This window comes from Phyllostomus hastatus, unplaced genomic scaffold, assembly GCF_019186645.2.
Source record: "Phyllostomus hastatus isolate PE091 unplaced genomic scaffold, TTU_PhHast_1.1 phas_scaffold_28, whole genome shotgun sequence".
Taxonomy (NCBI): domain Eukaryota; kingdom Metazoa; phylum Chordata; class Mammalia; order Chiroptera; family Phyllostomidae; genus Phyllostomus; species Phyllostomus hastatus.
Window position 1 is genome coordinate 10,005,688 of NW_025334022.1, and position 72,089 is coordinate 10,077,776.

Below are 72,089 nucleotides of genomic sequence, written 5' to 3' on the forward strand. Positions count from 1 at the left end.
ACCTTTCTCAATAGCTAACCAGCAGCAGTACAAAGAGGAAAGGCTAGGAAACTTTTCTGAAAATCTGTCGCAACTCATCAGTAACTTCCATATTTTAACCCTTGCCTTTAATATGGCCTGGAAAAACCTTTACATAGTTCTAACTAATTTGGGAAAAAACCCTGCACTCTTCCACAACAAACTGGTAAAGGCCTTTCAGAAATACACTAATATAGACCCATCGTCTCCAGAGAGACAGGTATTAATACGTCAACACTTTATAACTCAGTCAGCCCCAGACATTCAAAAAAACTAAAAAAGACAGACGACAGTCCTCAAACCCCCATCCGAGATCTGGTAAACATGGCATTTAAAGTTTTTAACAACTGGGACAAAAATGCTGAGGCTGCTTGCCAAGTGCGCCTGCAGCAGAAGGTAGCCTTGCAGACCCAGGCTATAGTAGCAACCCCGAGGCCAGCCGAAAACCCAGGACATCAGCCCAGGGGCCAAGTCAAAGTCTGGACCACTGAAAGGAACGCTGCCAGGTGCCTGCTTCAAATGTGGTAAGGAAGGACATTGTGCCTGCCAATGTCCAAACCCTCAACTGCCCACCAAACCGTGATCTGACAGCTAGCAGCTCTGCCATTGGAGTGATGCCTTTCCCCTTAAATGCTCGTTCCGGCGCCTCTACGCGGGGTCCAGCCAGCCAAGGTGAGGACTCCTCTCCGGCCTTAAAGCTCCTTGGCTTCATGGGCAACTGATGCAGCCCAGACTCAAAGACACTCATCATCCTCGCCAAGCCCAGAGTAATGCTACAAATAGTGGGTAAGTCTATCTCATTCCTAGTGGACACAGAAGCTACATATTCAGTCTTGCCATCACATTCTGGTCCCCTTACCCCTTCCCAGATCTTGGTCATGGGGGTTAATGGAACTCCAACATGCCCGCTATCACTTGTCAGTTTAAAAGCCAAATTTTTTAAGCGTTCTTTTCTAATTATTCCACAATGCCCTGTACCACTGCTAGAACAAAACCTCTTGGCCAGACTGGAAACTATTTTAAAGTTACAGGAAGTCTCAGATAAGGTCCTTATAATTATGCTAGCTTGTAAAAACAAGAAGGAAAATAATATCCCAACGCAGATTTAAAAAAAAGTGAATCCCTTAGTTTGAAACTTGGGTTCTTGGCCAGGCCAGTACTACCCAACCAGTCCAAATCTGCCTTAAGCCGGCCCCTGCCTCAGAAAAGTGGTTAGCACAGCTCATAGGAAATACCTGAGTCTGCTTTACTTGAACACCAGGTTCTCCCAATTAAGTTTTTATTGATCCTCCTCCTCCTCCTTGCTCACCCATGCCTGTCAGAAACCATTCCTAAACTACAAAGCAAATACATTTGGAGATTCTTCGTACATAAGACTTGTAACAAAGATGGATGGGTGTTTTCTCACCCAGTCACTTCCGCAGATTGCCCTTTCTCTGGTTACTCTACATCCATCCTTCTCTCTGCTTCCAAAAGTAGCTTTAAAGGGCTAGACAGCTGGACTGCTCCGTACAGATGGCATGCTCTCTGTTTCCTCTATGATCAGATGGGTAGTAATTGCAAACTCTGGCCAGACACATACGAAGGCTGCCCCTACTACTATTGCAAATACTATGAATGGAGTACTCTCCAGCCTTGGCACTTTGGTATTAATAACCCATGGCACTCCAAATGGGAGCAGGAAGTAAAGGGAAAACTGTACCAAAGCCTCTCCTATTCGCATCCCCAGAGTTCCATTGAAATATACCAAGCTCTTATTCCAGGTCCATGGATTAAAACCCTACGTCAAGGTATTTCCCTCCTAAACCTTACTGATATAGGAAATATTACTGGCTGTTTCTTATGTGCTTATCTCGACCGTTCTCCGATCACAGCGGTCTCCATCCCTAATCCTCTCAATATCACCAACTCCCCCACACCTTTCCTCTTAAAGGATGTACCTCTTCTCTAAGATCCTGGACGCCAGCCGCAGGTATGTTATGCCACTGATAGCACCTCCTGCAATCAAACTATTCCCATATCAGGAACCACCACCAGCCCCCTGGTACATTTTTTTTTTTGGTGCAATGGAATGCTGGTGTGGACTGTTAATTCCGCCTCTGCCTTCCCCTGCTTCCTGACCATGCTGACCCCACAGCTTATGCTTTATTGACAGGGGAAGCTCAGGGACAAACTAACCAGGCGTGAAGAAAAATGGGCCAGTCTTCCTGCTCATACTAGTAGGTATAACCTTCACAACCCTGCCAGCAGCTGGGATAGGCAGCGCTGGATTAGCACACAGTCTCTAAGTCCCTCGCCGACTACGGGCTAAGTTAAAGCAGGCCCTTAATGCCTCTGCCACTTCTCTAGCATCTTTGCAGAGACAGATAACCTTGGTAGCCCAGGTTGCTCTCCAGAATCGCAGAGCCCTGGACCTACTAACAGCAAAAAAAGGAGGGACATGTCTTTCTGCAGGGACATTGCTGCTTCTCTGTAAATGAAAGCGGCCTAGTAGAGGGAAATGTCAATACCCTACAGGATCTCAGGGACAAATTATGCCAGGACCCTACCTCTCAAAGCAATAACCCTGTGGTGACATTCTTTACTCTTTACCACCCTGGCCCCAGTTCTAGGGCCACTCATAATAATCTGCATACTATTAACGTTTGGCCCCTGTTTCCTGCAGTTTCTCCAGGAAAGAATTTGTAAAGCCTCCCGGGTTACCTTCAACCAGATGCTGCTTCAGGCCCACACCTACTTGCCCTTGCCTGACGGACCTGAAACAGCTGACCTCTCACCCCTCCCCTCTACGCCCCTCTGACAGCCAGAAGAAGCCAGATTAGACCACGTAGTCCCTTGCCCCTTATCCTATCAGAAAAAGGTCGGAATGTCAGGATGGGCGGGGTAGGACAATTGGTAACCTAGTTACAATTAGCATTTTGGACTATAAATATGGCCACTGTTTGGACTACAAGTAATATGGTGACTGAACTCTGACCCAGAAGAGGCGACTGACGTCAGACCAGGAACCACCAATGATATGTTGCTTCTTTGTTCACCAAGAACCAATCCCTGGCTCCCGCGCCAAGTTAAGCCATATAAAACTCCCACCCTTTCCCTTCTGCCGTGGGGTCTTTTCTTAGCCCTTTCTCCGGGCTGAGAAAACGTCGCCTGGGAGCACAGGAGCCCAAACTTCCAAAATATAGCTCATCTGCCTGTTTCCATGGCTAATTGGCTGTTTATTTCCTTGGCGGGGTCTAAGAAAACCTTACATTCACCACCTCCCAGCCTTCATCATATTGCTTTCTGTGTCCCTGGGTTATGCCTATATGCACATATGTTCTTTGGCTAATATCTTCGAGTGTCCCTCACCCCACCCCCTCTCCTCTGACAGCTGTCAGTCTGTTCCATGTTTCCATGCCTCTGGTTTTATTTTGTGTGTCAGTTTATTTTGTTCATTAGATTCCACATGAATGAGATCATATAGTGTTTGTGTTTCTCTGACTGGCTTATTTTGCTTAGCATAATATTCTCTAGGTCCACTGATGCTGTTGCAAAGGGTTAGAGTTCTTTTGTTTTTACAGCTGTGTTGATTCCATTGTATAAACACACTACAGCTTTTTTATCTTCCCATCTACTGATGGGCACTTGGGCTGGTTCCAGAATTTCATTATTATAAATAATGTTGCTATGAACATAAAGGTGCATATATTCTTTCACATTAGTGTTTTGAGATTCTTAGGTCAAATTTCCACAAGTGGGATCACTGGGTCAAAAGACAGTTTCTTTTTTAATTTTTTGAGGAAATTCCACACTGTTTTCCACAATGGATGCACAATTCTACATTCTTACCAACAGTGCAATATGGTATACTTTTCTCCACATCCTTGCCAGCACTTGTTGTTTGTTGATTTATTGATGATAGCCATCCAGGCAAGTGTGAGGCCATATCTCATTGTGGCTTTAATTTGAATCTCTCTGATGATTAGTGATATTGAGCATTTTTCATGTCTTTTGGTCATATCCATGTCCTATTTGGAGAAGTGTCTATACAGGCCCTTTGCCCATTTTTTGGATTATTTGCCTTCCTGGTGTTAAGTTGTATAAGCTTTTTATATATTTTGGAAATTAACCCCTTATCAGATGTATCTTTAGCAACCACACATTGGGCTCCCCTTTCATTTTGTTGATGGTTTCTTTTGCTGTGCAGATTTTTAGTTTAATGCAGTCCCATTTGTTTATATTTTCCTTTATTCCCCATGCCCTAAGAGAGGTATCAGCAAAGAAATGGCAATGAGAAATATCTGACATTTTACTGCCTGTTTTTTCTAGGATTTTTATAGTTCATGACTTACATTTAAGTCTTTTATCCATTTTGAGTTTATCCTCATATAAGGTATACTAAGTTGGTGGTCTAGTTTCATTTTTTTCCATGTACCTATCCAATTTTTCCCAACACCATTTATTGAAGAGGCTGTCTTTACTCTATTGTATGCTCTTGCCTCCCTTTCCAAATATTAATTTACCGTATAGGTGTGGGTTGATTTGGGGGCTCTCTGTTCTTGTCCATTGGTTCATATGCCTGTTATTATACCAGTACCAGACTGTTTTGATTACAATGGCCTTGTATTAAAGGTTGATATAAGGTATTGTGATACCTCTAACTTTGTACTTCAGGATTGCTGAGGCTATTCAGGGTCTTTTATGGTTCCATATAAATTTTTGCAATATTTGTTCTAGATCTATGAAGTATATCATTGGTATTTTAATAAAAATTGTGTTGAATCCATAGATTGTTTGGATAGTATGGAAATTTAATGATGTTTATTCTTACAATTCATTAACATGGTATATGTTTTCACTTATTTGTGTCTTCCTCAATGTCTTTCATTAATGTCTTATAATTTTCTGTGTACAGGTCTTTTACCTTCTTGGTTAAATTTATTCCTAGGTAACTTATTTTATTTTCTTGCAATTACAAATGAGATTCTCCTCTTAGTTTTCCATTCTGATAGTGCATTATTGGTTGTCATGGATCCCCACGAGTGGGGTCCACGGTGTTGTAGCTGAAACTAAAGTAATTCACACGGACTACTGAATCCTGTGGAAGAAAAGGGCAAGAGGCTTCTCTTTCAAGGGGAGCAAAAGCCTCAGTCTTTGCTCCAATGAGCTTTTATTGACTTACTGGGCACATTACAAGATGTTGCGCATGGGTCACCGGCCAGCAGTGACCACGGAACGCTGTGGATGGCTCGACGATAAACACGCGAGAAAAAACATGCACAGAGACAAACTAGTTTCTGTGGAGAAGTAGGGACGAAATGGCCACCCCTTCTAGTGAGGAGCGCGCCGATTTACAGTCCATACCTGCTTTTATTGGGCTCATGCTACATAATAACTCAGGTAACGTACAATACTCATTAGGGGAAGTAAGGAATATATAAAACAAAGAACTCTGCCGGTCTATTGAGTTGGGGGTCAAAGAGCTGTAAGGCTGAGGAACAAACTAGCTTCCTCCTAAGACCCTCCTCATTCAACTGAGAGCATTCTTGAACAAAGAAGGTTTCACAGTAATTTACATGTTCTTTCTTAGGCCTGATCACCCCGGGAAATCCGCACTTCCCAGTACCGAGCTGTACTTCCCCGTCATTGTTTCAGGCTTAGGTGGAGCGCGGGAACTAAAGCCACCGAGAGATAAGGAGATTTTCTTCCGGACGCTGAGAACTCAGACTTTGTCAAAGCCGAGGAGTGAGGGTCCATCACCCCCTTTTGCTGCAGCCCCCTAAGTCCTTCTTTTGGGGGGCCTCCCAAAGTGATCGTGCCTGGCTTGGATTGTTCCCCCGTGGGGAATCTTACCCGTCTTTGGCTAACCGACCAAGCTTTTTGGGGTTCGGCAGCAGAAACAGCATTACTGCCAGGGAGATAAGCTTTTGTCTCCTTGCCGGCTCACGGTTCCAAGGGCGTTCCCTTAGCCTTAGCCTAGGCGGGGGTCTCAGTTTCTGATACCAGTCAGGGCGGTTCCCAACAACAAGAAGGTCCTCATTAACTATGTGCAGGCTCACTTTAGGTGGTTACCTTATACAGAAAACAAAGGAGAGGAGGCTGGTAATCACATCACAGAAGAGGGATATTTGCAAATGAAAAGGCACAAGTGGTTGAACAAGTTACACTGGTCCTTGCAAGGTTTAGGATGGTTTTTAGGAAGTTTCTTTGCAGTAAATGTTTGCCACTGGGGGCTGGGCCCATGCCATGCAGGATGGTCTACTACAATTGGTGTATAAAAATGTCACCAATTTCTGAATATTAATTTTGCATCCTGCTACTTTGACAAATTCATTTATTAGATCTAGTAGTTTTTGGTGGAGTACTTAGTGTTTTATATGTATGCTGTCATATTGTCTGAGAATAATGACAGTTTTACTTCCTCCTTTCCAATTTAGATGTCTTTTATTTCTTCTTCTTGTCTGATGGTTGTGGCTAAGACTTCCAGTACTGTGTTGAATAAGAGTGTTGAAAACAACATCTCTGCCTTGTTTCTGATCCTAAAGGAAATACTTTTAGTTTTTACTCATTAAATATGATGTTAGCTATAGGTTTTTCATAAATGGCCTTGATTATGTTGAGGTATGGTCATTGCATTCCAACTTTGCTGAAAGTTTGTATCATAAATGGGTTATGGATTTTATCAAATGCTTTTTCTGCATCTATTGATATAATCATGTGATTTTATCTTTCATTTTGTTTATATATGTCACATTTATTTATTTGCAAATGTTATAGCAACCTTGTATCTCTGGGATAAATCCCACTTGGTCATGATCTATGATATTTTTAATATATTGCTGGGTCTGATTTGCTAATATTTTGTCAAGAATTTTAGCATATATGTTTATCAGGGTTATTAGCCTAGAGGTTTCTTTCTTTGTAGTGTCTTTATCTGGTTTTGGAATTGGAATTAGAAGTCCTCCTTCCTCTTGAATTTTTTGGAATAGTTAGAGGAGAATCGGTATTGTTAGTTCTTTGAATGTTTGGTAAAATTTGCCTGTGAAGCCATGCAGTCCTGGACTTTTGTTTGCTGGTAAATTTTTTATTACTGCTTCAATTTTATTATTTGTTTTCATTCTATTCTGGTTTTGTGATTCTACCTGATTGTGTTTTAGAATACTGTATGTTTCTAGGAGGCTGTCCATTTCACGCAGGTGTCAATTTTTTGGCATGTAGTTGTTCAAAGTATTTTCTTACAAACCTTTGTATTTCTGTTGTGTCAGTTCTTACTTCTCCTTTTTCATTTCTGATTTTATTTTTTTATCCTTCTCTTTTTTTCTTCATAAGTATAGTTAAAGGTTCATCAATCCTGTTTATCTTTTCAAAGAACCAGCTCATGGTTTCATTTATCTTATGTATTATTATGTTTAATTTTTATGTCATTTATTTGTGCTCTGATCTTTATTATTTCCATCCTTCTGCCCACTTTGGGCTTTGCTTGTTGTTTTTCTAGTTATTTTAAGTGCAGGGTTTGACTTTTTTTGAGGCTGTTCTGGCTCTTTGAGGTAAGCTTATAATGCTGTGAATTTCTATCTGAGGACTGCTGTTACTGTGTCCCATAGATTTTGGATTGTTGTATGTTCATTTTCATTTGTTTTCAGATAATTTTATTTTTTTCCTTGATCTCATTGGTAAACTATTCATTGTTTAATAACATACTATTTAACTCTGTGTGTTTGAATGTTTTTGAGTTTTATTATTGTACTTGATTTCTAGTTTCATGCCATTGTGATCCAAGAAGATGATTTATGTAATTTCACTCTTGAATTTGTTGAGTTATTTTGTATCCTAACATGTGGTCTATGAGAATTTTCCATGTGCACTTCAGAAAAATGTATATTTTGCTTTTTTGGAATACAATGTTTTGTAAATATCAATTAAATCTACCTGATCTAGTGTGTCATTTAATATCATTGTTTCCTTGTTGATTTTTTGTCTGGATGATCTAGCCAGAGGTTACAGTGCAGTGTTAAAACCCCGTATTATGAAGGTATTGCTGTTGATATCTCTCTTAAAGTCCATTAAGGTTTTCTCTCTATATTTAGGTTCTCCTTTATTGGGTGCACATATATTTACAATAGTTATATCCTCTTGTTAGATCAATCCCTTTACTGTTATATAGTGACCTTCTTTATCCCTTGCTATGGCCTTTGTTTTGAAAACTATTTTGTCAGATAAAAGTATTGCTAACCTTGATCTTTTTCTGTTTCCATTTGCATAGAATGTTTTTTTTTCCATTCTTTCACACTCAGCCTCTGTAAATCTTTTGTTCTAAGATAGGTATCTTGTAGACAGCATATATATGGGTCATGTATTTTTATTCATTCAGCTAGTCTACATCTTTTGAATGGAACATTTAATCCATTTACACTTAAGGTTATTATTGATAGTTATTTATTGCCATTTTTTCTTTATGCCTATGTTCCTCTCTCTCTCTGTTTCTTCTTCTTCTTAAAGCAGACCCTTTAACATTTATTGCAATGCTTCTTTGGTCATTTGAACATATTTAGCCTTTTTTTGAAGGGTCTAGTGAGCTATTTATTTTGCCTTAATTTTTAAATGATACCTTGCTGGTTTGAATAGTCTTGGTTGCAGGTTCTTGCTTTTTATTATTTTGAATATGTCATGCCACTCCCTTCTGGCTTGAATTGTTTCTGTTGAAAAATCTGCTGATAGACTTATGGGAGGTCCTTTATACTTAACTAACTGTCTTTGCCTTGATCATTTAACTTTGTCTCTTTGTCTTTTAACCTTGACATTTTAATTATGATATGTCTTAGTGTAGGTCTCTTTGGGTTCATCTTGATTGGGATTATCTATGGTCCTTGAACATAAGTGGCCTTTTTCTTTACCAGGTTAGGAAAATTTTCTGCCATTATTTCTTCAAACAGATTTTCCATTACTTTCTTTACTTTTTTCCTCTTCTAGTACCCTTTTGAGGCAGATGTTACATTTCATGTTTTTCCATTGTTCACTTAAACTATCTTCATTCTTTTTAAATCTTTTATTTCATTTTTGCTGCTTTTGATGGGATGTTTTTTCTACCTTGTCTTCCAAATTACTGATACGCTCTGCTTCATCAAGCCTACTCCTTATTCTTTTCTGTGTATTTATTTAAATATATTTTATTGATTATGCTATTACAGTTGTCCCATTGTTTTCTCCCCATTATTCACCTCTGCCCTAAATTACCCCTCCCACAAGCATTCTTCCCCCACTCAGTTCATGTCCATGGCTCACGCATATAAGTTCTTTGGCTTCTCAGGAGACGGGAAGATGACGGCTTTACTCTAGGCAACGTTTTTCTCGGCTTCTGTGAAGAGGAGGGAAACTCACGGATTGGTGGAGAAACAGAGCAAGTGGACTAGGTTACCGAATCACTTTTGAAAGCAGGACATCAAAAATTATTGTGATCATGGGAAAACCAGACGGTAAGGAGACTTCTTCAGGACAAAAGGGGCCCAGGGATCAGCGCGGGGACTAGGGGTGTGCAGTCCCCAGGCCCGGTGCTCTGGGCTCCCGGGAGAGGGGAGTCGCTGCTCCCTCCCCTGAATACGGGGGTGAGCAACTCCAGGGGAGAATGTGTTGCTAGAAGGAACAGATTGGCCAGTTGGACTGGGAAAAAATCGCCCAGGGACTATGAACATCCGCCCAGAGACTTGGGAGAAGTGAGGGCCTCTAGCCCACACGACCAGGGGCATCCTGGAAGAGCGCCCGCACCCCTAGCCTGCACCCCTAGCCCGGAGGAAGTGCAGATCGGTGGAGAGCACAGAGTCGGAACGAGCTCCGTTTGCGCCCCATAGGGAGGCCTGAATTGTGCGCCAGGATCCCGGGAGGGACGTGGTGCTTGGTGCCTTCCTACAGTAGTGGCTCAGAAATTTCCAGCCAGCCCGACGGGGGATCCAGGAAAGGCGCGAACACCCGATTGGAGTGCGGTTTGGCGGTGACCACGGAGCTGGAAAGGGCTCAGCTTGTGCACCAGCGGGAAGACTATCTCGCGCTCGCTGTGAACCCGGAACGGGCACAATGAGGTGCTTAGGGCGATCCTAGACCCTGAATTTCAAAAGTTTGGGGGAAGGGTGCGCCCTTTTACGCTCCCCAGGGAGGGCAAAGTGAATCCCAAAAAGTCTCGGGTGCCTCCTGAGATCATAGAGCTGGAATCCTGCAGGACCCCGGAGTCTGAAAGAACGTGGAAGTGAGATCCAGAGAGCTAGTGTGCTCGGGAGCACCCAGGGTACAGCAAGTCTGTATTCTGACAGACTTGCTGAGATTTGGGATGGGAGAGAGAGAAGCATTTCAAAGGTCCCTCAGCCAGCTGAAGCCAGCAAGATCAGAAAAACTGGTCTGGCCAGTTAGAAACCAACAAGAGGTTTTTTTGTTTTTTGTTTTTGTTTTTTTGTTTGTTTGTTTTGTTTTTTCTTTTTTCTTTTCTTTCTTTTTTTTCTCTTTTTTTTGTTTTATTTGGTTTTGTTTGGTTTGGTTTGTTTTTTGTGGCTGTTGTTAGTTGATTGATTTTATCTTGTGTTTTATGTGACATTTTATTTTTCAATTCTTATTATTTTTATCTCGCAATCCCTTATGTTTCTCTTCCATTCATCCTAATATTATGCTTTCCACTCCAAATTTATCTCTCCTGCACTACATCTTCTGCTTTTCTTTCCTTTTTCCTTTTCTTTTATCTTGCAAGTTACTGAAAATTTGTATTTCTCACTTTTCCGACATTTTTTATTTTAATATTATTTTGGTATTCTTTTTCTTTCTATATAATCTTCTTTGCTTGGCTGGTTATACTGTCATTTGATAGGTTCCCCCTGGTATCTCAGTTACAAGGTGTTGATAAGTTACTATCCTTCATCTGTGTTCCATTAATACACCTCTCAAGGTTCTATACTCTTTATTCTTGTTATCTAGACCTCATTGATTCAGCCACAAGACTGTCACTTTACTATTACTGCTAGTAAGACCTAGTCTATACAATTGTAAATACTTCTCAATACCCCTACCTGATCTCAGCCCCCTTTGCAATTTTCTGAACTATACTATTGTGGGGGTTGTCTCTATTCTTTTACACACTACTCCTATATACTAATCTTTAGTCCAACCCTACCTTAGAATCTGACTTCCCACAGCCTCACAGCTTTCTAGATCCAACTAACAATCCTCTTGGCCCCAATAAGAGTCTTGCCTTCTTTCCACCCTTTCTAAAATGTGGATACTGGGGTGGAGGACTACTGTTAATACTATAAGGAGCCAAAGGATAACCCATCTCTTCTCTACTGGCTGCTAATGTAAATATAATAGTATACTGTCTTGCTGTCTTAAACCATTTTGCCTTATTCCTCCAACTGATCACAAAAAAGAGTAGGGGGAAGCTGTGAACACCAGGATACACGAAGGAGATTGCACCACTGAATCTCACAAATATTCTACCACAGAAGTTCACACCATAATTACAGGGAATCAGAACAGATCAAATTAACAAACAAGAAGAAAAAAAGAAGAAACACACGAACAATGAGAAAACAAAGAAACAACCCCCAACTGAAGGGAAACGAGGAAGCCTCAGGAAAAAATGCTAAATGAAATAGAGACAACTCAACTATCAGACAGTGAGTTCAAAACAATGATTACCAGGAAGTTCAATGAACTCACATTGAGTTTTCAGAAATTAGAGGGAAACTACATCAATCTCACTGCAAACTATATAAACATGAAAAAGGAAATAGAAACTGTCAACAAAGACCAAGAGGAAATGAAGAATACAATTTCTGAACTGAAGAACACAGTAAAAGGAATGAAAAGCAGGATCGATGAAGCAGAAGATCGGATTAGCGAGCTGGAGGACAAAGTAGAAAACAACATCCAGAAAGAGCAAGAAAAGGAAAAGAGGCTCAGAAAGAATGAAGAGGGATTAAGAGAAATGCAAGACAATATGAAACGTAATAATATCCATATAATAGGGATACCAGAAGGAGAAGAAGAAGAGCAAGGGATCGAAAACCTAGTTGAACAAGTACCGAAGGAGAACTTTCCTAATTTGATGAGAGAAAAAGTCACACAAATCCAGGAAACACAGAGAGTCCCAATCAAGAGGACCCAAAGAGGCCCACCGCAAGACACATCATAATTAAAATGGCAAAATTTCAAGACAAAGAGAGAATCTTAAAGGCAGCAAGAGAGAAGAAGGAAGTATCATACAAGGGAGCCCCGATAAGGCTAACAGCCGACTTCTCAATGGAAACACTTCAAGCCAGAAGAGAATGGCAAGAAATACTCCACGTAATGAGAACCAGAGGTCTACAACCAAGGCTGCTATATCCAGCGAGGCTCTCGATGAAGATAGAAGGCCAAATAAGAAGCTTCCCAGACAAAAGAAGTCTAAAAGAATACACCTCGACCAAACCAGCTCTGCAAGAGATCCTAGACGGACTGCTTTAAGGAAGGGAAGGAAAAGAGAGAGAGAGAGAGAGAGAGAGAGGAACACACACACATAAAAGAAAATGAATAAGTACCTATCAATAATAACCTTAAATGTAAATGGATTAAATGTTCCAATCAAAAGACCCAGAATAGCTGAATGGATAAGAAAAAATGACCAACACATCTGCTGTCTACAAGAGACCAACCTCAGGATAAAAGACCTACACAGGCTGAAAGTGAAGGGCTGGAAACAAATCTTCCAAGCAAATGGACAGGAAAAAAAAGCCAGGGTAGCAATACTCATATCAGAAAAAATAGACTTCCAAAAAAGGTCCATAAAGAGAGACCCAAAAGGTAACTTCATAATACTCAAGGGAAGAATCCATCAAGAAGACATAAATATTGTAAATATATATGCACCCACCATAGAAGCAGTGAAATACATAAAGAAAAACTTAGAGGACTTCAAGAAAGATATGGACAGCAACACAATTATAGTGGGAGATTTTAACACCCCACTATCAAAAATGGACAGATCTTCTAAACAAAATATCAACATATTGTGGCATTTAACAATACACTTGATGAAATGGACTTTACTGATATATACATAGCCCTCCATCCCAAAGAAGCTAAATATACATTTTTTTCAAATGTACAGAGAATATTTTCAAAGATAAACCCCATGATAGGACACAAAACAAGCCTCAAGAATTTCAAGAAAATTGAAATCATACCAAGCATTTTCTTGGACCACAAGTGACTGAAGCTAGAAACAAACCCCAAGGAAAAAAACCCAAAACACTCAAAATCATGGAGATTAAATAACATGCTATTAAACAATGAATGGGTCAAGAATGACATTAGGGAAGAAATCAAAACATTTCTGGAAACAAATGAAAACGATCTCACAACAACCCAGAACTTATGGGACACAGCCAAGGCAGTCCTGAGAGGGAAGTTCATAGAGATACAGGCCCACCTAAAAAGGTTAGAAACATTCCAAACAAACAACCTAACCCTACGTCTACAAGAACTTGAGGAACAAAAACAAAAGCAGTACAGAGCAAGCAGAAGGAAGGAAATAACCAAGATCAGAGCAGAATTAAATGACATAGAGACTAAAAGCACAATTCTAAGGATCAATGAATCCAAGAGCTGGCTCTTTGAAAAGATAAACAAAATTGACAAGCCTTTAAACAGACTCATCAATAAAAAAAGAGAGAAGACCCAAATAAACACAATCAGAAATGAAAGAGGAGAGATTACAACAGATACCACAGAAATACAAAGGATTGTAAGAAATTACTACAAAGAACTGTATGCCAAGAAATTTGAAAACCTAGGTGAAATGGACAAATTTCTAGAAAAATATAATCTTCCAAAACTCAATGAAAAAGAAGCAGAAAGCCCGGACAGACCAATAACAACAAAAGAAATTGAAGCAGTAATCAAAAAACTCCCAACACTCAAAAGCTCTGGACCTGATGGTTTCACAGGAGAATTCTACAAAGCATTTAAGGAAGATCTAACCCCTATCCTTCACAGACTATTCCGAAAAATCCAAAAAGATGGGAGTCTCCCAAACTCTTTTTATGAGGCCAAAATCATCCTAATTATAAAAACACTCGGCAAAGTGGCAATAGAGGGAACATTCCTCAACATAATAAAGGCCATATATGAGAGACCTACAGCCAGCATCATACTCAATGGGCAAAAATTAAAATCTTTTCACTAAGATCAGGAACAAAGCAAGGCTGTCCACTTTCACCACTTCTGTTCAATACAGTACTGGAAGTTTTAGCCACAGCAATCATACAAGAAAAAGAAATAAAAGGCATCCAAATCTGAAAGGAGGAAACAAAACTGTCACTGTTTGCAGATTACATGATAGTATACATAGAAAAACCTATAGACTCTACCAAAAAACTGCTTGACCTAATAAATGAATTTGGCAAAACAGCAGGATACAAAGTCAATATCCAGAAATCAAAGGCATTTCTGTACACCAACAATGAAACAGCAGAAGCAGAGATCAAGGAATAAATTCCATTTGAAATGGCAAAAAGAAAAATAAAATATCTAGGAATAAACCTAACCAACGAGGTAAAAGACCTGTATTCAGAAAACTATATAATACTCAGGAAAGAAATCAAGGAAGACACAAACAAATGGAAACATATACCGTGTTTATGGATTGGAAGAATTAATATCATCAAAATGTCCATACTACCAAAAGCAATTTACATATTAAATGCAATTCCTATTAAAGTACCAATGGCATATTTCACAGACATAGAACAAACATTTCAAAAATTTATATGGAATTATAAACGACCCCGAATAGCTGCTGCAATTTTGAGAAAGAAGAGTAAAGTAGGAGGGATCACACTACCTGACACTAAACTATACTACAAGGCCACTGTAATCAAAACAGCCTGGTACTGGCATAAAAACAGGCACATAGACCAATGGAAGAGAACAGAGAGCCCAGAAATAAGCCCAAGTCTCTATGGTCAATTAATATTTGACAAAGGATGCAGAAACATAAAATGGAGTAAAAATAGCCTCTTCAACAAATGGTGTTGGGAGAATTGGACAGCCACGTGCAAAAAAATGAAACTTGAGCACCAACTTACACCATATACAAAAATAAATTCAAGGTGGATAAAAGACTTAAATATAAAATGTGACACCATTGAAGTCCTGGAGGAGAACGTAGGTAGGAAAATCTCAGATATTTCACGAAGAAACTTTTTTACTGACTTGTCCCCTAGAGCAAGGGACATAAAGGAAAGAATAAACAAATGGGACCTCATCAAAATAAAAAGCTTTTGCACAGCCAAAGTAAACAGTATTAAAATTAAAAGGGAACCAACAGTATGGGATAACATATTTGCCAATGATACCTCAGACAAGGGTTTAATCTCCAAAATATATAAAGAACTTACTAGACTGTACTCTAAGAAGACAAGGAATCCAATTAAAAAGTGGGCAAAGGACTTGAACAGACACTTCTCCAAGGAGGACATAGAGAAAATCCAAAGACACATGAAACGATGTTCAATATCACTAGCTATCAGAGAGATGCAAATTAAAACCACAATGAGATACCACTTCACACCAGACAGAATGGCCATCATAATCAAAGCAACAAACAACAAGTGTTGGAGAGGTTGTGGAGAAAAGGGATCCCTAGTGCACTGCTGGTGGGACTGCAGACTGGTACAACCACTATGGAAAGCAGTATGGAACTTCCTCAGAAAACTAAAAATGGATCTGCCTTTTGACCCAGCAATTCCACTGCTGGGACTCTATCCTAAGAATACTAAAACACCAGTTCAAAAGAACCCATGCATCCCAATGTTCATAGCAGCACAATTTACAATAGCTAGATGCTGGAAGCAACCAAGATGCCCATCAGTAAATGAATGGATCAAAAAACTATGGTACATTTACACAATGGAATTCTATGCAGCAGAAAGAAAGAAGGGGCTCCTACCCTATGCAACAGTGTGGATGGAGCTGGAGAACATTATGCTAAGCGAAACAAGCCAGGCAGTGAAAGACAAATACCATATGATCTCACCTTTAACAGGAACCTAAATAACAAAACAAAGAAACAAACAAAATGTAACCAAAGACACTGAAATAGAGGACAGGCTGACAGTGACCACAGGGGAGAATAGAGGGAATTTAAGGGGACAGTGGGAAGGGTTCACAGGAACAAACTGAAAGGACACATGGTCATAAACTAAGGGGAGGGTGGCAATGGGAGGGAAGTGGGGGGGTGAGAGGGGGGAATGGATTGGGAGTAAAAAGGAGAAAACTGTATTTGAACAATGATTAAAAATAAAAAAAAGAAAACAAGAAAAAAGTTCTTTGGCTTCTCCATTTCCTATACTAATTTTAAACTTCCACTGGCTATTTTGTGCCTGTCATATATGCTTATTCCCTGTACCATTTCCTGTATACTCCCCCTCCCCATTCTCTTTGATCTCCACTTCTGTGATTCTGTTCCTGATCTAGTTGTTTGCTTAGTTTGTTTTTGTTTCTGAATTTTTTGAGGTTCAGTTGTTGATAGTTATGAGTTTGCTGCCATTTTACTGTTCATATTTTTATCTTCTTTTTCTTAGATACATCCCTTTATCATTTCATATAATAAGGGCTTGGTAATGATGAACTTCTTTAACTTGACTTATCTGGGAACCACTGTATTTGCCCTTGCATTCTAAAAGAGATTTCCTGGATAGAGTCATCTTCGATGTAGGTCCTTGACTTTCATGATTTTGAATACTTCTTTCATGCCCTTTCTTGCCTGCAAGGTGGTTTTGTGTGTTTTTTTTTTTAGAAATCAGCTGATTTCTTTTTCTCTTTTCTGTCTGTTTCTCTTGCTGCTTTTAAGATTCTCTCCTAATCTTTAATCTTGAGTAATATAATTAGGATGTGCCTCGGTGTGTGCTTCCTTAGGTCCAACTTCTTTGGGACTCTCTGAGCTTTCTGGAGTTCCTGAAAGTCTATTCTTTTGCCAGATCAGAAAAGTTCTTCCTCATTATTTGTTCAAATAAGTTTTCAATTTCTTATTCTTTCTCTTCTCCTTCTGACACCTCTATGATTTGGATGTTATAACATTTAAAGTTGTCCTGGAGGTTCCTAAGCCTCTCCTCATTTTTATTTTTATGAATTGTTTCTTTATTCTGTTCTGGTTGAATGTTTATTTCTTCCTTCTGGTCCAAATCATTGATTTGAGTCCCCATTTCCTTCCCTTCACTGTCGGTTCCCTGTTTATTTTTCTTTATTTCACTTTGCATAGTCTTTATTTTTTTCCCTAGTTTGCATCCACAGCATCCTCATTTCTGTGAGTATCCTGATTACCAGTGTTTTGACTCTGCATCTCATAGGTTGGCTGTCTTTCCATTTCTTAGTTCTATTTTAGGAGCATTGATCTGTTCTTTCATTTGGGGGATATATATATATATATATTTGGTGTACTTGTTATGTAGTAAGGGGTGGAATCTTAGGTATTTGCCAGGACAAAGCAGCCCATGTCCTTGCCCCGTGACACTGTCAGTAGGGGAGGGGTTTGAGAGTGAACAATGCCTCTTTGCTCGGCCTTTGGCCAGCTTTCAATCTCTTCCCCCAGTATCCACAAGTAAATTGGACCTTTCTGGTGCTGAGTTCTGGGTGGGCAGGCTTGTGTATGTTCTAGGATCTTTTGTGTCTCTTCAAAAATCTCTCCTACAAGGCTGGAATTTTCTCCCATAACTGCAAGCCCCACAACTTTTTATAGCCAGAGGTTTTGAGGCTTTATTTCCCCATGCTGGACCCCTGGGTTGTGCAGTTTGTCATGTTCCCTAGTTGTTCCTCCCAGTTTATCTGCACGTAAGTGAGAGTGCCTGGTCTGCCAGCCACCACTTGGCCTGCCCTGGTTCACCATCCACTGCCTCACCTGACTGTTTCTCCAGCCACAAACTTGGCATGCATTCTGTCTTCCCTGGCTGCCTGTCTCTGTTCCTCCTACCAATCTGAATGAATGTTTCTTCTTTAACTCCTTGTTTGTCAGACTTCCATGCAATTTAATTTTCTTGCGGTTCTGGTTATTTTTTAAATTTGTTTTTGTCCGTCTTGTGCTTGTATGAGGAGGCGAATTGTATGTACCTACTTTCCATCTTGGCTGGAAGTCTTGTGCAGTGTATTCTTGATATCAGATATGCTATTATTCATTTATAACTGCTCCTTTTCATGGTTTGTATGCCCTTTTATGCTGTTGTAGTTCTTAGTAAGTTCCTTGTGCATCTTTATAAGCATTACTTTGAACTCTTTAGCAGATAAATTGCTTGCTTCCATTTCATTTACTTCTTTTTGTGGATATTACTCCTGTTCTTTCATTTGGGGTCTGTTACTTTATATACTCATTTTGAGTGTCTATTTATGCTATTTTCCATGTATTAGATCTGTTATGACTTCCAGTCTTTGTGGGGAAGCTTTATGTAGTAAGTGTCCTGTGGGACACTGTGGTGTGGCCTTTTTGATCTCTTGAGCTGGGTGCTCTTGGAATATCCTTTGTTTGGATTTGGGGCCCTCCTATTATAATTGAATCTTCATTGTTGTTGGCTTAATTGTGTGTTGGATCAACTCTCAAACTGGCTGACCATGAGATCACCACATGCATCTGCTGTGCATGTGTAGTCTCAACATGGCTTCTTTTAAAGCACCTTGGTTCCAAATCTTCTCCTTAGCCAGCCTTTGGCTTGTCAATCAGGGTAATTTTTCCTCAGTTTAGTTGAATTTCCAGTTTGGCTCTGGAAGGAGGTGAACTGAAAATCTACCTACTCCACTGCCATCCTGACCTCTATTCCAGTAATTTCTGCCTTCATTCACTCCTCATTTCAAGGTTCCTGAAGCAGCCATATGCCCTAATCTGTAAACTCCAGTTGCATACCTTCTCTTTCCAAAGGCTTTTACAAAGTTATTAAGATTCCTCTCATAGCTGATTCTTCATAGCCTGTGTAGCTTTAGAAACAACTTCCCATCTACAAAAGTTTCATTTGTTCTTCTAAGTTCTGCTTTGACTTATTATCTTCTCAGAGGCCTTCTTTGTCTTACCATTTTTTATTTTTTAAAATCCTCTGCTAAGGGGGGGTGGAGAGAGAGAGAGAGAGAGAGAGAGAGAGGGAGAGAGAGAGAGAGAGAGAGAGTGTCAGAGAGTCAGTCATGATCTGGTGCCTCCCATATGTGCCCTGACTGGGGATTGAATCCACAATTTAGGTATGTGACCTGGCCAGGGACCAAACCCATAACCTTTTGGTGCATGAGATGGCACTTCAACTAACTGAGCTATGTGGCTAGGGCTGAAATTATTGTTTTACATATAAGATTTAAAGAAGGTCTTACATATTAGCAGTCAATCTATTTCATCTTTGGGAGAATGCATTTCCAGAAAGCAGAACTAATCAGTAGTCATGAATGAGAGCAGAGGTGGAGTACAGGGACTATGAAGACTGAGGTGGAAGAAGATAATCATGAGAGTAGTTTAAGGGGAAGATAATTAACAGGCTCTGGATTCTTGCTATGTACAAGGCACTATATAGTAGCTTACAAACACCACCTCTAAATTTCACTTGATACTCCCAGTAACCACATGATGTGGGGATTGTTAACCATTCTACTAAACAGGTGAAGAAATGGAAGTTCGGGGATATTAAGTGACTTGTCACAAATTACAGTTACTAGGTAGCAAATACATGACAGGAGCACAGGACTCCATAGCTCAGACAGAGGAGTCTTCAGTGGAAGGCAACCTCTCTCATTTGTCTGCAGTAGACCCCCTTGTGTTACTACTGGCTAGCAAAGCTCAACTGCATCAGATGCAGTGGAATACATACTGGGCTATTGTCCCACTATGCCACCAGAGGGCACAGATTTTGAAGTTTTCTTTCTAGACTGTCTTCCTGTTTCTCTTGCAGCAAATGGTTAGAACTGAGAGAGAAGACTGTGTGTGGTATACCAGAAATGAGCATGGACTGACTTCAGTGCTGGGAGATCTGAGCTTTCTGCTACTTTGTTGCTAGACACATGCATCAGTGACAATCCCCCGAGTGAGTTGTGCCCTTTCCTGTTCAGTTTGGGCAGTGGGTGTCAGATAGTTAGAAAGATCCCTTGGGTTCAAGGCTGATATTTAACATTCACCTCTGAAATCACAGTCCTGAGTGTGACACTTTTCACATAGTAAGAGCTCTATGTTTCCTTGAGAAGAAACAATGTCATGACACAATCGCCCTCTATATAGTCACTTGTCAAAGTCTCCCAGTGACTTTCTATTGCCCTCAAAGTAACTTGGGACAATTTAACCTGGCTTCTAAGTCCCACCACAGAATGCAGTCTAAACTTATCTCTAACTAGCCCACATTCCCCAACCTCTCATAGAATATACACATCCTTAATGTAGTCCTGAAGCAGTCAGTGTCTGGAATTAGATCCTTCATGCCACGCTTTTCACATGGTAAATACTCAATAAGCAGGAATTTCCATTACTACTGCTACTGTTACTACTGGAGCTAGAAACTGGTAGAGGGAAGTTCAAACTCAGGTCTCCTGACTGAGTATTCTTCTTTGCTCCCCTTGCTTCTTTACAACATAGAGTTTAATACACAGTTGATTCTAGACAGTGAAGTATTTGATTTCATTGTACTTGGTTTTTCCTGCCTTCCCTGTTGGAGTCCAGTGACTCAGGGGATAACACAGAATTGTAGTAACCAGAGAACAAGATTTGTTTCCCCTGAGCAGACATAGATCTATGTAGCATCAAAAGTCTAGGGGTGTAAGCTACTTTGACATCATCTCCTCCAAGCCAATGCATACATGATTTCTACAGCATCTGATAGAGATGCTTATCCTGCTTTTGCTTGTGTGAATCTTTCAATCAAATAGCTGATAATCTCAACAATTTTTGGTTTTGATCAGGAGAACAGTCTTTGTTCTGCTACCTCTTGGCCTTTTTGTCACTGGTTTTCATTCTGCCTGATGAAAACACACATTTACTAGCACAAGCCTTATACTACCAACTCTTACAATTCCTTACTTTTTGTTACAGATGAATAATCTGGCAGCCAAAACAATCATTCAAGGTTTCATCCTTATCATTTTTCACTTTGCTCCTTTTGGCCTTGGTTTAGTGCATCAGCTTTGAAAATATCATCCCAGGGTTGACGCTTGGATTAATGAGTAACTAAAAGTGCTCAACTTTTGCAATACAGGGAACATTATAAAGATGGAAAGATTTTGCTTTCTGAGAGATGCAAGTGGATTCTTTGGCGTGTGCTGTGAGTACGTTTTTTTTTTCCCCCCTTTGGAAAATTTGAACATTTGTATCAGCAAGTCAGAATCCAAAATAACCATGGGCTCCAAATTCCTAGCTCCAGAGACCAAGGTCTAAAAGTGGTCATCTGATAATTAACTTCTTACCAGCCTATTTGAGTTTACAGAAAGAGGACTCTGGTGACAATGTGGAGATTGGATACAGAGCTACAATAAGGAGGGTTGGTATGGGAGAGAATGAGGTCACCTGGTAGGTGCTTGTGAAGTAGTTCAGGCCATCATCTGAGGCACTGACAGTAGCAAGGGAGAAAAAGGAGTTTTATTGGTATTTAAGGGATAATACTCTCATTAGTTGTGGGGAACCAGCATGGAAAGAGTCCCTAAGATGACTCCTATGTTTCTGGTATGGGAGTCTCAATAGATAATGATGTAGAATAATGATGAGGAGCAGGCTTGATTACTAGGGAGATGATGTGTATGAGGAGCAAGCTTGATACCTAGGGAGATGATGTGTTTACCTTTGGAAAGTCTGAGATTACCTTTGGAAACTGAAAATGAGATGTGTGTGGAGCATTTTGGTGGCAGTAGGTACTAGAATATGTAGTTTTGTGTGTGACAGTGGTGTTCGTTGGAGTGGATTATATCATCCAGGAAGAAAATGTAGTGCTATGGAAGGATTCCTACTTTAACTCCATGGACTTCTTCCCTTTGATTACTCATGTACATTGCCATTATATCACACAGCTGACTTTCATTACTCCACTGCCTTGTACTCATCTGCGCTCAGAGAATCTCACATTATATTTTCTAGCTTCTGCTCTAATAATCAAAAAATAACAAGAATGAGTGTAAAAATAATGGTGTAGGATGTCTTGCAACTTAGAGATGACTCTTTAGATGATATTGATGTTAAGATAGATCTAAAATACAAAATGATATACTTTTTATCTTCCTGTTGCTTCAAAATACTCCTGTGGCTTCCATGTGTCACATTAATGCATTAATCTCAATTTATGACCTTGTATATAGCTCTGTAAACCACCACCCTCCCATTTCAACTAAACATATTTTGTGGAAATTATTCTTTTTTGTCTTTTATCCAAATAAAAGTACAGGTGTTCTCTGATCTCATTTCTTATAGATTTTATATTAAGAAAAATTAAAAAATCCAAAATTTTAATCTACAAATAATAATATAAACAGAGAGAGTGCTTGTTTATCTAATGATTCTTCTCTCTCCAAAAGGCTGCCTCTCATTAAAATAAAAAGTAATTCAATTTTCATAAATTTAATTTACTCAGAGTTTTCATATGTTGAGATTATGTCTTAATAGCAGTTCATGACATTATTTCTATGGCCCCAGTAAGCCATCTCCACTACTCCCTAGATGTTTCATCAGTTTTTCAGGGGAGAGAGACCTTTACAAGTTCTCTAGTGAGAAAATCTTAAATATTTTCTTTTGTTTTACTAATCACAACCAGCAATTAGTTGTTTCTGGCTCAGAGTTTCCATCCAGCTAAGATCCCCTATGGTTCTCTCACCTGATTTCTTATAGATTACCATCCTTCCAAAATGCCACTATTCCTCTATTTGGTTCTCTTGGTACTTGGGCTTCATTGTGCACCACCTAACAGCTCTGAAGGCAAAGTAACCACCTGCCATTTTCCCCAACAAAATGCCACTCTCTATAAGATGTCATCCATCAATGCTGACTTTGCATTCAACCTGTACCGAAGGTTCACAGTGGAGACCCCAGATCGGAACATTTTCTTTTCCCCTGTGAGCATTTCTGCAGCTTTGGCCATGCTCTCTACTGGGACCTGTTCCAGGACCCAAACTCAAATCCTGGAAAGCTTGGGGTTCAACCTCACAGATACCCCAATGGCAGAGATCCAGCAGGGCTTCCAGCACCTGATCTGTTCACTGAATTTTCCAAAGAAGGAGCTAGAATTATATATGGGAAATGCCCTCTTCATTGGGAAGCAGCTGAAACCATCACCAAAGTTCTTGGATGATGTAAAAAACCTCTATGAGACTGAAGTCTTTTCTACCAACTTCTCCAATGTTTCTGCAGCCCAGCAGGCAATCAACAGTCATGTGGAGAAGCAAACCAAAGGGAAAGTTGTGGGTCTTATCCAAGGCCTCAAACAAAATACTATCATGGTCCTGGTGAACTATATCTACTTTAAAGGTAAGGCTCTCAGACATTCATTTCTTGTTCAGTGTTCTCATAATTTGGTGTGGCACTAGGGTGAGCTCATAGACTCTTCTTACTAAGATCAGTAAGTGTCCTTCATACCATAGTAACCAACCCCACTGGACATAGTTGTGTGTAGTTTTGGATCTTGAAGAAGACACATAGCTCTGTGGATGAGACCAGGAATTTTCTAAGGAGAAGGCTATTTGAGAAAGGCAAGTGGCAATGGTATGATCATCCTGCTCACATATAGCTAGAGAATCGAGGTTTTCAAAAGATTTTGTGAGTGTGAGTTTGGACACTTGGCAGGTAAACAGATTTAGGTTTAATCCCCATTGTAGCCATCACTTGCTATGCATTCTTGAGCATGTTACATAAATACTTCTATCAGGTTCTATGCACCCACTATATACCAAGCATGTTATGTGTGTGGTTTACACACATTGTCTCATCTGAACTTCATGAGTGCTCAGGTTCAGAGTTAGGTTTCACAGCTGGTATTCCTACCTAGCTTTGTCTGAATAAAAACCTGGTGCTTATAATAAGAATCATGTGGCTCTTTTCTGAAGGTGCTGTGCCCAAATGCTATCTCCTGGTTCTACAGCACATGTCAGTCATGTTTGGTGGAGGAGTGAAAAATTCTTGGCCATAAACCACCCACTTGTAGATGGATAAAATGGCAGAACAAACATTTTGTTTCATTTGATCCTGTGTGTTGGATGTGCTTATATCTTTTTATTGAAGAGGAAACTGTGGCTTTGATGGGTTTAGTGTAAGTATAGTGGTTTTGAACACAGACAGAACATATGTTGAACATAGAGTTCAGCATTTCTAGGTGTGAGTCCTGGCTCTGTCACTGGTTAGCTGGGGCATCATGTAAATATACTTTCTCTCTTTGAACTTCCATTACTCACTTGTAAAACTGGTTAAAAGTAGGTACTTACCTTTGTGGTGGTCTTATTTATTACATGATATGGCTGATGGAAAAACTCCCACTGGTACTAGTACTGGTTTAAAACAAACACATTTGTCTTTCTGTATTTCAAGCCCAGTGGGCAAATCCTTTTGACCCATTCAAGACAGAAGAGGATTCCAGCTTCTTAGTGGACAACACTACAAGAGTGCAAGTGCCCATGATGCACCAGATGGAACAATACTATCACCTTGTGGATACAGAGCTGAACTGCACAGTGCTGCAAATGGACTATAGCAAGAATGCTCTGGCCCTCTTTGTCCTTCCCAAGGAAGGCCAGATGAAGTGGGTGGAAGGGGCTATGTCATCTAAAACACTGAAAAAGTGGAACCGCTTACTGCAGAAGGGGTAAAAATCTTAGATGATGTGAGAAGTTGAGGGTGGGCTTAATGGTACAGGTAAGATTGAATTCAGCAGCAATTCAGAGATAGGAGAATCACCCTGAACTACTTGACAGCTGTGTGATGACCACTAAAGTATACTCTGTGCCAGTCCCTTTGCTGGGCACTTTATATACTTCACTTCATCTAAGTACAACAAAATAACAAGAAAGTATCATAGGCATTTTTCAAATGTGGAAGTCAGGGATTGAAAGGTAAAATGAACTCTACAAAGTCAACCAAAAAGTCAACTGATGACTTCCCAGAGACCAACTAGAGGTTGGGGGAAGGATGAGACTTTGACATCAAAATGCAGATGCACAGCCATACTGGGCTGGGAGAGCTAGATGGAAAACACAGTTATTCAGGTTTTTATTACCCTTTGAAATTCATGCCATTGGCTCCCCAACCTTAGCCAAAACCTCAGATACGTTGTTGTTTTGGTTATGAGTCCCTTATTCCAGTACAGCAATGTTGTACTGCATCCAACATTGGCTGAACCAGAGCTCAGTCCTTCCAGGATAAATTCTATGGTTTTGATGCCATGTGTTGACCAATGTAGCAGTGGTTGTCAATGTCTAGGGGAGGATCAGAGTCCAATATAATACCATGGAAACAGAAAGAATAAGGGAATCATGAATTTAGTGTGCTGATAGTCATGTGTTCCATCTCCCTTTCACCACAGGTGGATTGATTTTTTTGTTCCAAAGTTTTCCATTTCTGCTACATACGACCTTGGAGCCATCCTTCTGAAGATGGGCATCCAGGATGCCTTCAATGACAATGGAGATTTTCCTGAACTCACAGAGGACAATGGTCTTAAACTTTCCAAAGTAAGTTGGTAGATTAGAGTCCATGAATTAATAAGCTGGAAGGGCCATTGAGAATTAGTTAATCAACTCTCTGATTTTATTAATGAGTAGTTGGAAGCACAGGGAAGCAGAATGACTCCTCCTAGGGCAGATTAACTCCAGAGTCATTCTTTTTACTCTTAAGTCACTTTAACAGTTACTTTCATTTCTGACCTCCATGTCCTAAAATGATTCTGATAACACTTAATGATAAGAACTGGCTCTGATGAGATACATGATTGGAGAAAATGACAGGGACAAGGAAAATCTTAGGAAGTGACTTACAGAGGCAGAAACCCATGGAGAAAGACATGGTTCCATGACAGCTAGCTCTAAAATATACACATATTCATTAATTACACCTAGCCATGTAGCCTTCGTATTTAAGCAGTCAACATAGCATGGTAAAGGGGTACCTCACTTTTTTTTTTATTTCTTGCTTTCAAGCCAATCCAAAGATTATTTATATTTTAAGGGGATCAGTGGTGTTTGTTTTTCCCCTACAGGCTGCCCACAAGGCTGTGCTACACATTGGGGAAAAGGGAACCGAAGCTGTAGCTGTCCCTGAAGTCAGATTTCTGGATCAGGCCGAGATAACTCTCCTTCACCCTATCATCCAATTAGATAGATCTTTCCTGTTGTTGATTTTGGAGAAAAATACCAGGAGCATTCTCTTTCTTGGGAAAGTTGTGGATCCAACAAAAGTGTAGTTGGGAGGCTGTAAGCAAATTGCATGTAATTAATGCAATGGGAAATAAATAGTATAGGCTGATATGATTATGTGTTCTGGATGTGCTTTCCTTTGGGCAGGGGTAGAATATTGGACCTAGTTGAACTTCACTGGCTGTGAAAGAGGCCATTCCTGTGAAAAAAAAATTCAGATAGTCGATGGGTGACTCATTATCCAAAGCACAAGAAACTCCCATGCCATTGCATTCCTCTTTATCAGAAATATCTCCAGTGAGCTCCAGAGAATTTGACTGGGTTGGAAAATGCCCCCTCTTCTGCCTTCTGCCTGTACATCAGGTCCTTATATCCCAGTATTCTAATAATAAGATGAATAAATATAAAACAATGCAAACACAGTAGATAGTATGTGAACTTCTTAACCTCTTTTCCATCTCATCAGAATAGTTCTTTATGTACTTTCCAGAACAGCCATCAATTAATTGTAAAATTGTGCTTCCATGACAGGACTGAATCACATACTGGGAGCTACTTGCTAGTGATGTGGCTTTTGTGACTTAACAAGCATGGGACAAAGGAACAAAAGAGACAGAAATGAACTTTCCTGTATAAGCCCATCTCTCTCTCGAAAGATTTCCTTATCGTTAATTTATAAGCTTGGAGTGGAGAGAGTCATTCATTCATATAGTATTTCATAGTCCTTCCTTTTCCATATTGTAATCAAACTCCTTATCAAATGTTCCACTCCTGTCCCATTTCTTTCAAGTGTAAATCTCCTGACTTGTCTTTTTGTCTACCTTTTATCAAAGTTTCATATCTTCCAATCCTTATATCCTTCCACAACCTCCCCTTGCCTGTGCATGCCATCCTACCCCCAGTGACCAAACTACCCATCTTTTTCAGTATATAATGCAGACTTTTTGACCAATTTTTAGGGTAAATAAGGATGTGAATTATACATGGGTATAATGATTACATACCATGGGTATAATAATCTTTTGTATAATGTGCACAAAAATGTGGGCTCACATTACACACACAAAATGTGATAGATTTCACCTTACCCAATTTGTGTTTAAAGCCCCAGTACTAGAATTCAGTACAAATAAACAGGACAGTGAATGTTAATGATGTAGTGTTTGAAATTTTGGCCTTAAGGTGAAACTCTTCAGCAACAGGGAAACAATAACAAATACGTAAGTGTTTTTCAGGTAATGTGCTTAAAGATGGAAATAAATATGTGTGTTTAGAAAAGTATATAACCCATAAACATCGTTGCATCTTCTTATTAGATCCATTTGCATGGAAGCTTACTTATTGTTTGAATAGTTTACATTTTGGTTTTATGGATAAGAAATTGAAAACCCAAAGAATAAAAGAGACTTTTGGTACAGCAAATTCATTGCTAACATGGAGTTTGGTTACATTACAGTTTGGCTCTGTTACTTATACTGTTTTGTAATCTTGGACAAGGCACTAAAGCCTGCACATCTTATTTTCTTCATAAAAAAATGGGAACACTAACAATATCCATGCCATCAGGACTTTGTAAACATTCCATGCTATAAAATGTATAATGTGCTTATCACAGAGCCAGATATCTGAAAACAAATCTTGTAAATATTAGTTTATATTTCTTTTGGTCAACATCAGACAGTGGGCTGGTGTCAGAATAAAGATTGTAGTGTTTATGTCCTGGTTTGCACATTTATGGCCTCTAGCTCAATTCCTACCTCCGAAGGCCATAATAAATGCCATACACACCCCTTACTAAACCTCCTCAAATGAGTTAGATCATAGGTTGTTCTAGGAGGAATATCAGTATCTCCAGGGGGAACCAGGAACTACCAAGGCACTGTCTTTCAAGTAATTCATGTATCTTATTGTGGACTGAACCTCATTCAAATCATTCATTCCTGTGGCTAGATCATAAAGGACTACCAGTATTAACTTTATAAATCTCAGCTCATTTCAGCAAACTAGGAATAAAAAAAAACTTCCTTAACCTCATGAAGGCTGGCCATAAAATAACTCTAGAAAAAAATGTCAATTAATTGTGAAAATGTTAAGCAGAATTTCTACTAAATTTGGATCAAAACAAAAAATCTCTATATTATTGCTTCTATTTAACATTGTACTGGAGGTTTTAGTCAATGCAGCAAAACAAGGAAAATAAACTTTAAAAAGAATGGAGTGTAAAGGAAGAAACAAATTTGTCTATCCTGAAGAATAGAAAACCTATGGGCAAACTTTTAGAACAAAAGTGAGAAAACTTATTGAGAAACAGAGTACAAGACAGTAGTATTATCAATTTTATAGAATTCACCAACTGACATTTACATTTACACAATGGAATAGTACGAGCAGAAAGTAAGAAGGGTCTCCTAGTCTTCATGAAAGCATAGATAGAACTGGGGAGCATTATGCTAAGTGAAATAAGCTAGGTGGTGAAAGACAAATACCATATGATCCCACCTATAAGTAAAACTTAATCACCAAACCAAACAAGCAAGCAAAACAGAACCAGAGACATTAAAATAAAGAACAAACTGAATATAACTAGAAGCGGGTAGAGAAATGGTGGGGGCTAATAGGAGAAGCACCATCAAGGAACATGAATAAAAGATACATGGACAAAACCAAAGGGGGTAAGTTTGAGGGTGGGAAGTGGGATTGGGTGGGGCAGGAGTCCATGGTGGGGTGAAAATGGAGATAACTCTACCTGAACAACAACAACAACAACAAAATAATATACAATATTATAAAATAATTTATCAAACTGTGTGTATTCTTTTTCATTGTGATAAAATTACAGCCATATAGTGTCCATGCTATACTATATTTTTTAGCCTCCCTTTCAGTTAGGTGTAGTCATAAAACTAAGTTCTCATCAATGGAATGACTGTAAGTAATGCAAGACATTTATGACCAATATATTGCAACATGTGGGTACGCCTTCAACTCTTTTTCCATTTTGTTGGAAATGAATTGTAGACTTGCTTATGATTCAGTTTGACTACCAAGAATATGGAGAGCTCTTTGTCAGTCTAGTGAAATGTAAGTGCCTCTTTTAAGAATAATATTTTAAATGCCATTTTTAATATTACAAAATCCATTAGTAATGAAATAGTATAAAAATAATACAATTTAAATTAGTAAAGTAGTATGTGTATATCCAAAATAACATTAATTAATGAGATATTTTTAATTGTTGTTCAAATAAAGTTGTCTCCATTTTTCCCCCACCACACATTCCCACCCCAGCTATCTCCACCTCCTACCCTTGAACCTAGATGCTTCTGACTTTGTCCATGTGTCTTTTACATGTTCATGACAACCCTTCCCCTCCCCGCATTATCACCTCACACCTCTCCTCTGGTTACTGTTAATTTTTTCTTAATTTCAGTGTCTCTGGTTATATTTTACTTGCTTGCTTGTTTTGTTGATAAGGTTCCAATTATTAGTGAGATCATATGATATTTTTCTTTCGCCACCTGGGTTATTTCACTTACCATAATGCTCTCCAGTTCTATCCACACTTTTGCAAAGGTGAGGAGTCCTTCTTTCTTCTGCTGCATAGTATTCCATTTTGCAAATGTACCACAGGTTTTTGATCCATTAATTTACTGATGGGCCCTTAGTTTGCTTCTAGGACTTGGCTATTGGAAATTGTGCTACTATGAGCATTGGGGTGCATAGGTTCTTTTGGATTGGTGTTTCAGTGTTCTTAGGATATAGTCCCAGCAGTGGAATGGCTGGGTCAAAAGGCAGCTCCATTTTTAGTTTTTTGAGGAAATTCCATACTGGTTTCCACAGTGGCAGCACCAGTCTGCATTCCTACCAACTGTGCACTAGGGTTCCTTTTTGTCCACAACCTCTCCAACATTTGCTGTATGTTGCTTTGTTTATGATAGCCATTATCACCAGAGTGAAGTGGTTTCTCATTGTGGTTTTAATTTGCATTTCTCTGATGGCTAGTGATGCTAAGCATCCTTTCATATGTCTCTGGGCCCTCTGTATGTCCTTCTCGGAGAAGTGTCTGTTCAAGTCATTTGCCCATTTTTTAATTGGGTTGTTTGTCCTCCTGGAGTGCAGTCATGTGAGTTCTTTACATATTTTGGAGTCCAAACACTTTCCCGAGATCTCATTTGCAAGTATATTTTCCCACACTGTTGGTTCTCTTTTCATTTTAATGCTATGTTCTTTAGCAGTGCTTTCTATTTTCATGAGATCCCATTTTTTATTCTTTCCTTTTTGTCCCTTGCTATAGGGGGCATACAGGTGAAAATATTGCTGCTTGGAATATCTGAGATTTTCTTGCCTATGTTTTCCTCTAGGACTTTTATGGTGTCATGACTTATATTTAAGTCTTTTATCTATCTTGGATTTATTTTTGTGTATGGTGTAAGTTGGTGATTGAGTTTCATTTTTTTTGCATGTAGCTATCCAGATCTCCTCCTATTCAACATAGTATTGGAAGTCCTAGCCACAGCAATAAGGTAAGAAAAAGAAATAAAAGGCATTTAAATTGAAAAGGAGGAAGCAAAACTGTCATTGTTTGCACATGACATGACAGTGTACATAGAAAATTCTATAGACTCCAACAAAAAACTACTTTATCTAATAAGTAAATTTGGCAAAACAGTGGGACACAAAATCACTATTCAGAAATCCAAGGCATTTTTATACACCAGCAATGAAATATCAGAAACAGATATCAGGAAAAAAAACCCATTTAATATAGCACCAAGAAAAATAAAGTACCTAGGAATAAACCTAACCAAGGAGGTAAAAGACCTATACTCAGAAAATTACACAACACTGAACAAAGAAATTAAGGAAGACACAAACAAATGGAAGCATGTACCCTGCCCATGGATTAGAAGAATTAACATCATCAAAATGTCCATAGTGCCCCAAGCAATGTATTGATTCAATCCAATCCCTATTAAAGTACCAATGACATATTTTACAGATACAGCATGAATATTTCAAAAAGTTATATGGAACCATAAATGACCCTGAATAGCTGAAGCAATTTTGTGAAAGAAGAATAAAGTAGGGGTCACAATACCAGATATCAAACTATATTACAAGTCCACTTTAATGAAAACAGCCTGGTACTGGCATCAGAACAGACACATAGACCACTGGAACAGAATAGAGAGTCCAGAAATAAACCCAATTATCTACAGTCAATTAATATTGACAAAAGGGGGCAGAAGCATATTATGTCATAAATATAGCCACTTCAATAATTAATACGATCTAATAACAGGTATAATGAATACTTCCAAAGTAATAGGAAGTATAAATGACATTTCAAGATATGTATAACAATGATAATGTGCTGTGAAATTATATATATTGTATATGTGACAAAATCACAGATATAGCCACCACTAATGTGGTTTGTGGCCCACATTAATAAATGAACAAAATGCTCAATTTTGTTTGGTGGTTGGTAAAACTAAAAATGAAATTTTCCAAAAACAAATGTGAATATCCTCTGAATTTTATCCTTAGATTTCCCTGAAGGTTCTATGGACTCCAGGTTAAAAACTCTGCATTGGTAAAAAACAGAATGGAAAAGACCTTGCTATCTAAATACTTACATGGAGAAGAACTGTCCATTTAATCTAAAATGCTTATGTCAAATGATTAGGTGAGAAGAAATAAATTGTTATCTTCTTTAAGAATTGGATTTATTGCTGTGTCTGTTTATGAAGCAGCCTGGTTGTATTAATATGATCAGGATCCATAACAAAATATCACAAACTAATTGGGTTAAACAAGATAAATTTATTTTCTCACAGTTCTGGATGCTGGGAGTCTATGATCAAGGTGCTGGTAAACTGTGTTTCTGGTGATATCTTTCTTCCTGGTTGTAGACTTCATGCTATGTTCTCACATGTCCTTTCTTCCAATGTGTGTGAGTGTGGAGTGGAAGGGAGCATGTATATTCAGTCCACAGTGCTACTCTTACTAACAAATAATACAGAAATTGATAGCATTAGTAAGTATGTTGTAGACTACATTCTTTAGGAAGCAGGTTCTGAAATATGGTTTATTGTACAGTAAGTTTAGTGTCTTCAGAGTTTATGCTTCCAAATGGCTGGGCCTTCATATAGTCACTTCAATCGGTTATTAGATATAGGTCAGACACCTCTCTGCAACTGAGGCTGTCCTTTAATGAGCTAAAAACAGAAGATTTTGTACTCAGAAGACCCCTAAATTCTACAATTGGTTCTTTCCTGAAGAGGACTCTTTATGGTGCATAATCATGCCTATGCAAGCTACTCTTTATGCTGCTGAAATCTACTTCTTCATATAAGTCTAAGGAGCAGATCTTTCAGGGCCCTCCTCTATCCATTCTAGATTCCACTTCCTCTTTAATTTGTCTCTGTGACTCACTTGGTTGTATGACTAAAACCCTCATCTCTGATAAGTCTTAAGCCACTGGTTACCATGCTCTTCTTGGTCTATGGTCATTGCACATGTCCATTTCCTATAAAAGTTGGGCAAATGATTACCAAGAGGTACCCATGTCGATTGCTTGGGAGCCAAGCATGTTTAGCTTACCCTAATTATGTAATGACATCTTTTCCTCCTTTTTAAAAATATTGTATTTATTTATATTTAGAGAGAGGGGAAGGGAAGGAGAAAGAGAGGGAGAGCAACATCAATATGTGGCTGCCTTTCCCTTGCTCCCTACTGAAGACCTGGCCCACAACCCAAGCATGTGTCCTAGACTGGGAATGGAACTGGTGACCCTTTGATTTGCAGGCCAGTACTCAACCACTGAGTCACACCAGCCAAGGCCTCTTCCTCTTTTTGATGATCAGGGTCAATCACCCCTGTCTAGATGGTATAATAAAGAGTCTGGCTCCGTTGTTCAATGTTGGCTGACATCTTTTAAGTCTTACATCTCCTTCTTCCCCTTGTGTCCCACACATAAACAAGCTGGTAGGAAAGCCAAGGTATTCCCTCTTTGGTGCCAATGAGGGAACCAAATTTTGGGCAGGGGACTATTCTGTGTCTGTAGGATGGCCACAATAGATGGTGATTTCTCTTCTTTCCTACAATTCCCTGAATAAATAATCATGAAATGTTCAGGCAGCATCCACAGCTTATAGTTCAATAGAATTTTTTTTGAGCTTCATGGCAGAAGTGTTTTCCCTTTGAGAATAATGACCCGAAACCAAACAAAGACCAGATTTGTGAAGACAGAGAGAATTGTATCTCTGGACTGCATTCAAACATGATACTACAACATCAGTTATTCCTTGTGTGTCCACCCTGCTAGCCTGTCTTGCAGATTTTGGACTTGCCAGCTTCCACAATCATGTGAACCAATTCCCTAAAATAAATAAATCTTATTTATATTGCACTCATTTATATAGATAGAAACATAAAATGTCATATGTCTATATATTATATTTCAATACAATAAATTGGAGATATTTTGTGAAGCAGCTTATAGAAGTCAAAAATATATTGCTTTATTTTCCTATACATTCCTGAATTTTCTCTCAAACACTTTATCCTTTTAATAGCACAGAAATTTATCTGTTTTCAAGGCAATTCAGGTTCTTGCAAAATTTTTCTATCTTTTGTGTGAACACATAAATACATTCAAGGATTTATCTCATCTTTTTCTTCTTCTTCCCAACTCCCCCACAATGTTGTCACTAACATAGAAGGAGAGGACTCAGTTACATATTTCCTCATAACAGGGTAGAGGTTTCTTTTCTGAGATGATTAGCAATTGTCTACAGTGTCTTATGCTTATATTTCCTTTCTACACCGAGTGCTATCCATCCCTATTGGCATTCATTGAGTTGGTACTGCCATGAGCTTCATATAACAGGGACTCCTTAATGCATTTACCTAATTCTAATCTCAAGTTATTTTTAAATCCCCTGGTCCTCATCAAACCTTTTAGGCACCCCCAACCCTGCAAGGGACATGCGGATGGAGGACTTTTCTCTTCACACCACACAGGGCTGCCAGGATTTGTGTGAGGTTTTCCTCATGCATGTGTATTTCAGTGCTTCACAGTCACTATTAGTTTTCTGCAATAGAGTCATGTTGGATATGTGACTTATCTACACAGCTTTCAAATTTCCATGGTGACTCCTGGGAATCGAGGGAAAATTTATGAAGTTGTGTCTTTTAATATTCTCCACCTAGAGCTGAACCAAAACATAGAGAAGGCAGGGTAAGAGCAGGGTGTCGGTTCTTTTCTTAAAGACTGGTATATCTGCTAATCTCTGCTGCCCAGAGTGAGTGGTACAGACAAGCAATTTGTGCAGTCTGGTACCTTCCAGTATGTAAGAAAATAGTCTGTCCTGAAGAAACAAGCTTGGAGAAGTCTCTGATGTACCTTGATGGAAACCATGCATGAGACCCATGGATGAAAGGAGAGAGTCCCAAGGACAGTCTGACCTGAAGTATCATGCATTATATGTCACAGTCAATACTACTGTGTATGTGTGTTATAAAGATACTGATCTATCAGAGTGCCACTAAGAAAATATTTGTGTGAAGTACCTAAGGCTTGATGGGGTGATAGGTTGAAAGTGATTGAGCTGATAATTAGGAGGATTCGTTTTAAAGCCCTCCAAGATGACCTGGCTGGTGTGGCTCAATGGATTGAGTGCTGGCCTGCAACTCAAAAGGTCCCCAGTTCAATTCTCAATTGGAGCACATGCCTGGGATGCATGTCAGATTATCCAGTTGGAGGCATGTGAGGGGCGACCGATTGATGTGTCTCTCACATATTGATATTTCTCCCTCTCTTCCTCTTTCTCTTAAAATAAATAAATAAAATCTTTAAAAATAGTTTTTAAAAAGTCTTTTAAGAAGGGACACAAAGGCTTTTCTAAACTCTGTGGTAAAGGCTCTTAGTGTACAGAAAACACCTTAAGTTTGTGAATTGGGTAAATAATATTTATTCTGAGGAGTCAATTTAATTTGTCTTGGTTTAGTCTCCTTACAATATTTTGAAGTCTTGTTCTTAGAAAGTGGTTCTGAAAACTTGACAGGCAGGTTTATTTAAGCAGTCTGAGAAAGTATACTATTGTGAGGCAAGACTATCCAGCTTGGATAAAAAGAGTTTGCTTTGGAAAATATTACCAAACATTAACACTTGACCCTTAAGAGTTAAGAGAAAAGTGGCAAAGTAAAAATTGGATAAGAGGTAGTAGTCATGCCTACTACCTCTTGAGAGCAGTCATGCAAATAATCAATGAGTAAATAGAATAATAATAAATGATAACGTGGCATCAAGTGTTTACTATGTGTAAGACACTATGCTAAGCATTTTACATATCTCAATGAATTTTTGTGACAACTCTGTGAAGGAGTGTTGCAGAGTTAGCTAGCTCTCCTGCTCACATCTCCATAGTGAAAGGTTATTTGTGGAAAATGGTAATCCAAGGAGGGCCTACATTTTCCACATATTCCTGTGCAGCTAAATGGAGTAATGTGATTAGTTCTTGTGGTAAACTGAATAATAGATCCCAAAGTTATCTTCTTAATATATGGAACCTTTGAATGTTCATTTTGCATGGCAAAGAGAAATTACAAATATGAGAAAGTTAAGGACCTTGAAATGAGGAGTTTATCTTGGATTATCTAGTTGGGCCCTAAATGCAATCAAGAGTGTTTCTTTAAGAGGAAGACAAAGAGAAATTTGGCCATAGAAGAAGGTGATACAATAATGGAACAGAGAGGGATTTGGAGATGCTATGTTTCTGGCTTTGAAGATGGAGGAAGGGGTTATAAGTAGGAAATACAACATTAGACCCTAGAAAAGGCAAGGAAATAGGTTCTCCCCACATGTCCTTCAAATACAGTACAGCCCTGTTGACACCTTGGTTTTAACCCAGTAAAACTATTTAGGTTTAATAACCTCTAGAAGTGTAAGAAAATACATTTTTGTTGTTTTGAGTCCCTAAGTTTGTGTAATATGTTACGACAGCCATAAGAAAGTAGTATAGTTCTCAGCAATGTAATATGAGCAGAAATGTCACGTGGACCACACTGCAATTTGTGAGGCCTTAGGTATTTTAGACATCATCGACCCTTTCCTGCACAAAAGTATAATTTATGATAGCATTGGTACAAATGTAAATAAAATCCAGTCTGAATTTGCTATCACATATTCATTATTATTATGTTCATTTTGCCCTCTGTATTTAAAATAAAGTTAAACCTTTTTAGACTTTCAGCCAAGATGGAGGCATAGGTGGATACACTTTGCCTTCTCACAGAACCAAAAGAAGGCAACAAATATAAAAACAAAAAATAACCAGAGCTGCCAGAAAATCAAACTGTATGGAAGTCTGACAACCAAGGTGTTAAAGAAGAAATATTTACCCAGATCAGTAAGAGGGGCACAAATGGGCAGCTGGGGTAGAGAGGGCTTGTGCTAAGTGTGCGGATGGTGGACCATGCAAGGTGGTGACAGGTGGAGTGGGTGGTCCCACATTTGAATGTGGATAAACCAGGAGGAACAACTGGAGAATGAGACAGACCACACAACCCAGGGCTCCAGAGTGGGGAAAATAAAGCTTCAAAACCTCTGACTGGAAAAAGAAACCTGTGGGGGTTAGGGCAGCAGGAGAAACTCCCAGCCTAACAGGAGAGTTCATTGGAGACACCCACAGGGTCCTAGAATATACACAAAAACATCCACCCAGGAATCAGCACCAGAAGGACACAATTTCCTTGTGAGTAGTGGGGGAAGTGACTGAAAGCAGAGAGCTGAGTAAGAGGCATTGTTCCCTCTTGTATCCCTCCCTCACATACAGTGTCACAACACAGTGATGTGGGTTGCCCTATCCTAGTGAACAACTAAGGCTCTGACCCTTACTATGTAACAGGCACACAGAAAGAAAAAAAATATGGCCCAAATGAAAGAACAGATCGACCCCCGCAAAGAAAAAAATAAAACTAACTGATGAAAAGAGAGCCAATATACCAGATGCAGAGTTTAAAACACTGGTAACCAGGATGCTCACAGAAATGGTTGGATATTGTTGCAAAATAGAAGAAAAAGTGAAGGCTATGTAAAGTGAAATAAAAGAAAATGTACAGGGAACCTACAGCAAAGGGAAGGAAACAGGGACTCAAATCAATGATTTGGAGCAGAAGGAAGAAGTAAACTTTCAACCAAAATAGAATGAAGAAACAAAATTCAAAGCAATGAGGAGAGGCTTAGAAATCTCTGGGACAATTTTAAATATCCCAACATCCAAATCATAGGGCTGACAGAAGGAGAATAGGAAGAGCAAGAAATTGAAAACTTATTTGAAAAAATAATAAAAGAGAATTTCCCCAGTATGGCAAAGGAAATAGACTTCCAAGAAGTCCAGGAAGCTCAGACAGACCCAAAAAAAAAATTGGACCCAAAGAAGCACACACTAAGGCATGTCATAATTACATTGCCCAAGATTAAAGATAAGGAGAGAATCTTAAAAGCAGAGGAAAAAAGGAGACAGTTACTTGCAAAGGAGTTCCCATAAGACTATGAGCTGATTTCTCAAAGAAATCTTGCAGGAAAGAAGGGGCTGGAAAGAAGTATTCAAAGTCATGAAAGGCAAGTACCTACATCCAAGATTACTCTATCCAGCAAACCTCTCATTTAGAGTGGGAGGGCAGATAAAGGGCTTCCCAGATAAGGTAAACTTAAAAGAGTTCATTACAAAACCCTTATTATATAAAATGTTAAAGGGACTTATCCAAGAAAAAGAAGATAAAAAATACAAACAGTAAAATGAAAGCAGACTCACAACTATAAACAACTGAACCTCAGAAAACAAAAAGCAAAAAAGAACTAAGCAAACAACTAGAAGAAGAGAAGATTCACACAAATAGAGATCACATGGAGGGTTATCAGCAGGAACATGGAGTGAGGAGAATGGGGGAAAATGTACAGGGAACAAGAAGCTTAATTTGTAGGTAGAAAATAGACAGGGGGAGGTTAAGAATAGGATGGGAAGTGGAGAAGACAAAGAACTTATATGTACAACCTATGGACATGAACTAAAGTGGGGGAATGCTGGTGGGAGGGGCTTACAGAGAAGTGGGGAATAAAGTGAATAAATGATACAACTGTAATAGCATAATCAATAACATATATTTTTAAAATATCTTTTTATGGGCCTTAAAAGATTATCATGAACCCTAGATCTTGTGACTAATGTGCCTCATGGGGAGGAGAGTAATGTATGTCATTGCTGAACCATGGAGGTTATGAAGCCTTCATGGCTTCTCCACTTTTTGTTTGGAAAATATCTCTCTGATCTCAGCAGCCTGCAATGAAAAAAAAATATGTTTTCTCTGAGTCACCATGTAAGGGAAAGTCAGTTTCTGCCCACGAATACATTGTATTATTATATGAATAAAGAAGTAACTTTTATTATTTTAAGTCACAGAAGTGTTGAGATAGTTTTGTAACAGCACCTAACAATGTACTAAATAATACAGTTTGGTACACTGAAGTAGAAGTCATTAATAATAAAAACCTACTACATGTGGCTTTGGCTTAGTGGTCAAGTTGTTTTTGAGGAAGTTAAAGTTGGCTGGAAGCTAAGGTATTGGACACTCAAGTGCAGTGGTAAAGAGTGGTTGAATTTATCATCCATGATCACTTGTAAATCAAACCAAAAACCAATATCCTGAATTTCTAGGAGAGACTGGATAATAGAATGCTGATAGTTTGTGTTGCTTGTTACATTCTTCATTTAGCAAGATGTGTGAAGAAAGGGATGCTCATCACAATACTTGTCTGGTTTGAGAGTAAAGATAATAGAAAGAGTCTTAGTCTGCTCAGGTTAACAGAGACTCGGTGGCTTAAACAATAGAAGTAAATGTTCTCACAGTTCTGGAAGCTAAAAGACCCAGAACAAGGTAGAAATGAGGTAGAGCACTCATTTCTTGTGTGCACTCATTTTCTGACTTGCAGAGAGAAACCTTTTACTTTATTCTGACAGGGTGTTTCCTTGGTTCATTCACATAAGAGAGAGATTTCTCTCTTTTTTTTCTTATAAGGTCACCAATCCTATCATATTAGGACCATGCCTTAGAGCACATTTTACTTCAGTTACCTTCTAAGTATCCTATCAATGAACATAGTGTTATTGGACACAAGGGGTTCAACATATACATTTTGGAAAGGACATTATTCAGTTCACAGAATTTTACCCCTGGATCCTCCCAATTTATTTTTGTATACAAAATACATTCATTCCATCCAACAGCCTCCAAAGACTTGACTTATTCTAGCATCAACTCTAAAATCCAAAGCTTCACTTAAATATGATCTAAATCAGATATAGGTAAGGCCCAAGGTACATTTCATCTTCAGGCAAAATTCCTCTTCAGCTATGACTATGAGACCAGACAATTTATGTGCATCCAAATACAATGGTGAGATAGGCACAGGATAGACATTTTCATTTCAAAAGGGAGAGATTAGAAGAAGAAAAGGGATGATGGGTGCCATACAAGTCCAAAGATTATTAAGGCAAATTTCATTAGATTCTGAAGCTAAAGAATAATTGTCACTCCAAAACTGTTTCTTCCAGGCCCACTGGGATGGTAGCATTCCACCTATGATTCTAGGCGGGATGTCCTGCCCCTACGGCTCTGCTGAGCCGGGCTCCCACCCACAAGTCTAAAGGTGACCCTGCTCCTCAGTCTTGGTGGAGAGTCCATCTGGTGTACTGAAACTTAGATGGTGGCTCTGATGATCTATGAATCACTTTCAAGCTAATTTTTCTCTCTTCTTGAAGAACAGTACCTATCTGCAGACAAATAACTCTATTGTCCATTCTGTGAAATGTAAGAAATCTTTTTTTATTTTGTTCCACCTTCATCCCCTTCAGTTCAAACTGGCACTGTTTCTACTAATACAACCCCATAAATGTTTTATCAAGTGATAGTCTAGCCACAACTGCTATCTCATCTTTTGAAATTTGAATAAGCTGATAATTTTCCAGATATTCGAGTTCTTGTTCCTTTTCATTTAACAATTCCTCCTTCAATTAACCTCTCACTTTCCACATCTTACTATAAGGAGTGAAGAAAAACTGTGGCAGTCCTTAAAGACTTTGCTGAGAGATGGTCAGATAGACATCCAATTCAATCAGTTATGGGTTTGACATTTCATAAAACATTAGAACACAGTTCATCCAAATTTTTTGCAACTCTGTAACAAAAGTCTCATTTCCTGTAGTTTCCAATAACAGTTATGGGTTTGACATTTCATAAAACATTAGAACACAGTTCATCCAAATTTTTTGCAACTCTATAACAAAAGTCTCATTTCCTGTAGTTTCCAATAACATGTTTCTCATTTCAAGTTGAGATCTCACTAGAATCAACCTTAACAACCATATTTATAAATTGTAACTTAAGACTCTTCCAGCCTCTACTCATTACCAGTTCCCAAGCCACTTCCACATTTTTAGTATTTGCTAAAAGGGCACTATACTTCTCTGTAACAACACATGTCTTAGTTTGCATAGGCTTCCATAACAAAATAACATTGGACAGCTTAAACAACAAAAATGTATTTCATCGCAGTTCTGGAGGCTAGAAGTGTAAGACCAAGGTGCATCAGGGTCAGTTTTTTATGAATACTCTCCTCCAGGCTTACAGACATTTGAAATATCACTCTGTCTTGACATCATCTTTCCTTGGTGTGTGCAAATGAACACAAAGGATCTCTCATTCTTCTTCTTGTAAGGCCAATTAGGACCCTAATATTATGCCCTCATTTTACCTTAATTGCTTCTTAAAAGATCTGTCTCAAAATATAGTCGCATTGGGGGTTAGACTTTCAACATATAAACTTTGGAGGGACTCAATTCAGTGTGTAAGAAGGTCCTTGCAGGGTTTAAAATGCCACTGCTGCTGGACTCTAACTAAAATGACTCCAGGCTGAAAAAGCCTTAAAGCAAAATAAATAGATAGATAGATAGATAGATAGATAGATAGATAGATAAAAACAAAAACAAAAAACCTCATTAAGTCTGTTCAGTTAGAAAGAAAATGGTAGAATAGAAAACTCTAAAATCACATTACTTAAAAAAATAAGTAACAAACTGACAAAACTTTTCCAAATACTGGATACAAAACAAAAGCTTATAGTTATAAGTATAATGCTTAATCAAGAAAACATAGGTGACTCTCAAGTATCAAGATAGAGCTTTTTGGAATTTTAAATTATTCTGATCCCATATTCTGTTCCTTATGTCAATTGTGGTCTTGAAGGCAACAGCTTACATTCTAGATAGAGACACTAGTACTACAGAGAAGAGAACGGAAAAGTTTCCTTCAAGAATTATGGATGTTTGCTCAGATGTGTCTTGTGGTTTGCTACAGAACAGGCTGGAAAAGCTTACTTTTATATTACCTACCTCTGAATTCTTCCTCTGGTGAGATGGCTAGCAAGGGTATGCTTGTTGAAAACATATAAGGCTAATGAATTGATCAATGCTGCATGAAAATAATAAACAATATATGGGGCAAGACAAAGACTATTCAAAAAGTTGCAGAAGTAAAGCTGGGGAATGAGATCCTTTGGGAAATAAGATCCTTCAAAAATCCCTGGAATAGCTTTGGGAATTCATAAGTCCACACACATGCCCACAAATGGGTAAATTCTCAGAAAATGCCTTCAAAATTCTTTGGCCTCACTGTGGCTGATGTTCAAGCTGTGAACAAGAAATTAATTATAAGACATAGTTTTTTTAAGTGATTATGTTTAGTTACTTCTAGAGAGAGAGAAATTGAGGGAGAAAGAAAGGGAGTGCAACATAAATGTGTGAGAGAAACATTGATCGGTTTCCTCTCAAGTGCTCCCAAAATGGGACCTGGCATGCATCCCAGGCACGTGCTGGCGACCTTTCAGTTCACAGGCTGATGCTCACTATGCTGAGGTACACAGGCTAGGGCAATAATCCATCATAAATATTTATGATGTCAAGTGTTTTAATGTGGCAATTAAGGCATTTATTTGTTTATTTTAATTTAAATTATTTTATTGTTGTTCAATTACAGTTGTCCATATTTTCTCCCCACCCCTCCAAACCCAACTCCCTCCCTTGCTTCCACCCTCCTCCTTGATTTTCTCCATGTGTCCTTTATAGTAGTAGTTCCTGAAAACCCTTTCCCCCACTGTCCCCTCCCCTCTCCCCTCTGGCTATTGTTAGACTGTTCTTAATTTCAATGACTCTGGTTATATTTTGTTTGCTTTTTTCTTTTGTTGATTATGTTCCAGCTAAAGGTGAGATCATATGTTATTTGTCCCTCATTGCCTAGCTTATTTCACTTAGTGTAATGCTCTCTAGTTTCATCGATGTTGTTGCAAAGGGTAGGATCTCCTTCTTTCTCTCTGCTGCATAGAATTCCATTGTGTAAATGTACCATAGTTTTTTGATCCACTCACTTGCTAATGGACACTTAGGTTGCTTCCAGTCTTGGCTATTTCAAATTGTGCCACAATGAACATTGGGGCGCAGGTTCTTTTGGGTTGGTGTTTCAGGGCTCTTAGTGTATAATCTCAGCAGCAGAATTGCTGTGTCAAAAAGCTGTTCCATTTTTATTTTTCTGAGGAAATTCCATACTGTTTTCCACATTGGCTGAACCAGTCTGCATTCCCACCAACAGTGCACTAGTGTTCCCTTTTCTCTGCATCCTCTCTAACACTTGTTTGTTGATTTTCTCTGCATCCTCTCCAACACCTGTTTGTTTGTTTACATGATGAGTATTATAGGAATGCCTTAATACACACACACACACACACACACACACAGACACACACTCCATTTAGGAAATTTTCCATCTCTTTGTTTCAGGCATAAATAAATCCTTGTCTATTCACTAGCTCAGAATTAAACTAATGAGCAAATATTTTATTGGCTGCACATGAAAAAACATCCAAAACTTTAAAAATTAGTTTAGAAAAGTTACTAAATAAAAACCAAGAATAACTACTGAAATAAGCAGGAACAACAAATTCTGGGGATGAGGGATTACCTGTTTTCCAGAATTGCCACATTATAATGTTCAAAATGCCTAGTTTTCAATAATAATTTACACTGCATAAAAGTAAACAAGAGTGTATAGCTAATATATTGGGGACAAAAAGAGCTTAATAGAAACTCTCTATATGAAACACACACTGGAATTATTATACAAAGACTTTAAAACAACTATTTTAGATGTACTCAAAGAGCTAAAGAAAACCACATAAAATAATGAAAGGTAACCTTGAAAATGTTGTCATACCAAATAGAGAATATCAATAAAGATATTGAAACTATAAAAAATACAATTAGACATTTTAGAGTTGAAAAAGTACAACTGAAGTAAAAAACATTCACATGAAGGGCTCAGTCACAGATAAAAAACAGGTAGAATAAAGAATTTGCATACTTGAAGATAGGTCAATTGAGAATCAGAAAGAAAAATCAATGAAGAAGAATGAGGAAAGTTTATAGTATATGATCAAGTGTATCAATGTATGCATAATGAATCCAGAAGGAGCAGAGGTAGGAAAAAGGCCAGAAAGAATATTTAAGGAAACAATGACAGGAACCTCCCAATTTTGATGAAAGATATGAATGTACACATCCAATAGGACTAACAAACTACAAAAAAGATACAATTAATGAGATCCATGGTGAGACACATAATCAAACTTTCAAAAGACAAGGACAAATGGAGAATACTGAAAGCAGCAACAGAGAAGTGAGTCATCAATTACAAAGGATTCTTAAGAAGATTAACAGCCAAGTTTTCATCAGACACCATGGACACAAGAAGGGAAGAGAAAAATACATTCAAAAGATGAAAGACAAAACATTGTCAGCAAAAATTATCTATTTTTTAAACTATCCTTAAAATAAAAAAGAAATTAAGATATTCTAAGTGGAAAAAAAACTTTAAGAGTTTATTATTACTGGACTTTCCCTATAAGAACTGCTAAAGGGTACCTTCATGCTGAAATAAAAGAGCACTAGGCAGTCACTGAAATCCACGTGAAAAAATTTAAAATACCATAAATGGTAACTGGATTAAAAAATTAATATTAATGTATTTTTTGTTTATAACACTTCTGTTTTCTTATGTGATTTAAAATAAAATTAAAAAGAGTGGTAATTACAAATCTACTGTTATGGGCATATTATATATAAAATATTTAATTTGTGACAATATTATGAGGAGGAGATAAATATGAATAAAGTCTTTTAAAAGTATATTGAAATTAGTATTAATTCAAACCAGATAGGTATAAATTAAGATGTTAATAATAATCTAAGGGAAACATCTAAGAAAATAGCTAAAAAACACACAGTTTAAGAAATGAGCAGATCTTCCAGCTAAAGAGTTAACTTATTTATTTGAAAATTTTCTATCTTTTTTATGTAAGCCTGTATTGCTATGAACTTCACTCTCAGGTCTGCCTTTGCTGTGTCCCATAGATTTTGAACACTTATGTGTTCATTTTCACTCAAATTCCAGAAACTTTCTGATTTCTTACTTGATCTCATTATTAACCCATTCAGTCTTTAGTAGCATGCTATTCAGTCTCTATGACTTTGAATGTTTTTGAGTTTTCTCCCTGAGGTTGGCTTCTAGCTTCAAGGCCTTGTGGTCCAAGAAAATGCTTGATATGATTTCAATTTTCTTTAATTTGTTGAGGCCTGTTTTGTGTCTTATCATGTGGTCTCTCTTTGAAATGTTCCATGTGCATTTGAAAAGAATGTTGTATTTCACTTCTTTGGGGTAGAACATTATATATATATTTGATATCTGTGTCTATATCTATATCTATATCTATGTCATCATCTATATCTCAGATACTATTTCATTAGTGCATCACTCAGTGCTACAATATACTTGTTGATATTTTGTCTGGAAGATTTATTCATTTTTGACAGTGGGGCATTAAAATGCCCTAGTACAAGTGTGTTTCTGTCTATACCTTTCTTGAAGGGAAGGGTCAAGTCAAAGAATATGTATAAAGGACCTAAAGACAAAGACAATGGGGGAGTGAGGATTGAATGTGGCAGGAGTGTAGGGCATGGGAGAGGAAATGGGGGTAACATTAATTGAACAACAACAACAAAATAAACTCGGTGGGATGAAAAATCAAAAGAAAAAGAATTCAGCAGAAAAAAAATGATACACTAGAATATATGTTTACCAAAAAAAAGAATGTAATAAGGGGTTGAGGAACAAAAAACACATGACTTGAAACTAGAAACCAAACTCAAGGAAAAAAGTCAAAATCATTCAAATTCATGGAAACTGAAGAGCACACTATTAAACAATGAATGAGTTAATAATGAAATCAAGGAAGAAATCAAAAAGTTTCTGGAAACAAATGAAAATGAAAAAACAATCCAAAACCTATGGGACACAGTGAAAGCAGTCCTGAGAGGGAAGTTCATAGCAATACAGGTCTAAATAAAACAGACAGAAACATTTCAAATGACCAACATAACTGTACATCTACAAGAACTGGAAGAACAACAACAAACAAAGCCCAGAGTGAGTAGAAGTAAGGAAATAATGAAGATCAGAGCAGAACTGAATGGAGCAGAACTGAATGATGTAGTGGCTAAAGGCACAATTCAAATGATCAATGAATCCAAGAGCTGGTTCTTTGAAAAGATAAACAAAATCAACGAAACTTTAAGCAGACTCATCAAGGAAAAAAGAGAGAGAACCCCAATAAACAAAATCAGAAACAAAAGAGGAGAGATTACAGCTAATAACACAGAGATGCAAAGGATTGTAAGAAATTACTATGAACAACTATATGCCAAGAAATTTGAAAACTAGGGTAAAATGAAAAAATTTCTAGAAAATATAACCTCCCAAAACTGAATGAAGGAGAAGCAGAAAGCCTGAACAGACCAATAACATCTGATGAAATTGAAGCAGTAATCAAAACACCCCTGGCATACAAAAGCACAGGACTGGATGGTTTTGGAGGAGAATTTTACAAAACATTTAAGAAAGAGCTAACCCCTAATCTTCTCAGACTATTCAAAAACTCCCAGAAGATGGAAGACTTCCAAACTCTTTTTATGAAGGCAGCATCACCCTAATTCCAAAACAAGATAAAGATACAATGAAGAAAGGAAAGTATCGGCTAATAATGCTTATGAATATAGACATAAAAATCCTCAACAAAATATTGGCAAATCTCATCCAACAATACATTTAAAAGTTCATACACTATGATTAAGTGGGATACATCACAGGGATGCAAGGATGGTACAATAGTCGCAAAACAATAAATGTAATAATACATCACATAAACAACTGGAAAGACAAAAACCACATGTTCTTATCAATAGCTGAGGAAAAAACATTTGATAGGGCACAGCACCCATTTATGATGAAAACACTGAGCCAAGTGGGAGTAGATGGAGTATTCCTCAACATAAGAAAGGCCATATATCAGAGAACTACAGCCAACATCATACTCAATGGGAAAAAACTAAAAACTTTCCCATTAAGATTAGGAACAAGAAAAGGTTGTCCACTTTCACCACTTCTATTCAACATAGTATTGGAAGTCTTAGCCACAGCAATCAGACAAGAAAAGGAAATAAAAGGCATCCAAATTGGAAAAGAGGAAACAAAACTGTCATTTTTTGCAGATGACATGATAGTGTACATAGAAAACCTAATAGACTCCACCAAAAAATTACTCCACTTAATAAGTGAATTTGGCAAAACTGTGGGATACAGTCAATATTCATAAATCAAAGACATTTTTGTACCCCCAAAATGAAATATCAGAAACAGAAATCAGGAAAAAAAGTCCCATTTGCTATGGCAGCAAGAAAAATAAGTACCTAGGAATAAACATAACCAAGGAGGTAAAAGACCTGTACTCAGAAAACTGCATATCACTGAAGAAGAAATTAAGGAAGATACAAACAAATGGAAGCATATACTGTGTTCATGGAGTTGAAGAATAAACATCATCAACATATCTATAGTACCTAAAGCAATTTATAGATTCAATGCAATCCTTAGAAAAGTACAATAGACATATTTTACTGATAAAGAACAAATATTTCAAAAATTTGTGTGGAACCATAAATGACGCCAAATAGCCCTCACCTATTTTGAGAAAGAAGAACAAGTTAGGAGGGATCATAGTGCCCTATATCAAATTATATTAAAAGGTCACTGTAATCAAAAGAGTCTAGTATAAGCATAAGAACAGACACACAGAGGAATGGAACAGAGTAGACAGGCCAGAAATAAACCCATGTCAATTAATATTCATGAGTGGTGTCAGGAGCCTAGAATGAAGTGAAAATAGTCTCTTCAACAAATGGTATTGGGAGATCTGGACAGCTACATGCAAAAAAAATAAAACTCAGCCAACTTACACCACACACCAAAATAAACTCAAGATGAATAAAAAACTTAAATATAAGTTGACACAACATAAAATCCTAGAGGAGAACACAGGCAGGGAAATTTCAGATATTTCACATAGTAATATTTTCACCAATAGATGTAGCTAAAACACGGCATATAAGGGAAAGAATAAACAAATGGGATTACATCAATTAAGATGTTTCTGCATGGTTAAAGAAAACATCAGCAAAATGAAAAGAGAAGCAACCATATGGGAAAATATTTTTGCCAATGATACCTTGAACAAGGGTTTGATCTCCAAAATATATAAAGAACTCTCATGACTCTACACCAGGAAGATAAAAATAAAATAAAAATGGGCAAAGGACTTGAACAGACACTTCTCTAAGGAGGACATCCAGAGGGCCCAGAGACATATGAAAGGATGCTCAGTATCACTAGCCATCAGAGAGATACAAATTAAAAGCATAATGAGATACCACTTCACACTGGTCAGAATGGCCATCATAAACAAATCTACAAACAACAAGTACTGGAAAGGTTTTGGACAAATGGGAACCCTAGTACACGGTCAGTGAGTATACTGACTGGGGTAGCCACTGTGGAAAAGAATATGGAATTTCCTCAAAAAAACTAAAACAGAACTGCTTTTTGACCCAGTACTCCACTGCTTGGATTATACCATTAAAATCCTGAAACACCAATTCAAAATAACCTATGCACACCAATGTTCATAATAGCTTTATTTGTAATACCCAAATGCTGGAAACATCCTAAGTGCCCATCAGTAGATGAGTAGATAAAAAAACTATGGTACATTTACACAATAGAATACTACGTAGCAGAAAGTAAGAAGGATCTCCTGCCCTTCATGAGGGTGTGGATGGAACTAGAGAGTGTCATGCTAAGTGAAATAAGCCAAATGGTGAAGAACAAATACCTTATGATCTCACCTATAAATAGAACCTAATCAATTAAATAAACAAGTGAGTAAAATAGAACTAGAGACATGGAAATAAAGAAAAATCTGAGGGTAAACAGAATAGAGAGGGGAGGACAATAACAGGTGAGAGAAGGGGAAGGGTCATCAAGGAACATGTATAAAGGACACACGGACAAAGCCAAAGGGGTATAGGATCAAGGGTGGGGGTGGGATGGGTGGGGCAGAAAGGAGTGGTGAGGGGACAATGTTGACAACTATACTTGAATAACAATAAAAAATGAGAAAGAAAACAAATTGTAAAATAACAGATGCAAGTCCTTACTTATCAGTAATTATATTACATATAAATGGATTAAATTGTCCAATAAATATAATTATGAGCATATATGCACCTGACAGTAGAATATAAAATATATGAGGTGAAAACAGACAGAATTCAAAGAAAAAGACAGTACAACAATAATGTATGGAGAGGTGAAAACCCCATATTCACTACTGCATAAAACAGCTAAATGAAATACCAGCAAAGTGTTATTAAAAGATGAATGAGTTAACAATGAAAAAAAGGAAAAAATCAAAAAGTTTCTGGGAACAAAATGAGCACACACACAACAACAATCAAAAACCCATGGAGCAAGCAGAGGCTGTCCTGAGATGGAAGTTCAGAGAAATACAGGCCTACCTTGAAAAGGTAGAAAAATCTCAAATAAATAACCTAACCCTACATCTACAAGAACTAGAAGAACAACAACAAAGCCCAGAACAAATAGAAGGAAGAAAAGATCTGAGTAGAATTAAATAACATAGAGAATAAAAACATTTCAAAAGATCAATGAATCCAGCAGCTGGTTCTTTGGAAAGACAAACAAAACCAACAATCCTTTAAGCAAACTCATCAAGAAAAAAAGAGAGAAGACCCAAGTAAATAATACCAGATGAAAGAGTAGACATTCCAACTGATCCCACAGAAATAAAAAGGATTGTGAGAAATTACTATGAACAATATGTAAAGATATTTGACAAACGTCAGTGAAATGGACAAATTTCTAGAAACACACAATCTTTCAAAACTGAATTGGCAAGAAGCAGAAAGCTTTAATAGACCCATAACAACTCATGTAATTGAAGTAGCAATTAGAAAACTCCAGGCACATGAAGCCCTGGACTGGACAGCTTCACAGGCAAATTTTACCAAACAGTTAAAGAAGAACTAACTACTATACTTCTAAAACTATTCCAAAGAATTCAAGAAGAGAAAAGACTCCCACATTGTTTTTCAAGGGCCAGTATTATCCTAATTCCAAAACCGGGAAAAGACACAACAAATAAAGAAAACTAGACCAATATCTCTAATGAGAAGAGGTGCTAAAATCACCAACAAAATATTGGCAATCTGCATCCATCAATACATTAAGAAGATCCTACACCATGATCAGGTGGGATTCATCCCAGGGCTTCAAGGGTGGTACAATATTTGCAAATCAATAAATGTAATCCACCATAAAAACAAAATCAAGGACAAAACTCACATAATCATATGAACAGATGCTGTAAGAGCATTTGATAGAATCCATCACCCATTCATGGAAAAAAAATTCATTAAAATGGGAGTAGAAAGAGCACACCTCAATATAATAAAGGCCATATGTAAGAAAGTTACAACCAGCATCCTACTCAACCAGAAATAACTAAAAGCTTTCCTCTTAAGATAAGGAACAAGAGAATATGGTCCACATTCACTACTCCTATTGAACATAGTACTGGAAGTTCTAGCCAAAGTGATCAGACAAGAAAAAGAAATAGAAGGAAGCCAAATTGGAAAGAGCAAGTAAAACTGTCATTATTCACAGATGATGTGATACTGTACATAGAAAACCCTATAGTCTCCACAAAAAAAAAACAGCCTCATCCTAATAAGTGAATTTGGAAAAATAGTGGTATACAATGTCAACATTCAGATATTGAGGGTATTTTTGTACATTGACAATGAAATGTCAGAAAGAGATACTCAGGGAAAAAATCCCATTTTCTATAGCAACAAGAAAGATGAATTACCAAAAAATAAATTTAACTCAGCTGATAAAGGACCTATACTTGGAAAACTGTAGAACACTGAAGAAAAAAAATACAGAAGATTCAAATAAATGAAAGCATATATTGTGTGCATAGATTGGAGGAACTAACATTAAAATGTCTTTACTACCCCCCAAATCTATAGATTCAATGCAATTCCTATTAAAATACAAATAGCATATTTAACAGATCTAGCAAAAAATATCAAAAAATTATATGGAACCAAAAAAGACCCCAAATAGCCTAAGTTATCTTGAGAATGAAGTACAAAATAGGAAGGATAACAATACTTGGTATCAAAATATACTACAAGGAAGGCCACTGTATTCAAAACAGACTGGTAGTGGCATAAGAGCAGACACATAGATCAATGGAGCAGAATTGACAGTCCAGAAATAAACTCATGTCTCTATGGTCAATTAATATTTGATAAAGGGTACATGAGCACAGAGTGGTGTAAAAATAACCTATTAAATAAGTGAAATTGGGAGAACTGGACAAGAACATGTAAACAAATTAATCTAAGCCACCCACTTATACTATACACCAGAATAAACTCAAAATGGATAAAAGACTTAAATATAAGTAATGACACCATAAATGTTCTAGTGGAAAACATAGACAGTAAAATTACAGATATCCATGGAGCAATATTCTTCTCCATATATCTCCGAGGGGAACGGAAGTCAAGGAAACAATAAACAAATGGAACTACATCAAACTGAAAAGGCTTCTGCGTGGCTAAAGATAACATCAGCAAAATGAAAAGGGATCTGATTATATGGGAGAACATATTTGCCAATGATACATCAGACAAAGGTTTGATCTCCAAAAAATATAAACAACACATATGACTCAACACTGGGAAGACAAAAAATCCAATTTAAAAATGTGCAAAGTACCTGAATAAACACTTCTCCAAGGAGGGCATACAGATGGCCCATAGACATATGCAAAGATGTTCAACAACACTAGCGTTTAGAGAACTGCAAATTAAACCCACAATGAGATATCACCTTATACTGGTCAGAATGGCCATCTTTAATAAATCAATAAACAAGAAGTGCCAATGAGGTTGTGGAGAAAAGGGAACCCTAGTACACTGTTAGTGAGAATGCAAACTGGTGCAACTACTGTGGAAAACACTATGGAATTTTCTCAGAAAACTAAAAATGGAACTGCCTTTTGATCCAGTGATTCTGCTGCTGGGCATTTACCTTAAATACCTTGAAATTATCAATTCAAAAGAAATTATGCATCCCCTATGTTCATAGAGGTGCTAATTACAATAGTCAAGTGCTGGAAACAGGCTAAGTGCTATCAGCAAATGAGTGGCCAAAAAATTGTGGTATATTTATTTGTGCAATGGAATACTGTACCACAGAAGGAAAGAAGGAACTATTACCTTTCACAACAGCATGGATAGAACTGGAGAATATTATGCTAAGTGAAATAATCAGTCAGTGAAAGACAATAACTATGTGATCTCACCCCAGGAAACTATGAGCAAAATAATGAGCACGATAGAATAGGAGGCATGGAAACATGGAACAGACTGACAATGACCAGAGGGGGCAGGGAAGTTGGAAAATGGTGAAAAGAACTTGGAGACTAGTCAAAGAACATGTATGAATGGCCCATGGACATGGACAAAATTCTGGGGATTCAATGTGAAAATGGGGCATGAGCCATTTGGAGGAATAAAAAGGGGGAAAATGGGACAACTGTAATAGAATAACAACAACAGTATGGATGGACCTGGAAAGCATTTTTAAGTATATTTTGATTATGCTATTATAATTGTCCCATTTTTCTCCCCTTTATTTCCCTCCACCTTGCACCCCCTCTCCCACCAACATTTTCCCTTCTTATTTCATGCCCATGGGCGGTACATATAAGTTCTCTGGCTTCTCCATTTCCCATACTATTCTTAACCAGCCCCTGTCCATTTTGTACCTACCACTTATGCTTCTTATTCCCTGTACATTTTCCCCCACTCTCCCCTCTTCCCCTACCTGCTGATAGGTGATATCCATTGTGATCTCCATTTCTGTGATTCAGTTCCTGTTCTAGTTGTTTGCTTAGTTTGTTTGTTTTGTTTTGTTTTGTTTTAGGTTCAGTTGCTAACAGTTTTGAGTTTGTGGTCATTTTACTGTTCATATTTTCAATTATATTTGATTGATTATGTTATTAAAGTTTTTTGTTTTTTCCCTCCCATTTATCCCCTCTCTGCCCTGCATCCCCCAGCCCTCTAGCCCTTTCCCTTTTGGTTCATGTCCATGGGTTGTACATATAAGTTCTTTGACTTCTCTGTTTCCTATACCATTCTTAATCACTCCCTGTCTATTTTATGCCTACCATTTATGCTTCTTATTCCCTGTACCTTCCCCATTCTCCCTGTCCTCTTCCCCACTGAAAACCCTCCATGTGATATCCATTTCTCTGGCTCTGTTCCTGTTCTACTTGTTTCCTTAGTTTTTGTTTTCTTCTATTTCTCAGGTAAGTCCCTTTAACATTTCATATAATAAGGACTTGGTGATGATGAACTCCTTTAACTTTACTTTATCTGGGAAGCACTTTATCTGCCCTCCCATTCTAAATGGTAGCTTTGCTGGGTAGAGTAATGTTGGATGTACATCCTTGCCTTTCATGACTTTGAATAGTTCTTTCCAGCCCCTACTTGCCTGCAAGGTTTCTTTTGAGAAATCAGCTGATAGTCTTATGGGGACTCCTTTGTAGTTAACTGTCTCCTTTTTTCTTGCTGCATTTAAGATTCTCTCCTTATCTTTAATTTGGGGTTATGTAATTATGATGGGCCTTGGTGTGTGCTTCCTTGGGTTTAATTTTTTGGGGACTCTCTGAGCTTCCTGAACTTCTTGGAATTCTACTTCCTTTGTCAGACTGAGGAATTTCTCCTTCATTATTTTGTCCAATAAGTTTTCAATTTCTTGCTCTTCCACTTCTCCTTCTGGTGCCACTGTGATTCAGATGTTGGAATGTTTAGGATAGTCCAAGAGGCTCCTAAGTCTTTCCTCATTTTTCTGAATTTTTGTTTCTTCATTGTTTTGGTTGAATGTTTATTTGTTCCTTCTGCTCCAAATCATTTATTTGAGTACTGGTTTCCTTCTCTTCACTGTTGGTTCCATGTATATTTTTCTTTATTTCACTTTGTATAGCCTTCACCTTTTCTTCTATTTTGTGATCACTCTCAACCATTTTTGTGAGGATCTTGATTAACCGGTGTTTTGAACTCTGCTTCTGATATATTGGCTCTCTTTTCATAGCTTAGTTCTTTTTTTTTTTTTTTGGAGTTTTGATCTGTTGTTTCATTTGGGCTATATTTCTTTGTTTCATTGTATCTGTTACATTGTTAAGGGTAGAACTTTATGTATTGACCAGGGTGGGACAACCAACATCTCTGCATTTTGGTGCTGTATGTAGGGGAGGGGTCAGAGAGGGAACAGTGCCACTTTCTTTGCTCTTGGAAGCTTTATGTCACTTCCCTTGATACTCACAAGCAATTGGGTCCTTTTGGTGCTGATTCCCAGGCAGTTGGGCTTGTGTCCACTCTATGATCCTTGGGTCCCCTCCAAAGGACTCTCCTATGAGGATGGGAGTTTCTCCCACTGACAAAATACCCACAGGTTTTTACAGCCAGAGGTTTTGAAGCTTTCTTTTCCCACACTGGAACCCTGGGTTGCATGGTTTGTCTCACTCTCCAGTTGTTCCTCCCAGTTTTTCCATACACAAATGTGGGACTGCCAGCCATTGCCTGATCCTCCAGCTACTGCCTTTCTGTTTAGCCTCTCTGCCTTGGTTCCCCATCCCCATCCCTACTACCAGTCTGAATGAATGGTTCTTCTTTAACTCCTTTGTTGTCGATTTTCCATGCAGTTGGATTTTCTGGCAGTTCTGGTTCTTTTTTGTTTTTAAATTTTAGTTGTCCTTCTTTTGTTTGTGCAAGGGGGCAAAGTGTATCCATCTATTCCTCCATCTTGGCCAGAAGTCTGAACAGTTTTTGACCTGGAAAACAATATGTTGAATGAAATAAGCCAGTCAGAGAAAGACAAATACCATATGATGTCACTCATATGTAGAATTTAATGGATAAACTGAACAGACTCATAGATAGCAGGATGACAGCTAAGGGTAGAGGAGGGTAGAAGGTGGACAGACTGGGTGAAAAGGAGACAGGACTCATGGACATGGAAAACAGTGTGATGATTGCTGAGGGGAGGGAGTATAAGAGGATTAAATGGCAATGGAAAAAGTACAATAAAGAATAAATTTTAAAAAGAGCTGAAAGAAAAAAAAAAGAAATACCAACAAGGAAATCAAAGATTTAAATAATACTCTGTATAAGTAGACATAATAAATGTGTATAGAACACACCAACCAAGGACAGCAGAATAAGTTTTTTCATATACCCATAGAATCTACTACATGATAGATCATGTGTTAACCAATTTCCTCAATACTGTGATCCCTCACCTATCACAGGAGTTACATTCCAGAGATCCTCAAAATAGGTGAAGACCCACGAAGTAGCAGCATTATATTTATTTTATTATTCATATATATTTTAAGGCTTTATTAACCCTTCCCACAATCCTATAAACCTTTCCCACTCTCTTATTAACCTTTCCCACACTCTTAGAAGCACTTCATATGCTCTTAAACACTTTCTACACTCTTAAACCTATGTAATTTTAACAACATATAAAATTCTATATGGGTACTCACCAGTGAAATATACAGTAGTCCCTCACTATATCGCAGTTCGCTTATTGTGGCTTCACTGTATTGCAGGTTTACATGTGATACAGTAAAGCCACAATAAATGAACTGCAATATAGTGAGAGATGACTGTACATTTACAAAGATTTAAATCATATAAAGTGTCTTCTATGACCACAAGGAAATAAAATTAGGAAACAATAACACAAGAAAATCTGGAAATGTAACAAATATGTGAAAATTAGGCATTAAAATTATCAAATGGGTTAAGGATAAAAACATAAGAGAAATTAGAAAATTCTTTGAGATAAATGAAAGTAAAAAGAAAACCTGACATACCAAATACTTATGAAATGTTGCAAAAGCTGTACTTAGAGGAAAATATATGAGGAGGGACCAAAAATACAGAATTTATTAATAAAAATTGTGTATTCATTCTTACATGTTTAAATTTTAGCAATATTCAAAGTGCTCTCCATTTGATACAATACACCTATCAAGACATTTTCTCCAGTGCTCAAAACAGTTTTGAACTCCTCAATTTTGATGCCTTTTAGTGCTTCTGACTTTTTTGTTTCACCTCTTCCATACCAGTGAAACATTTTCCTTTGAGGACTTTTTTTATCCAGAGAAACAAACAAAAAAGATGCTCCCGGCGAGACGGTGTGAATAGGGAGAGTGGAACATGGGCTTCATGTCATTTTCAGTCAAAAACTGCTGAACACACATGCTGGTGTGGACAAGTGCAGTTGTAAATCACCCATCACTCACCTAATGGTGAAGGCTTATACTATAAAGGGCCTACTCTTCAGGTGATAATTCCATTTTTGTGTGTGTGTCTCCCTTTGTGTACCAGTAAACAACAAGATTACAAATAAAAATATATTTCAGTAACCTAATTTCCTACATTAAGAAAATAGAAACACAATAGAAAACTAAACCTGCAGGAACAAGCAGGAAAAAGCAAATAATAAATATTAGATTAGGGACAAATAAAATTGAGAATAGCAAAACACTAGACAGGATTAACAAAATCAAAAGTTAGTTATTTGAAAAGATCAACAAAATGGCCATGCTTTAGGTAGACCTACCAAGAGAAAATAACCGAATTACTGAAATCAGAAATGAAAGAGGAGACATTACTAGTGAGCTTAGGAAAATAAAAAGGACTATAAAGAGGATACTATATCTTATTGTATTCCAATACTTAGATTAATTACTTAAAAGACAAAATGTCTAAAAATACAATCTATAAAAACTAACTCAAGAAGAAATATAAAATATGAATAGCCTTATAAGTCCTACAAGTAAAGTGATTGAATTAGTAATTTTCATGGGAGTTAAAAGTTTTTCTTTTCTCCCAGGCCTTCCCATTCTCACAGGTGCTAAGAGAAAGGCAGGGCTTGGGTGTCTGTCTGAAAAAAGTACAGCCATTTTTAATATCACAAGAACAGTTTGTGTGACATTGATGTAGTCTGGCAGCCAGGAGAGTGGACTGGAATGGGCATGTGTAAACAATGACATCTTCACTGTACTAGTCAGTGGGCATGGTAGACCCTGTTTAGTGAGCATGTGTACTGTGTGGTCATTGAATTCAAAATGACTGAGTGAGTAGAGCAATGAATCTGCATCAACTTTTGCATTAAGCTTGAATGTTCCACTGCAGAAACTGTCCAGATGATTCAGAAGGCTGCAACTATGGGCTTCATCATGACAATGTGCCTGCTCATGCATCATGTCTTGTGCAGAGTTTTTGGGCAAAACATCAAATCACTTAGGTGACTCAGCTCCCCTAATAGTGGTGCCTTGTGACTTCTGGCTTTTCCCAAAACAAATTGCCTTTGAAAAGGAAGAGATATCAGACTGTTTATGATATTCAGGCAGCTGATGGTGATTAGGAGAACTGTGCAAGGTCCCAAAGTACCTACTTTGAAAGGGACTGAGGCATCATTGTCCTATGTTCAATGTTTCTTACATTTCATTGTCTTCAATGAATGACTCTACTTTTCATAGTACATGGCTGGATATATTCTGGACAGGACACACACACACACACACACACACACACACACAGTCTGCAATATATATTTCATCTACAGCTAACACTATAGATGAGGAAATAAAGGTTCAGGGGCATAACAAACTTTTCCAAAATCTCAGGCTTTCTAGTGTTGAAACCAAGATTCTCAGCCAGGCCATCTCACTCCTGAGCCTTTGCTATTAACTAGGTCTTTACTTGTCTTCTGGGAAATAGTAGGAGAAAGGGCAGTGCCAGCACTAATGGTATTTTCCTAAAGTTACTTTGTGGGCTTCCCACAAAGTAAGTAGAAAGCAATAAATAAAGGTAGTTAGAAAGTTTCATCAGGTTTTGAGAAGTAGCCATGAGTTTCTAAGAAACCAGTTGGAAATTTTGTAACTTGGTATCAGAATCTAAACATCTCCATCAGAAAGGAAGGCATCACAAATTTGCTTGATGATGCATTAGTTCACTCATCCATTCAATAGACATTAAGGAGGGCCTACCGTGTGCCAAATTATGTCTTAACAAAACCAAACAAAAATCTTAATGGAGCTTACATTTCAAGTGTGGAGAGACAGACAGTGAACTAAATAAGTAAAATATACCAGGTCTTACATAGTGGTGAGTACAATGGAGAACAATAGATCAGGGAAGAAGGAAAGTATAGCAATTCAATAATAATGTCTCTTTTCTGCTAGGCTGGAGAAACAAGGGTTACTCTTTTTGTTTGATATACCACACTTCCCAGAACTTGAGATTAAATGCCACCACAAGGTCTAAGTTGATTTTTGTTCTTCCTATCACTTATTTGTTTTGTTTCCTTGCAAATTATTAACTTTGCAAGGTATGATGTTGCAAGGGCTTGTCTCGGTCTGCACCCCCATCCTCATCCCATTGTGGCAAGTGTCTCATCTACTTTCCCTCTACTTACTGCTCACTCAACAGGCCTGCTCTTTGATGATTGTAAGCCTATGATAAGAAAACTTCTGATGCTGCCCCTCTTATTTTCTGCTTATCTCAGTCTCCTTTTTTTAAATGTTTTTCCCAAAGAGCTAGGCTAGCATTACAAGCATGAGTTTGGGAGTCAGAAGACCCTGAGTTTAAACCTTAGCTCTATAACTACTGCCTGTGGACACTTTGGAAAATTACTTAATGCCTGAATAGTATGAAATGGTTATAATGCTAGGGAAGCAATCTGAGGTTGTTATGAAGATTTAGAGGTTGACAAAAAGGTGCAACTCTTCTCAGGCATTATATCCAAGGGCTCAGGCCATCCAAATATTAAAATTTGAGTATACCATTGAACAATGAAGCCCAACTGCTAAGGTTCTGGTAAAAAAGTGGAATATTGAATGGATAGTGGAGAAGTCATAAGGACAAAACATGACTTCAACACCTGCTACTGAACTGAGGACTTCAGTTTATAGAAATACATTCTTCCTTGTTTGTCATGCATTTATACCTTTACATTTTAATTAATATAAATTATCTTTTTTTCCCAAAATGGTATATAAACTGTTATTATGATGGCTAAATTTAGTCCACAGTTTAAAGATCATTGAAACATAATTACATTGAATCTAGAAGAGGTCTGAGTATTACCCATAGATCCTGGAACTAAAGCTCAATTAAGGGACTGAAGGGATGTTTGGGAGTGACAAAATATGTTTTGGGTTATACATTAAATAATCATATTTTCATACAGGGATAGTTTTGGAAGACATATGGAAAGAAGGTTTACTTCTTACCATTTACTATTGTAAATTGTGGACACTGGGCAGCCATGATCATTGATTTTAATAGATATGTTGCTTTTCAGCTACCTAGCATCACTTTCCTCTTCCTGATTATGCTCCAATTTCCTTTTATAAAACTACCTTTGCCCTTATATTAACTCTACTTAAAACAATAACATTGCTCTACTCTAATCAAAGGGCAGTTACAGCCTGACCTAAATTAGGATAATCTAATGCCCTACGGCTAGATTTTGGATCTTAATCATAGGGATGAAAAAACAAAAGTGTCTGAGAAACAGTGAAACAAACTGCTGGTTTTATGCTATACCAGCACTTCTAGTCATTACTAGCTCAATTGTCCAGTTTCCTGTTGGTTCTCTGAACTCTTGATAGATGCTATTTCTCCTAACTTTTAAATAATTTTCATACAAAAGTCATATGTAATTAACCAATGATATACAGGGCTACTAACATCAGAGCATGGATTTAAATTCTGGTCCCACCACTTAAATTCCCTGGGCATCAGTTTCATTATTCATGGAAAGGAGATAATAAAAAAATAACATCTACATTATAGTCATTGTGTGGTAAGTGGCTCATAAATGTTAGCTTTCACTATTATGTAACTGACTACATTTTCTTAAGTTAAATATTTCTGCTCTTTGTCCTTCACTACCATGTTATAAGCAGGAATACCCAGTAACATGTGCAGTCCTCAGAAACGGGGTTTTGTTGTGTTGAGTAAAGTAGAGCTGCAGAAGTGAAGGACCCTAAAAAGATTAGGTCAGTTTACATTGGAAAGGTCAGGAGCTACTCCTAAGGTGAATATTTTAAATTGATGTGCAATAAATTTTTGCCTCTCAGTCTGGAATCTTTTGAATATAACATTGTGATATAACTGACCAAAGACAAAAAGTTTGCCTTGTATTAATTAAGATAAATTAGGAGTGTGTGTGTGTGTGTGTGTGTGTGTGTGTGTGTGTGTGTGTGATGAAGGAGTGCTTTTCCCATGATCTGTTCTTGACAGCTTCACCTGAAGCATTCTTTCTTACCTACTCAATACTTTCTTTCCCAGGCAATGTTTATCAATACATTCTCTATCTGTGCTCACTTTATTACTGTTTTTGTAATTAAGTCTCCATCACCTACATATACATAGCTAAATTTTTTACCCGAATAGACCCTATGGTTCATAATATTCCCATTGGTCTGCCTTGAAGTTCTAAAGCATTTCCACAGCATTATTTAACTAGTGTTTACTTTGAAAACACTGAAGACCTTTAAACCCTCTACATTAGCACTTTGCCTTTTACATCTGGTAGTAACGAGCTTTGCTCCAGACAGGGTTCATAAATCCTCTTTACCTGGTCCTCTGACAGGACTACTTGAGAAAAATCTCTGCCTTTAAAATAAGTGACATACTATTAGATGGTAATCTTTTCTTATTGCTTATCCTAATTTATGTTTCCAGAATTTACTAATTCTACAGGAGCCTCGATTTATTCTGCCATGAACCTTGATATTTCTAGGAAGTCAAAATTATTTATTACCACTCAAAATACTGTATCTGTAAGAAGAGGATTTAAAAACCAATGATGTTTTTGATGTGCTGGCATACATACAAAGCATTTAACAGTAGTGGGGGTTGGAGGTGTGACTATTAGGTATTTTAATTTTATGTATTTCATTTTTTTTCAAAGAAGGAGCATGTGACACTTTTACAATTACACATTTTTAAATGTTATAGAGCCTTCCTTTTGAAGACATTTTCTTAGGAAGCATATTATAATAGTCTCTATATCTAGGTATTCTATCCAGCTTAAATTTCATGGTTAATCATGACAACAATTTTCTTGCATATACCCTTGAATTTCTTACAATTCTTTCATTTTGGAATATTTGCTTGTGAAACTTCAACTGTGATTAAATCCAACTTTATTTCCTGACTGCACTTGAGAAGCTAATCAGGATTGGAGAAAATAACATGCAATAATAAATCATCACACACTTAAAGTATGCTTTTCTCTTTTTAAATATTTTTTGTTTTTTCTCTCTTTTTTATCATTGTTCAAGTACAGTTGTCTCCATTGACCCCCCACCATTCCCAACCACCCCAGCCATCACCACCTCCCTCCCCTGATCCCACTGCCCTTTGGCTTTGTCCAAGTGTCCTCTATACATGCTCCTTGACTGTCCTTACCCTGTTATTGTTTACTCTCCTCCCCTCTGATTATTGTCAGTTTGTTCTTTATTTCAATGTCTCTGGTTATATTTTACTTGCTTGCTTCTTTTGGTGATTAGCTTCCACTTATAGGTGAGATCAGATAGTATTTGTCTTTCACCAACTGGCTTATTTCACTTACCATAATGCTCTTCAGTTCCATCCATGCTGTTGCAAAGGGGAAGAACTCCTTTCTCTTTCTGCTTCATAGCATTCAATTGTGTAAATGTACCATAGTTGTTTTTTTTTTTATCCATTATTTTACTGATGGGCTCTTAGTTTGCTTTCACCACTTGACTATTGTAAATTATGCTGCTATGAACATTGGGGACCATAGGTTCTTTTGGATTGGTGTTTCAGGGTTCTTAGGGTATAATCCAAGCAGAGGAATTGCCAAGTCAAAAGGGAGTTCCATTTTCAGCTTTCTGAGGAAATTCCACATTGTTTTCCACAGTGGCTGCACCAGTCTGCATTCCCACCAACAGTGCACTAGGGTTCTCTTTTCTCCACATCCTCTTCAACACTTGTTGTTTGTTGATTTGTTTATGATGGCCATTCTGACAGGTGTGAAGTGATGTCTCATTGTAGTTTTAATTTGCATCTCTCTGTTGGCTAGTGATGCTGAGAATCCTTCCATATGTCTCTGGGCCCTCCAGATGTCCTCCTTAGAAAAGTGTCTGTTCAAGTCCTTCGCCCATTTTTTAATTGGTTTGTTTGTCTTCCTGAAGTAAAACTGTGTGAGTTCTTTATATATTGTGGAGATCAAACCCTTGCCTGAGCTCTCATTTGCAAATACGTTTTCCCATATGGTTGGTATTCTTTTAATTTTAATGATGTTTTCTTCAGTAGTGCAGAAGCTTTTTATTTTGATGAGATCCCACTGGTTTATACTTTCCTTTTTGTCCCTTGTTCTATGAGACATATAGGTGAAAATATTCCTGTGTGGAATATCTGAGATTTTCCTGCCTATGCTCTCCTCTAGGGCTTTTATGTTGTCATGACTTATATTTAAGTCTTTTATCAATCTTGAGTTTGTTTTTGTTTATGGTGTATGTTCTTGGTAGAGTTTCATTTTTTGCATGTAGCTGTTCAGATCTCCCAACACCACTTGTTGTAGAGGCTATTTTTAGTCCATTTTATGCTTCTGTCCCCTTTATGAAATATTAACTGACTATAGATACTTGGGTAAATTTCTAGGCTCTCTGTTCTGTTCCATTGATCTATGTGTCTGTTCTTTTGCCAGTACCAGACTGTTTTGATTACCATGGCAGTGTAATATAGTTTGATATCAAGTATTGTGATTCCTCTGACTATGTTCTTCTTTCTCAAAATCACTGTGGCTATTCATGATCATTTATGGTTCCATATCAATATTTTAAATGCTTATTCTATATCTATGAAATATGTCCTCAGTATTTTAACAAGGACTTCATTGAATCTATAAATTGCTTTGGGTAATATGGATATTTGATGATGTTAATTCTTCCACTCCATGAACACAATATATGATTTGATGTATTTGTGTCTTCCTTAATTTCTTCCTTCAATGTTGTGCAGTATTCTGAAGACAGGTTTTTAACCCCCTTGGTTAGGTGTATTCCTAAGTACTTTTTTGTTGTTGTTGTTGTTGTTGCTATGACAAATGGGATTTCCCCCAATTTCTATTTCTGATATTTTGTTGTTGGTGTACAAAAATGACTTTGATATCTGAGTAGTGACTATGTATCCAGTTGTTTTGCCAAATCCACTTATTAGGTCAAGTACTTTTTTGGTGGACTCTATAGAGTTTTCTATGTACACGATCATGTCACCTGCAAACAGTGACAATTTTACTTACTTCTTTCCAATTTGGATGCCTTTTATTTCTTTTTCACGTCTGATTGCTGTGGCTAGGACTTCCAACACTATGTTAAATAGAAGTGCTGGAAGTGGACATTTTTGTCTTGTTCCTGATTCTTAGTGGAAAATCTTTCAGTTTTTGCCCATTTAGTATGATGTTGGCTTTAGGTTCTGTGTGTATAGCCTTTATTATGTTGAGGAATGCTCTCTCAACTCCCTGCTTGCTGTTTTTTATCATAAATAGGTGATGTACTTTATCAAATACTTTTGTTGCATCTACTGTTGATTATGTGTTATTTTGTCTTTTCTTTTGTGTATGTGGTGCATTATGTGTATTGCTTTGTGCATATTGTACCATCCTTGCACCCCTGGGATGAATCCCATTTGGTCATGGTGTATGATCATTTTACTATATTGCTGGATATGATTTGTCAATATTTTGTTGAGGATTTTAGAGTCTATGTTCATCAGCATTATTGGCCTGAAATTTTCTTTCTTTGTTATGTCTTTATCTGGTTTTGGGATTAGGATGATGCTGGCTTCATATAAAATGTTTTGGAGTCTTCCCTCTTCTTGGGTTTTTTTGGACTAGTCTGAGAAGGATAGGGGTTAGCACTTCCTTGAATGTTTCATAAAATTCTCCTGTGAAACCATCTAGTCCAGACATTTTTGTGTGTGTGCCAGTTTTTTTTTTTTCTGCTTGAATTTCATTATCTGTTTTTGGTCTCTTCAGGCTTAGTGTTTCTTCTTGATTCAGTTTTGGAAGGTTGTATTTTTCTAGAAATTGGTCCATTTCAACTATGTTTTCAAATTTCTTGGTATGTAGCTGTTCGAGTAATTTGTTACAATCCTTTGTATTTCTGTGGTATCAGTTGAAATCTCTCTTCTTTCACTTCTGATTTTATTTATTTTGGCTCTCTCTTTTTTTCTTGATGAATCTGCTTAAAGGCCTATCAATTTTGTTTCTTTTCAAAGAACCAGCTCCTGGATTTATTGATCCTTAGAATTGTGGTTTTAGTCTCTATGTCATTTAATTCTGCTCTGATATTGGTTATTTCCTTCTGGACTCACTCAGTTTTACTCACTTTGGACTTTGTTTTTTTCTTCCTCCAATTCTTGTAGATGTAGAGTTAGGTTGTTTATTTGAAATGTTTCTATCTTTTTTAGTGTAAGCTTATATTGCTATGACCTTTCCTCTCAGTACTACCTTTGCTGTGTCCCATTAGTTTTGGACTGTTGTTACTTCATTAATTTGTTTTCAGAAGGTTTTTGGTTTCTTCCTTGATCTCATTAACCCATTCAGTGTTTAATAACATGCTATTGAATCTCCATGAATTTGAGTGTTTTTGAGGTTTTTCCTTGACTTTAATTTCTAGTTTCAGGCCCTTGTGGTAAAAGAAAAGGCTTGACATAATTTCATTTTTTTTTTTACTTTGTTGAGGCTTGTTTTGTGTCCTATCATATGGTCTCTCTTTGAAAATAACCCTTGTGCAATTGAAAAGAATGTTTATTTTACTTCTTTTGGGTGAAAGGTTCTGTATATATCAGTCAACTCCATTTGCTTTAGGGCATTATTTAATGCCACAATATCCTTTTTAGTATTTTGTTTGGAAGATGTATACATTTTTGACAGTGGGGTATTAAAATCCCTTAGTATAAGTGTGTGGCTCTCTATATCTTTCTTTAAGTCCTCCAAGATTTTCCTTATATTTTGGATGCTACTAATTTGTGTGCACATACATTTACAAGTTTATGTCTTCCTGATAGATTGTTCTCTTGAGTATTATGAAGTGTCCTTTTGTATCTTTTTATATGGCCTTTGTTTTGAAGTCTATTTTGCCTGATATAAGTATAGCTACCCAGGTTTTTTTCCCCTGTTCATTTGCTTGGAATATTGTTTTCTATCCCTTCACTTTCAGTCTATGTAGGTCTTTTGTTCTGGGGTGAGTCTCTTTTGGACAGCATATGTGCGGGTCACATTGTCTTATCTATTCAGCTACCCTATGTCTGTTGATTGGAGTATTTAATCCATTTATATTTAAGGTTATTGTTGATAGGTACTTATTCATTGCCATTTTACCCCCTTGGTACCTGTGTTCCTGTCTCTTTCTCTGTCACTGAGTTTCTTCCTCTTCTTAAAGCAGTCATTTTAGCATATCTTTCATGCTGGGTTGGTGGAAGTGTATTCTTTCAGCCGTCTTTTGTCTGGGAGGAAGCTCCTTATTTCACCTTCCACTTAAATTGAGAACCTTGCTGCGTAGAGTAGTCATGGTTGCAGGCTTTTGCTTTTCATTATTTGGAATATTTCTTGCCAATCCCTTCTGACTTGTAGTGTTTCTGTTGAGAAATCAGCTGCTAGCCTTATCAGAACTCCCTTTTATATTATTTCCTGTTTCTCCCTTGCTGCTTTTAAGATTCTTCCTTTGCCTTTAAAATTTGGCATTTTAATTATGATGTGCCTTAGAGTCAGCCTCTTTAGATCCATCTTGATTGGGACCCTCTGTGCTTCCTGAACTTCTGTAGAATTTGAGGTCAATGATATGAGATCATATGGCCCACAAAGTATTACACAATAAATATTTTAAGCTTTGTTGGCTATATGTTCTCCATTGGAAATTCTCAACTCTGTTATTACAGTGCAAATACTGCCATCGACAATGCATAAATGAATGTATATGGCTCTATTCCAACAAAACTGCATTTATGGTAATAGATGAAAAGTCAGATTTTCACATGGATTGTGGTTTGTTAACTACTAGACTACAAGCTAGGTTGAGAGGGTGATTATTTAGATTGATATTAAATTAAAGTTGAGGGTAGGTAAACATACAGGTTTATACAAGTTGGGTTCATCTGTGAACAATTCAGTTCCCAAAGTCTTGCACGACTTTTTAAATTTTATATGTATTTTACTTTTGAGGACTTTAGGCCAGAGTTTCCAAAATTTTTTTACTTACTTGTGGATTAAATTTTGCACAGGTCAGAGTTCAAGCACTGTAGGAAGCATGGTAATGCCACCTTCTTTTTCTTGAGAGCTTGTTTGGAGGTTTTAGCAGGGGAGTTCAGGTACTCGTATACCCTTGACCAGAGATTGGTCCTCTCCTCTAGTTGGGAAGACTGTCCTCTTTGACCAAGCATGCAGGTTTTGGAGGGACACTCATGGATTGCTAAGGGAGGAAGGGGACATCTGACCAGCCAGCCAGGTCAGCCAAATCAAACCTTACATTCAATGAACTGACAGATGTCACAGCCAGATCACCCTTACATCCCCATCTTCTTCTTCTTTAACGCCTATTCCAGTCATATCATGTAGGCAACTATTTGGAATTTGTTTGTGGAATTAATTATTGGATCACACATTTTTTTTTTGTTTGTGATACTCATCCAGTTTGCAGCATGCCCTTTGAGTCCACAATGTTGTCTATGATTTGGCTCATTTTTTCTTGGCATAGCAAAATCTCTGTATCCATGGAAGTTCCACTCCTTTATTATCTTTTCCCTATATCAGCTACCTTCCCTCATCTATGGAAACTGCCATAGCACTCTGCTCACCCACGAAGGGCTCATTGCTCTATGTACATCTAATCTTCCTTTGTTAATTCCAAAATAGCAAAGATTTTTCTCATTGTTGTATTGTCCTAATGAGAAACAGATGTGTCATTGTCTCATATACCCACTAAAAATTTTCTTTTTCCACCTCACTAAAGTTGCATGCATAAAGGTAACCAATGACCTCTATGTTGCTAAATCCTATTCAATTATCAAGCTTCGCATCCCTTGACTTAGTAACATCATTTGACACAGTTGATTATATCTTCTCCTTGATAAACAATTTACTTTGATTTTTAGGAAGTCACATTCTCATCTTTTTTTTCCAGCCTCACTGGGAGCTCCTTCTCACTGCCCTTGCTAGTTTCTCCTATTCTCCCTAGCCTCTTAACATCAGTATTCCCCAGAGTTCAACCCTTATCCCTCTTATCTACGTATAATCATTTCCTTGGTTAAATCCAGTCTTGTGGCTTTAAATGTCATCCATATGCTGAAGACAACTAAATTCATATTTCACCACATCTTTTTTTCCAAACCCCAGATTCATATGTCCATTTGCCTCCTTGATATCTCTGCTTGAATTTTCTTTACATATCTCAACTCAACTTATCCAGAATAGAACTCAATCTTCTACCCTAATACTACATCCTCCCAGAGACTTCTCCAGCTTAAGTAATAGAAACTCCATTTTTCAGTTGCACAGGACAAATCCATGAATTTCATCATTGATCTCTTCTTTCCATAGCCCATATGTAATCTACAAGGCAATAATTTCTCTTTAACTTCAAAATATATCCAGAATTCAACCATTTCTCATCACATACACTACTACTACTCTGGTGTAAATAGCCATTATAACTTCCTGGGTTACCACATTACCTAACTAATTCCCCTGTTTCCACCTTTAACCACCTCCCTTTCAAGATACATAAAACTTATTTTCAATACATTTTCCATAACAATCTTTTGATAGCACAAATTTTATTATGTAACTATTCTGCTAAAGAAATCATATAGCAGATTCACATTCCATTCAGATAGAACTGAATCTTTATCTATAGGGTCTTCATGTTCTTTTTGTTGCACATGCTGCACAATTTTCTTAGAATCCAACCTCCTTTAATATTTCTATTTCATCCACATTAAACCTCCTTGCTGTTTCTTAAATAAGCCAAATACACTCTTACTTTATGATCTTTGTTCTGGCTCTCTTCTTTGCCTGATTGCTTTTACCCAGATCCTAGCTTAACTAAAGCTTTCTCTTCCTTCAAATATTTGATCAAAATCATCTTCTCAGTGAGACTTATCATAACAAAATTATTTAAAAGTTAGAACTGTTACTTTATATTGGCATTTGTGTATTAAAGAACATTTGATATGCTACAATATGAATAAAATTTGAGAACATTATGCTAAGTAAAATAGGCCAGTGACAGAAAGACAAATTACTGAGTAGTTCCACATATATGATGTATCAAAAGTAGTCATGCTCTGTGAATTGGACATAAAATGATGGTTAATAGAGGAAGGGAGGAGAGGATAATGTGGAGTTATTGTATAATGGATGTAGAGTTTTGATTTTGCAAGATAAACAGATTTCCAAAAATCTGTTAGACAATAATGTTCATATAGTTAATGCTTTTGTACTATACACTTAAGATGGTAAATTTTATGTTAAATGCTTGTTAGAAAAATAAAAAAAGAAAAAGTCAACTAAATATAAAAATAAAGTCTAACAAATTAAAGGGAAAATAAATGATTAGAGATAAAGGTTGTAATTACACATGAAAGTGCCAATTGTCCAAGAAGACATAGCACTCTGTACTATGCATGCATTTAACAATAAAGCATAAAACACATGTGAGGCAACAAGTGTTGGTGAAGATGTGGAGAAAAGGGAGCCCTAGTGCACTGTTGGGAGGAATACAGACTGGTGTAGCCACTGTGGAAAAATAGTTTTGGATTTCCTTAAAAAGACAGCCAACAGGCAAAGGCAAATCTTGGGGTACACTAGACCTTTTGTTGACCTGCCCCCAAGCTCAGTGCTGGTGGAAGCCAGAGTTGATATGCATCTTGGCCCCCACCCCACTCATGCAGGCCCAGAAGAGGCAACCACAAACTATGGTTTATTTTGTAGTTTTAAACATGTAGCCCATGGCTGGTCACAGGCAGTGTCTGAAATTGTCCTGCACTGGAGTTCCTCTCAAGAGGCTCCCAAACAACACACCTAGTGATGGGCTACAGGCTACATCAGTGAATGACCCAATTAGCTCCAAAAGCACACACTAAAAAAGACATCTTGACAGGGACTAGATACTTCAAAGGAAAGTTCTACTTCATAGGGTCAGCCTACACAAAGCAGCTTGAGCACTGTGGCTGGGGTCAATCCTTTGGGTCAATGCTCAGATTCAGCCTGAAAGTCAACCACACCCACAAACAAACAGCAATAAAGACTCAACTAAAAGAGGGTTCAACCCACACAAGGGACTTTCCTAAAGGATCTATATATGGTGATCAAGGAGACTGTGCCACTGAGTCCCACAAGACACCTACCATATAAAGCCACCATACCTTTAAGGAAATCCCATAAAGAATGAAAGACATAACAGGACTACTTAATATACAGAAACAAATACAGAGATGCAGCAAAAATAGTGAGAAAAAGAAACTTTGTCAAGTGAAAGAAGAAGAGAAATCCCTAGAAAAAGAACTAAATAAAATGGAGGCAAGTAATCTACCATATACAGACTTCAAAACAATGGTTATAAGGATGCTCACAGAACTTAGGGGAAGAATAGATGAGCACAGTGAGAACTAGCACAGAGATAGTAAGTATAAAAATGGACATACAAGCCATAAAAATAAGTAGTCAGAAGTGAAGAATACAATATCTGAAATGAAGAACACTAGAAGGAATCAACAGCTAGTTAGATGAAGCAGAGGACTGAATCAGCAATGTGAAAGACAAGGTAGCAGAAAACAGCCAATTGGAGCATCAGAAAGAAAAAAAATAAAAAGTGAGGATAGTTTGTGTGACCTTTGTGATAATAGAAAGAGTGACAATGTCCACATCATAGGAGTACCAGAAGAGAAAGACAAGGAATTGAGAACCTTCTTGACTAATACTAACAGAAAACATTTCTAACCTGGTGAAGGAAAAAGACATACAAATTCACAAAGTGCAGAGATTCCCAAGCAAGATGAACCTAAGGAGGCACACACCAGCACACATCATAATTAAAATAGCAAGTATGAAAGACAAAGAGAATCTAAAAGCTGCAAGAGAAAGACAATTAGTTACCTACAATGGAGCTCGCATAAGACTATCAGCTGATTTCTTAACAGAAACATTTTTGTCCAGGAGAAATTGGCACAGAACATTCAAAATGATGTAAAGCAAGGACCTAAAACCAAGACTAATCTACCCAGCAAGGCTATCATTTAAAACTGAAGGAGAAATAAAGAGCTTCCCAGAGAAGAAAAAGCTAAAATAAGTGTTTGCCACCAAATCAATATTACAAGAGATGTAAAAGGGATTTCCTTAAGGAGAAGAAAAAAAGAATGAACATAATTATAAGGAATAAGATGGTAATAAATACACACCTATCAATACTCATTTTAAATGTAAATCAATTAAATGTTCCAATTGAATGTCATAGGATAGCTGAATGGAAAGAAAACAAGACTCATATATATGCTGTCTACAACAGACCCACCTAAGAATGAAAGATATACACAGATGAAAAGTAAATAGATAGAAAGACAATTAGTGCAAATGGAAAGAAAAAAAAGCTGGGGTAGCAATATTTATATCAGACAAACTAGACTTTAAAATAAAAGCTATAATGAGGGAAAAATAGGCTATTATATAACAACTAAGAGATCAATCCAACAACAGGATATAACTCTAGTAAACATTTACACACTCAACATAGGTGCATATAAATATATAGAGCAAATATTGGTGGTTATAGGGTAAACAGAGTCAGTCTGGCTTCCTCACCCAGATGTCTGGGCAACTAACAAAAGCAGTTTCCCATATCCTTGAGAATGAACCTGATAAGCAGTGTTCTCATAGCCTTGAGACTGGGTCTGATAAACTGTTCCCATAGCCTTCAGTGGGCTTGTATGTGCACAATCTTGCTGTGTTATACAATGTATCTTGGGACCCTGCTTGCTTTGTCTGTATGTAGTATATAACAAATTAGGGGCTACACTCTGGGGGGCCACCAGGGGACAGGTTACATGCACAGACATACAGGGACATACACGGGGACATGTGGCTTGCGGCATGAGTGGATCCCCACCCTTAAATGGAGACATGTCAGACATCCCAATGGCTCTGTGGATGTTCTTCTATCTTCTCAAATCCCATGAACCTGTCGGCCTTGAACAGTCACCACACAGTGACCATATATGGGTAGATCAGCAGTAAGGCAGTCATAGTAGAGGATTTCATTTCATTGACATAAATGGATAGATCTTCTACACAGAAAATAATCAAGGAAACAGTGGCCTTAAATGACATATTAGAACAGATTAATTTAATTGATATTTTCAGAGAATTTTAGCAGAAAGTGGCAGAATATGAGGTCTCTCCAGAAAGAGTCCAGCCATTGCTAGTATAATGAGATCAGTTTGTGCATCTATGCAAATTGGCAGCCAAGGAGATTGGGCTGGAATGTGCATACACAAACAATGACGACTTGATTGCACTGGTCAGTCGGGGCAGTAGACACTGCTGAGTGAGCACATTTACTGTGTGGCCATCACATTCAAAATGACTGAGAGTGGAGCAATGAATCAGCATCGAGTTTTGCATTAAGCTTGAACATTCATCTCCAGAAATGATTTATATGATTGAGAAGGCCACAGCTATGGGCAACTGGTGATCAGCAGCTTCATCACAACAATGTGCCTCCTCATGCATCACATCTTGTGCAGAGTTTTTTAGTAACATCAAATCACCCAGGTGACTCAGCCCCGCTATAGCCCAGATTTGGTACCCTGTGACTTCTGGCTTTTCCCCAACCTATAATCACCTTTGAAAGGGAAGAGATTTCAGACCATTGATGAGATCTAGATAAATATGATGGGACAGCTAATGGTGACTGGGAAAACTGTGAGGTTCCTAGGTGATTACTTTAAAGGGGACTGAGGCATCATTTTCCTATG

At 37.6% G+C, this 72,089-nt stretch overlaps 1 protein-coding gene across 2 annotated transcripts; it reads left to right on the forward strand.

The window, feature by feature from the left end:
- The first annotated feature begins 21,176 nt into the window (after window positions 1–21,176).
- SERPINA7 (serpin family A member 7) lies at window positions 21,177–32,022 on the forward strand. Of its 2 annotated transcripts, XM_045817633.1 has the most exons (6): window positions 21,177–21,284; window positions 22,835–23,470; window positions 24,524–24,797; window positions 25,515–25,662; window positions 30,810–30,866; window positions 31,894–32,022. In XM_045817633.1, the coding sequence occupies exons 1-6, from the start codon at window positions 21,233–21,235 to the stop codon at window positions 31,924–31,926; spliced, it is 1,200 nt and encodes a 399-aa protein (XP_045673589.1). In that variant the 5' UTR covers window positions 21,177–21,232; the 3' UTR covers window positions 31,927–32,022. The 2 variants fall into 2 exon arrangements, with proteins under 2 accessions (XP_045673589.1, XP_045673588.1); XM_045817632.1 differs by lacking the exons at window positions 30,810–30,866; window positions 31,894–32,022 and adding an exon at window positions 26,187–26,457.
- The last annotated feature ends 40,067 nt before the right edge of the window (window positions 32,023–72,089 follow it).

Coding starts and splice junctions, on each gene's coding strand:
- SERPINA7 (XM_045817632.1), top strand. CDS start 21,233: ATGGAAAGATTTTGCTTTCTGAGAGATGCAAGTGGATTCTTTGGCGTG. Junction 21,285..22,834: donor TGGATTCTTTGGCGTGTGCT/GTGAGTACGTTT, acceptor GATTTCTTATAG/ATTACCATCCTTCCAAAATG. Junction 25,663..26,186: donor ATGGTCTTAAACTTTCCAAA/GTAAGTTGGTAG, acceptor TTTCCCCTACAG/GCTGCCCACAAGGCTGTGCT.